At 36.4% G+C, this 72089-nt stretch overlaps 3 protein-coding genes across 3 annotated transcripts in view; all 3 read left to right on the top strand.

Moving 5' to 3' along the window:
* LOC145590842 (uncharacterized) overlaps positions 1-3077 on the top strand; it is a 4855-nt gene extending 1778 nt beyond the window's left edge. The window contains exons 2-3 of the mRNA XM_081647231.1: positions 2206-2625; positions 2715-3077. Coding sequence (XP_081503357.1) covers positions 2206-2625; positions 2715-2894 — 600 coding nt within the window. The 3' untranslated portion in view covers positions 2895-3077. The remainder of the gene's footprint in view (positions 1-2205; positions 2626-2714) is intronic.
* Positions 3078-5539: 2462 nt separating this feature from the next.
* On the top strand, positions 5540-8191 carry LOC145590841 (fructokinase-like 1, chloroplastic). Its single transcript, XM_081647230.1, has 2 exons — positions 5540-6398; positions 7120-8191. The coding sequence occupies exons 1-2, from the start codon at positions 5652-5654 to the stop codon at positions 7810-7812; spliced, it is 1440 nt and encodes a 479-aa protein (XP_081503356.1). The 5' UTR covers positions 5540-5651; the 3' UTR covers positions 7813-8191.
* Positions 8192-35922: 27731 nt separating this feature from the next.
* LOC145590840 (uncharacterized) lies at positions 35923-59669 on the top strand. The gene is made up of 7 exons (XM_081647229.1): positions 35923-36179; positions 42504-42554; positions 50230-50352; positions 51191-51426; positions 57017-57053; positions 58992-59049; positions 59145-59669. The coding sequence occupies exons 1-7, from the start codon at positions 36078-36080 to the stop codon at positions 59219-59221; spliced, it is 684 nt and encodes a 227-aa protein (XP_081503355.1). The 5' UTR covers positions 35923-36077; the 3' UTR covers positions 59222-59669.
* Positions 59670-72089: the final 12420 nt, after the last annotated feature.

Below are 72089 nucleotides of genomic sequence, written 5' to 3'. Positions count from 1 at the left end.
AGCTAGGAGCCTAGGACCCTGGTGGAAACCAGGCAACAAGATCATGTTGTGGCCAACACAAATATTTCTCTGTGTAGTGACTTAGCTCTGACCATGCAAGGTTAATTTGCAAGCTAGGATCTGGATCAAAAGCAAATGATGGTCATTATGTCACCAACATTTATCATACCTATGATTAGCACTAAAAATGCAGGAATCTCAAGTAGCTATGCCTGCATAACAAAGATGAATTGGTAATGTAGATGATTATAGGAATCCTAATGTGCTCGTTTCATGGAGATATGTAGTGTAGAAACTTTTTCTTATCAAACCACCGGTAGCTTAATGATATCAATTGGCTAGCTGATTAAGTGTTCAAAATAACCCTTTACTAAAAATCCACATTAAAACCACCCATTACTCTAAGCTTGTATCCACAAAACACCTTCATTTAGGAAGGGATTTAGTAAATGTACCTTAACACTATGTTTATTCAATGGCATATCAAAGATAATACAATGCATTAAATTTTTGTAAAAAATTAATTCATTTATATATATTCAAATATTTTAATTGTCTAATGCTACCGCTAGTTAGAAATCCTGGATCCGCTACTCTTCTTCTTCTTCTTCTTCTTCTTTTGCTTGAACACCTTAATCTCATAAGTGGGGTGAGCTACATGGACCAACATGAGGACTTCCTAGAAGGCCACCCATCTTAGTACTACTCTCAATCATTGTGGCTCATGTCAAGCGATGTGACAAAGTTTTACAATAGCTGTCACTCGCCTATTGTAACCCTCCTCTTGGATCCACCACTACTTATAATTATTCATACTTGTATTAATCATGTTGATTTTGAAGATTGGCAAGTGAAAATTGGAAACTACTTCTTCTAGTTTCCATATTTTTGCCTACAATAGACAAAAAAATGATAATGAACAAGCCCTTACAATTGAGTTTCAGAGGGGGGCTTTGAGTTAGGGGTGAGCAAAAAATCAGGGTACCCTGAATCGGAACCAGAACCTGTTAGGAACCGCAGGTTCCGGAACCGGAACCTGTACAAGAGGTTCCGGTTTCGGGTAGCAAATTGGAGAACCTGTTGTAACAGGTTCCGGATCAGGTTCTCAATTTTTTGGAACCGGAACCTGTAGGGTACCCTGTACCTGATAAAAATATCACTTAATTTTTAATTATACACTAATTTGTACTCAATTTTTAAATAATATATATCAAAATTACAATTAAAAAAATATATATATTAAATTTGTAAGACAACTACTATTAGTTTGTCTTATTTGCAAGTTGTAAACATTATAAATTAGTGACTAACCAGTTTTTTATTAAAAAAATCTGCAAAAAGTTAGTGAGTATCTTTTAATACAGGGTACCCTGAATCGGAACCGGAACCTGTAGGTTCCGGTTCCGGTTCCCAATTTCTAGGAACCTGTTCAACAGGTTCCGGTTCCGGTTCCCATTTTGAGGAACCTGTTGCAACAGGTTCCGGTTTCGGTTCCTGGAATTTTTACAGGGTACCCTGTTATGCTCACCCCTACTTTGAGTCTCTCTTCCAATTTCACTTTGAAAATGTTTCACAGTTCAATATATTATGTAACCAAAGCTAAATGGCTTATCAAAGATCCTGCAATATTATTCATTGGATCATAGGTCATAGCAATGAAAGATATGGCTGTTTGAGGTTTTGTTATGTCTCAGTGAGAGGAGGGGAGGAAGATACGATAATTGTGAATCTTACACAAGTAGCTTGGAAGAACGAATTCTTCTCTTCTGCTAACATCAAAATCTCAATGCCTTGAACTTTCAAAACAACTTATCTCTGATGAGATTGTATGGTCTATATGTGAGTAGTGTGACACCATTGTTCTTTAGCCTTGGTTACTACCTGTGTCTTAAATTGTGGCACCTTCATTTCCCCCTATTTTCCACAGCGTCTAGTAGTGGCTTTAATTTCTACTTCGTATTTTTCTTGTGAAAAGTTCATCTTTTTAGTAGAAAAAACGTAAAATGAATCAGGTAATTATTATATATATTAAACCGACTCCTATATACTCTGTATTATATATATACAATTTCCATTCTCACATTTTTAAGTCTAAGACAAGTTCTTGAAAGATCTACTTTTCTGCTATCTTTCTATTTTTTTCTCTGCTTTATATGGGTTTTCTCTATTGAGTGAATTTTCATTGCATGTTGCATACTCTGACAGGTAAAATTATTTAGTGCGTCTCCATTTCAACCTCAAACATTTAAATTGACTCGTAATTCCCATTGGAAGAATATCTCTTACAATTATTCAACAAAAAAAGTTGTTGCACAATTTGAGTTACCGGACAAGTCAAAGATGCAAATGAAAGTTGTCAAGGAGCAATTATGGAAATCTCTGCCTGATTCAGTAAAGGAATTTCCATGGAAGAAAGCTGAACACCAAGTACTGCATCGGTTGCTGTTTCTTGGCCTGCAAGCATTTAAATGGTCTTTCATGGCTTGGTTTTCCTTGAGCTTTGTGTCAGATGTTGTAGTTACTATATCTAGGAATCAGGAATTAGTGATGCCTTTGGGTCTTTTTGCTGGTTGCTTGCTGTCTGATTTCATGAAAGAAACACTTGAAATGTTTCAACAGCGAGAGGTACTGCACATATGCATTCGTCTTAAATCACTCATTTTTTTGATTCGTTAATGGCAATATCATACATTATTTGATGTTCTTTTGTGCAGATGAAAGGAATAAACTTAAAATTTCTGGGGATCACTTGTGCATTTGTAGTTGTAAAGTTAATCTCTACAAATTTTGCTAGTAGGCCCTGGATATTCTTTTTACATGTAGCAAATGGTGGCTTGATGCAGATTTTGTGGCTACGGAAAGCATTTCGGGAAGAAAATGTAAAAGCTCAATGATAGATAATACATGGAGACCGAATATACCTTGTAATGGAGAGAGCTATATGAACATAAGCTTGATATTGTGTATTTCTATTAGTTCCTAAAGGCTTTTCTTCATTTTGTTTTGCCATTGTTAAGTGTCTAAGCTTTCCTTTCTTCCAGTGTATTGGGTTTATATATACTCATATTTCTTTTTCATGTCTATCAATCTATCCCTCCATGGCTCCTAATCACTCTCTCTTGTACATAGTTTTCCATTGGGTATATTAGTACTGATTGATAGAATCAATTCGTTTTCCAGGATTTCCCAGAATAAGAAAAACTTTACAGGTAAGGGTGTGGTGCTTCAAATAGGGATGCAATTGACTTAATTCTTTTTGTGAAATATTTACAAATACTCAAATAAGTTAAGTTATGAAAAAGCTCATTTTTTTTAAGTTAATGAACAAATTTGCTCTAAATATTTAATCTACTTAAGTAAAATGAGTTGAACTAGAGCCGGCAGCTATTATTCAACTTTCATCTTTCTTTTATACTTGTATAAATCTTTCTACCATATCAATAACATTAGTGTTTTAAATTTATGGACTTGTTAATTTTGTGAACAACTTGATTGAAAAAGTGATTATCAAACTAAAAAATGTGATTTATCAAAGACATTTTTCTTATGTCAAATTTGATTTCTTTGTTTTAAACAAAACATTTACTTATGTTTGGATTGTTTATGTTATTCAACTAATGTTACCGGGGTATGGGTTAACACATTCAGCGTTACATGTAGAGATGAACGCCTGTTTTAAAGGTCTGAAATGGGGAACATGTAGATTGTTGCAGCCCGTTACCATATTTTCCGACTCCATAAATTTTGTTCACATGTTGAGATATGAACGTGACACATATATCACTCTCAAGTGCATGGTAAATTAGATTTAATAGATTAGCAAGTCCTTTACATGTGTGGTATCCACAAGGTTGATACGAATAAAGCAGATAGGGTGCATGCCCTCGCTACTATGGTATATTATAGCTTAACGTCTTTCAATAATGTTTTCTAGTTTTCGTTTGATTACACACATCAAAATTTTTAGAAGTGTTTTATTATTGATATTCATATGTTGACACACACATCGCCCATAATATATGGGGAAAGAAAATGATATGCTAGAGTGTTAGAGACTCCCATATGGGGGCTCACTAGACACTAGTCACTCAATGAAGACTTCTCAGTAAGTCAGCCATTTGGTTAGCTCATAATCTTAATTCGAAAACAATAACTGATTCCACCATTGAATCTGGAAAATAGACATCCTTCCTAAACCTAAATTTTTCTATGGCAAATATTCCACTAACATACTTCCTCCGTTCTTTATTACTTGACCCGCTTTGACTTTTACACTATTCACCACCCTTCCTTTGACCGTCTTTTGTGAATAATATGTAAGGAAAAGTACATTCATGTATGATCTTTTTGGATTCGTCTTAATAAGTACTATCATAATATATAACTTTTATAATTTTTACTTATGGAGAATTTAAGTTATTAATCGTTAAAGTTTTACATTGACAAGCGTGATAAAAGAAACAGGTCAAGTAAAAAAAAACAGAGGAAGTATTTGGTTTTCAAAGTTCCCTTCACAAAAGGAAGATCATTTCGTTAAATATTTACCTCCTTTGCAACCATCAAAATGAAATAGTTACTCTTTCCTCAACTACATAGAACCAAAGAATTCTAAAATAGTAGAATGTCCCATTAGATTATAAAATTAAAAAAAAAAAAAAAAAAATTAGATTGCACAATCACTCATTTTGTATTTAATTGAAACATTGCTACACCTAATAAAGCACCACAAAAAATGTAAATTGAATCTCAACACCAATACATTTGTTGCAAAAGCTACTTTTCTTCATAAAAGAGTAACAAAAAATTCAACAAACATTCAAATTAAAGGTGATAATTTATTAGATTAGTCATCAACTTAATAGAGGCATTAGAACAGTCCCTTGACAGATCGAACATATTAATAAAGACATGCGTTCTTACCTTGCCCAAATTCATACTTAAGAGTACATCACATTTATTGAGAGTCAAACTACACAACAAAGTAAATCACCAACGTAAGGTATTTGTAATTGATTATATGGATTTGAAGTAATTTTTAATAATTCTTGTTTGTCATGAGGACGACATTCTAATGCTATGCATATTCACTCAAGTAAGGGAATTGTTTTGCCTTTAAAGTTGAGGTTCTTGCAATAGAGTATGAGCTTGCGAGAAGAATGGGCATTAAGAAGCTGCAAATCCACTTAGATGATCAGGTTGTTGTCCAAATTCTCAACGACTTGGAAGGGTATAGTGTGGAGTGCATTCATAATATTTCGCGTTGTCGAAGCTAAATTGAGAAACAAGATTGGGTAGGAAAAGTGAAACATATCTATAGAGAAATAAACCAAGCAATAGATTGACTAACTAATCAAGGAGTTTATTATAACAACAAATTTGAATTGATACCTTTAAGACGTGTTTTAGCATGATATTAGAGTAGCCTCGCCGCCTTGGCCACCTTGCCACATTTTGTGGCCATAATTTTATTTTTCAGTTTTTCATTGATGCTTCTTTTATTATCAAGTAGGGGCGTGTTAGCTGGAGAAGTATCTGGTCACAAAATCACATACTAGTACTTAGGAAGTCCTAGCTTGCCTAATCGGCTAATCCCCAATAGGCCAAAACTGAACCACTTCAAGAATGGCATAAACCCTATCTAAACCCCATCAATGGCAATTCCTATTCTTTCACCAATTCCCTCTTACCTCTTCCTCTCTCCCAAATCAATCTCACGTTTTCCTACAATTTTCCCATCAATTTCAACCTCAACCCAAATTAGAGCTTCTACCAACTCCAACAATGGCGTCCAAGAACCCCCAAAACGCCGCGGTCGACCAAAGGGCAGCAAAAAATCCACCACTCTCTCTCCTCAGAAAACACACAAAAAATCAAATGGGTCCTCTCAAAATACCGAAATTGGAAATGGGTCGACCTTAATTTCGGACGAGGTGGAGAATTTCGATGATGGGATGGATTTCCCTTACTTAGACCCGCCATTGATATGCTGCTTTGGAGCAGTTCAAAAGGAATTTCTACCAAGTGTGAGAGTTTCAGAGCATCAAATGGACCCTGATATATACTCAGGGTGGAAAATGATGCAGTGGAATCCGCCTGAATTCGGGCGGGCGCCCGGTGGACCGGTGTCGAATGTGGCGATTTCGCACGTTCGATTGGGCGGCAGGGCAGCGGTTATTGGTAAGGTTGGGGATGATGATTTTGGGCTAGAGTTGGTTTACATGATGAATAAAGAAAATGTGCAAACAAGAGCTGTAAAATTTGATTCAAATGTGAAAACTGCTTGTTCTTTTATGAAAATTAAGTTTAGTGATGATGGGAAAATGATGGTGGAGACAGTGAAAGAGGCTGCTGAGGATTCTTTGGCCGCCTCGGAATTGAATTTAGCTGTTCTGAAAGAGGTAATTCTATTATAATTAGAGCTAAGTTTGCTTCGTACTTTTATGCAATGTTTACTTTGCTTAGTGTATAAATTATAATCATGTTGATAGTTTATCTATTGTTTGAATAGATGAAAATGAAGTATTACAAACTGAAATGAGCTTATTCAAACTGCTGATTATGGATCAATAGCATTAGTCCTAGCTAGTGTGAGGGCATCGTCAATTCCTGAATCCTGAACACTAATGTAACCTTTATCAAATGAGCGTTATTGTTTATATACCATTCTTGGTTGGAGTATTTACTTATGTGAGAATCAGTTCGGATAATACTATGTATTATTTATAAATTTACCGTGATTGCTTTGTACAAACATAATAATCATCCTTATGAAAGTAATTTTTATGATGCAAGATGTGTTCTTATTTTGATTAAAGGTATGATAGATCATGTAAACTTTTGACAGGAAAGTGAAGAGGTTATAATTTAAACAAAGGATTGCTGGAAGAACTAATCACAAAACTTATGTAATCAATTGCCATGGTTTATATTCTGTGTAACAGTCAATGATGTGAAGGAAATACTATATTTTCTGCTTATAAATATTTTGTTAGTCTTGTCTCTTTTGTGAACTTAAAATGAATGAAGGTATGACTCAATGGAGGAGTATTAGATGTTGATAGTTGATGTCACTGTATCAATTTGGATTATGCTGATTCTTGCTATATGATCTATGAACAGGCTATAATCTTCCACTTCAATTCAGAAGTCTTAACATCACCTTCTATGCACTCCACCCTCTTCAGTGCTATTAACATATCCAAAAAGTTTGGAGGCCTTGTGTTTTTTGATCTGAATCTTCCATTACCCTTGTGGAGGTCACGTGATGAGACAAGAGAAGTCATCAAGCAAGCTTGGGAGGAAGCCAATATCATTGAGGTTAGTAGGCAAGAGCTGGAGTTTCTTTTAGATGAAGACCATTATGAGAGGAGGAAAAATTACCGACCTCAGTACTATGCTGAAAATTACGAACAGAGTAAAGACAGGAGGGATTACTACCACTACACACGTGAAGAAATATCTCCATTGTGGCATGACGGACTTAAGCTTCTTTTTGTCACGGATGGTACACTTCGAATTCATTACTATGCCCCGTCTTTTGATGGTGTTGTGGTCGGGACAGAAGATGTGTTAATAACCCCATTTACATGCGATAGAACTGGTTCTGGTGATGCAATTGTGGCTGGGATAATGAGGAAACTGACTAGTAACCCTGAGATGTATGAAGATCAGGATGTTTTGGAGAGGCAGCTTCGCTTTGCTATTGCTGCTGGCATTATATCACAATGGACAATTGGGGCAGTGAGGGGTTTTCCAACTGAAAGTGCCACTCAAAATCTTAAAGAGCAAGTTTATGTTCCTTCGATGTGGTAGAGATAAAACTGTCTTTCAAAAGCTGGTTCCATGAAGTTGACTCTGAAGGCAAATGTGTCTTCCAAAGGAGAAACAAAACAGAGGATCCTTCACGCACAAGACCCGTGAACTGGGAGAATTGATTATAGCTTATAATGTAAAAGCATGTTTAGACACAGAATGTAGATATAGATTAGTGCTAGAGTCAATTTCCGCGATTGGGAAAGCTATGATTGTTGTCCGTTCTTCCCAATCTCACTATTCTTCTTGTTATATCTAGTTCAATTTATTGTTGTGATTTACTGTAAGAAGCTGAGGAATCCCAATTTTTGGTTAAAGAAGTACTCATCTATTCCATAGGGGAAGTTATGAATAATGAATAGATTAGTGTGTGATACAAACTATTTGAGAAACTAGGAAAAGGAATGCGGCATAGATTTGCAAATTTGGTATGCATTTTACACTTGTAACAGCGGCACTTTGATAGTCGTACATTGCTGAAATATTTTCCAAGTTTGGCCTTTTAAGTAGAGATATCACGATTTACTTGGCTTTTCAAGTCGGAAACCAAGGTCTTGAAGTTTGCTGTCATAAATAGATGTCATAAGGCGTAGTCTCGTGGTTCGTACACAAAGGCGAGCACTTAGGCACCCACTAGTTTCATAATAGAGAGGCGAGGTGGTGATAAGACTGAAAACACAAAGACCACCCTCACAAAAAACTTGTGGCATTGTATATCCCAATAGATGCTTCAAAGCTAAATTATCCCAATTGAGAACCATGCTTGATTGCATGCCTTTGAGCCTCTTTGACGATAGGCACATTTCTAGTGACCCATAAGGCCATAAACTCCAAAGCATTGGTAAGAAGATATGGATCTGTTTACTATATACCATCTTGGTTATTAAACACGAGGATATAGTGGAGAATCTAGTGCCGTAAAGGAGTAGATTCATTTACAAAGCAAATAGTCAACGATTTGCTTATTATAGACACCAAAAAGTGTCTTCCTAAAATGAAGCTTGACAATGAAATGTGAATCACCGCCTAATTTGGTTTGGTTTGCATAATGGACTTGAAAATTACTTGAATAAACTTTTGTTATAACCCAAATCCAAACTTTTATTAGCCTTTTTTTTAAAACAACTTAACCTCGTAAAAATTCCAAACCCTTTGTGTTAGCCCAAAATCTATAAGCATTAAGCCAATATCTTTATCTCATAATCTTATTGAGAAATCGAGCTAATTTGATTTCCAAACCTTAGAGTTCTATATAAACTTATATGGATGAATAACCCTTGAAATCAGCTTTAGCCCAAATCTATTTTGAAACAAAAAAGATATGAGCAATAGGGGTGGGCAAAAAATCCGATCTGATTGATCCGATCCGCGATCCGACTGATTCGATCCGAAAATTCGGATATTCGATCCGATTTTTTTTCATTTTGGATGATTCGGATCGGATATCCGAAAATTTTTGGATCGGATTCGGATCACAAAATTTGAAAAATCGGATATCCGATCCGATTGGAAAATTAACTTTTTTAATATTTTTATATAAAAAAAAACTTATACAATTATTTCACATTCTGTCAAAACTCAAAAGTGAACTGTGAACATTATTTTGTGATTGAACTTGTGTTATTTTATTATTATTATTATTATTATTATTATTATTATTATAGATACCAAGTGACTACAGGTGAACAAGTGAAATATGTATAATTGTGTACTACTAAAATTGCAATTTGCATGTCAGTGGGATTTAAACATGGGCACGGGCCGTGCCGGCACGCGGGCGACACGGGCCCGACACGACTCCGGCACGGCCCGGGTGGCGGCACGGCACGGCACGGCGGCCCACCTGTGGGCCGTGGGCCGTGCCGTGAACAAATTTCTGGAATTTGGCACGGGCACGGCACGTGGCACGGTGGCCGGCACGTGGGCCGGCACGCTGGCACGACCCGCCGGCACGGCACGTGGCACGGCCCGGCACGGCACGGCCCGACACGAAGCCAGGCACGGCCCGTGCCTTGAGTACCGTTGGAAAACTAGCCGTTTATGGCCGTTTTCCAACAGCTCTAAAACGGCTAGTTTTTCCTTCCTTTTCCCACCCAAATTCCCTATAAATACCTCATATTTTCCTCCAAAAATTTCACAATTCATCAAATCATCTCTTCTCTCTTATTCTATAATATTCTTACTCTTAAATTCTCAATTCTCAAATTCCTACAAATCATACAATCTTGCTCTCTTTTGTGAAAAGAAAAAAAAAATCCTACTCTCTTATAAATTTTACATTTTTACTATTATTACTTTTATTAGTCTACTACCAAAAAAAAAAAAAATTGTTATATTTACATTCGGGAAATTAAAAATTCGGGAAATTATAAGTTCGAGAAATTATAAATTTGGGAAAGCATTGAAGCGTCATTGTCAGATCTAACTCAACTTTATTTTAATTTGTTATTGTTATTGTTAGTTGTTAATCTTGTAATCTTGTTATTATTATTATTATTATTATTATTATTATTATTATTATTATTATTATTATTATTATTATTATTATTATTGTATTCTTGGAACTACTTAATTATATAAAAACTACTTTCTATTTTAATTGTGGGTTATTTGGATTGTTGAAATATGTCTAAGGCGGGACTTGGGCTCTGGACAACGTCGCTCCTAACTTCTCCTACCTGGGATCTCATTGATCTAAGTAATCTACTATTATTATAATTATTTTTAAAAATTTAATTTATATAAAAACTACTTACTAATTAATTCTTATTGTTATTGTTATTATTATTGTTGTTAATTGTTATTTTGTTATTGTTAGTTGTATTATTATTATTATTGTTATTGTTACTTTTATTGTTATTATTATTAATTAATCATGGCATCAAACCCGAACGTTTCCTCCTCCTCTAGAAAAGCCAAGTCAAAACGTAGGGAATCACCAAACCCAAACACTTCAATGTCTATGTCCCCCCCCTAACATGCCCTTTCCCTCCCCTAACATGCCCTTTCCAAACACTTCCACCCCTTTCTTTCATCCCCAAAACACGGGAGGGCAAGAACAAATGGATGATATGGCTCCTTGGACCCAATTTCAACAATATGAATTTCCTTTTCCTCCTCCTTCCCAAGGTAGCCAAACACAAGCCTCCGGGTTGAGTGAACCATCCACCCAAATTCCCAACACCCAAAATCCTAACATATTAGAGTGGTGTACCGAAGAGGATTTTGCTCAAACCAAAAGAAAGAGTGAAGTTTGGGCACATTATCAATTAAGTAAAAATGGACAAAAAGCCAAGTGTCGGACTTGTGGTAAAATTTTCTCGGCCGATACCAAGGGAGGGACGGGACACCTTACTAGACATACAAAAAAATGTGGTGGACCATCTAGTGATCCAACCCAACCCAAAATTTCTCAATTCCATCCACAAGGTTTCATTTACAATTACGAGAGAGATAGGGATGAACTTGGGAGAATGATTGTACATGCAGAACAACCTTTTCTTTTCGCCGAAAATGATGCCTTCAACAACTATATTAACCGAGCACTACAACCAAAACACAAAAAAATCTCCCGAAAAATCGTTCGATCTGCTGCCATGAAGACTTATTTAGAGTACAAATTGAAATTAGTAAATGAATTAGCTAATCTTCCTAGTAGAGTTTCTTTAACCGCCGATGCATGGGATGGTGGGTACGGACTTCACTATTTATGTGTTACGTGTCATTGGTTAGATAATGAGTGGTTGTTACAAAAACGCATCATTCATTTCAAAATGCTTGAATACCCTCATACCGGTCTTAACATTTCACATCATTTAATGGAAGCCATTGATGCATATAGTCTTAGGGATAAAATCATGTCTATGACTTTCGATAATGCAACTTCTATGACATATAGTGCGAATTTGGTCAAATCCCAATTGACCGATGTTATATTAGATGGAGATGCACTTCATGTTAGATGCATTTGTCATGTTCTTAACTTGTGTGTGAAGGATGGAACACAAGCAATTGGTCCATTTTATCACAAAATAAGGAATGCTATTATGTCTATTAATAGCTCTAACATGAGATATCAAGAATGGAAAGGTTTTTGCAGGCAACAACGGATAAAAACCATAAAAATAGCACCGGATTGTCCAACTAGGTGGAACTCCACCTATGAAATGTTGAGTCGGGCAATCGAGTACAAGGTTCATTTAACACTTTTTTATAATATGAAATTTCCACAATGTGCTTTACTAGAAGATGATTGGGTTAATTGTGAAAAATATATGCAGTTTTTACAATTACTATATGGTATGACACATTGTTTTTCTTCTGTATATAATCCTTGTTCTCATTCTTTTCTTAGCAATGCATGTTTACTTGCACAACTTTTTGCGGAACACCGATCACAACATGTTTATCGTGGATATCTTCCATCCATGGAGGAAAAATGGCGTAAATATTACACCGATATTCCTATGATTTATATTTTTGCTTCTATTTTAGATCCTAGACAAAAATATGATGGCACCTTTTTATTAATTGATATTTATTATAGTAACATGAATTTTGAAGATGATGTTGAAACTTTTAAAAATAAGGTGACGGATGAGTTTTTTTCTTTATATAGAGTTTATGAAAGTAAATATGGAACCGTGTCTCGATTTGCCCCTTCTCAAACATCCAAAAATGTAAGTAAACGGGCCAAAGGTTTATTTGCACAAGCTGCTAACTTGATGTCTAAGTATTCAGGTACAGAATCATCATCATCTAGGAGAACACAAAGCGATGTTTCGGAGTTGCAAATGTACTTAAGTTACGACTTCATGAAAGGCATGGATGATGAAGAGAAGTTTGGCCTCGACATCATCGATTGGTGGAAATCACAAGCCGTGAAACATCCAATTTTGTCGGCAATGGCTCGTGATATTTTTGCTATCCAAGTCTCCTCTGTTGCCTCCGAAAGAGATTTTAGTGCGTCGGGAAGAGTTTTAGACGATAGAAGAACAAGACTAAAACCCGAAACACTTGAAATGTGTGTTTGCTTCAAGGATTGGTTGGATGCCGAAACTCGTTCTCAAGATCGTACTTATGCACAAAACGACGACGATGAAGGAACGTCGACTTCTTTTAGTTCTCATACTTCTCAATCCACTCAATTGGCGGATGAACTTGAACCTCTAGGAGACGCAGACGAAGATGAAGACGAAGGAGAAGACGAAGACAACCAATAATAATTACATGATTACATATTTACATTATACACTATTGTATTCTTTTTGTATTATCGAACTTCGTATTCCGTATAATAAATGAAGTTATTCAGTATTCATACACTATTGTACGATTTTTAATTATCATTACTTATTTTGTAATTTTGTATTATTGAATTATCGTACATTCGTACCGGCTACCGTCATATAATAAAATAAGTTATTCTTCAATTTTTTGTGTTTTCGGATTATCGCACTCGTATTTTTTTTTATTATATGCATTGTTGTTTTTAATTCGTTTTTGTTATCATTTATTTTAAAAAAAAAAAAATAAGGGTGGCACGGTTTGGCCCGCGGCCCGGCACGGCACGGCCCGCAAGGCACGTGGGCCGTGCCGTGGGCTGGGGTGTGCCAATTTCAGGCACAGCACGGCACGCCTCGGAGCCGGCACGGCACGGCACGGCACGGTCCCCACCCCGGCACGGCCAGGCATGGCCCGCGGCGGCACGGGCACGGCCCGTGCCCATGTTTAGTGGGATTAGTTAATAGTCATTGCGTCCATGTTAAAGAATAAAAAACTGAACATAGTATTTCGGATCGGGTATCCGATGATCCGATCCGAAAATTTCGGATATTCGAAAAATCGGATATCCGGTTTTTTCGGATCGGATCCGGATTAGTTTTTTATCAATCCGAAATTTTCGGATATCCAATTTTTCAGGTCGGATCAGATCGGATATCCGAAATGCCAGCCCTAATGAGCAAGATACTAAACTAGACCCAAAACTGATTACGCTCTAGCACTAATTCCCTTGAGGTCTTAATTATACTCGATCAAATGTCAATTCATATTTTTATTACTTTATTCCAAAATATCAAACTTGCAGAGCAGATTTCAGCAGAGCATTAATTTTTGGTTATCTACTCTGCTCTACTCTGCTGAAATCTGATCGAGCAGAGCAGAGCAGATCTAACCAAAAATCTGCTCTGCTCTGCATTAATTAACCAAAAATCTGCTCTGCTCTGCTCTGCATTAATTTTGTGAATAGAGCAGATCTAAAATATAGAGCAGATTTCAGTAGAGGAGAGCAGATTTCAGTAGAGGAGAGCAGATTTCAACATATTAGAGCAAAGTCGAGCAGATTTCAGCATTATTGTTGTTATTATTATTATTATTATTATTATTATTATTATTATTATTATTATTATTATTACTACTACTACTACTACTACTACTACTACTACTATTATAATTGATTTAGGTGAATGAAAACATAAATAGATGTGTACCATCTTTAACATATGTTAATAGTAAATAGATAAAAGACAATGGTTTAAAATCTTCAAATTATTACAACCACTTATCAATATAAGAACATAATTAGATTAGAGTTTAACATTATGGTACAATTATTGTAGTATTATTATTAAATCTTCAAATATCTTCCTTTTTATATCATTACTTTTTATTATAAAATAATATTGTAGTATTATTATTAAATATGAAGTATTATTATTCCCACAAAAAATATATATTATGTGTTATTATTATGATCGATATATATTTAGAAATTGTTAGACATTATTATTAATTAATATTATTATAAATATTAATAATTTGTATTGTGAATTATTAATTATTATTATTATTCTTAAATATTAACTATAATTATTAAATAGTAATTATTAATTATTGTTTTACTAATATTATTAATTGTTATTAATCCAGAGCAGATTTCAGCAGAGCAGAGCAGCTTAGAGCAGAGCATAGTAGGGCTCATCAGAACAGAGCAGCTCTAAAGAACGGGGCCTAACACTAGTTAGATATTAAAATGTATATACAATATTATAATAATTTATATATATTTTTTTTTTGTGAAAATCCAAGCGTTACTTGGGTAAAGAACTAGTAAATACAATTAAACTCATCTTTTTAAAGTTATCTTTAAATTGATCGTTTTACAATAAATTAATGTTAGTCCGTCTTATACATACAAATTTATTACTATCTCCGGTCCAAATTACTCGCAACTTTTGCCATTTAGGGTTGGTCCACATTACTTGCAACTTTCAAATTTCTTTCCTGTTTTAGTAACTTTTTATAGGTAAAATTACCATTTTACCCTACTTTTTTTTTTATAATTCAACTTACTTAAACTACTAACCTTATCTAATTAAACTAACCAAATGATTAATTAAATTAACCATTCCCACCAAAAAAAACCCCCAACTCTTTAAATTCCCCATCACCCCAACCAACAGAATTGAATGTTCCTATTCAATTCATCTGTTGAATATGGTTGAGTTCATTTATTCTGGAGAATTCTCCAGAATAAATCCCCCCCCCCAAAACCCTAGTTCATCTTATCTCACTTCTCCCTCTCTGCCGATTCTCCTACTCTCTCTCTCTCTCTCTCTCCCCTTTGTTTCTTGTTTCTTAATTTTCTCCCTTCATCAATCTGTGTTTTCTCACTTCCAGCCCCACAATGACAACCCCAAATGACAAAAAAATCGATCTTTTTTTGCTATGAATCACTTGTATCTAGAGGATCGAAGAGGAGATCTAAAAGGACCACCTACAAGCCGCAGCGAGGAACGGGTAACATGAAACTCGTTCGTCGTGCTTCCATCATTGCTAGGAGGAGGATTCTGGGTGCTATGCTTGCTGATTACAACAGCGATGACGAAGTTAAGCCTCAGGAGGTGGTCCCTGAGGCTAAGGCCGGTGATGAACCACCCACTCACCAAGCTGTGGTTCGAATCTGATGAGGTGAATCCTGAACCTTTGGCTATGGCTGGTCTTGGTGATGCTCCTGCTGGTCCAGATGCTGTTGTTGAGGTTTTTGTTGGTGGATCTCAGACTGGGGAGTCAAACCCAGCAGATCTAGAGGTTGATGAAGTGGGGCAGCCTTCTGAGTCCCCTGAAATCGAAGATGGTCCTTCCTCCGTCGTGAAACACGTCAAATCTGGCCTCCCGAACGGGATGTCTCGCCATGAGGTGTTTGACGCTTATCTGTAGATCTACTACCCTCAGTTCAACCCTTCTCGTAACTGATTGCGCAGCGTAAATTCTAAAACCCTAATTTGTTTTAATTATCTCCCAAACGTGTATTTTCTTACCATAATTGTAGGTTACACTCTGGTTTGTTGGATTATGTTGGTTGTGTTTACTTGAAAATCTAATTTTGTTGGTTGTGAATGTTGAATTGTTGTTTACTTTGATTCTGTTGTTCTGTCATGTTGGAATTCTGTTACTATTGGGTTTTGTTGGTTGAATTGTTATTTAGTTGGATGTTGATGGTCGTATGGTGTTGGAGTTTTTGTTTAGTTGGATTATGTTGGTTCAGTGGTGTTGGAATTTTGTTATTGTTGGATTTTGTTGGTTGTATGGTGTTGGAATTCAAGTTTAGTTGGATTATGTTGGTTGTCTGGAGATGGATTGTAATACCCCGTATTTTTGAAACGTATTTTCTAATTAATTAATTAATTAGTATTTTCTAAAAAGGGTATTTTAAGTAATTTATTTTTCTATTTCAATTTTGGAGTCAAAATGATATTTGAATTTTGGCGCCAAAAGTATTTTAAAAACTCAATTATTATTTTTGGATTCTGGATAAGATTTATTATCCATTTATTTTATTTTAAAAACCGGATTATTTATATATATTTCGGATATTTTAACTAATCAAAATAATATTTTAATTATTTAATTAGGAGGTCCCAATTTCCTAAATAATAAGCTATGATTTTTGGATTAAGTGTAGAAAATCTGAATTTCTTAGTGAATTTATTTAGTGAATAATTGGTATTTTCTTAATTAGTTATTTTATACAATAAATATTATTTACATAATTATTTTTAATTCCTTAAAACTAGCAAATTAATTCCCTAAATATCTAAAGGGAGGTTCAAAAATATGAGCTTAGGAAAGCTCAAATTTTCGACCACCATGATGGATTTTTGGGTGATTTATTTTGGTAAATTGTATTTTTAATTATCTCCTAAAAATCTCTTATTTTCCTTAATTTTATTTCTCCATCTCCTAAATATTTTATCATCTTATTTTCCTACCTTATTTCATCCTTGATTATTCCCCAAGTTATCTCTTTTGCCATATTATTTTCATGACAAACACACTTTCCTAAATTCTATTATTCTTAATCACCTTAATATCAAAAGTTTCCACATTTCTTTATTCACTTCTCCAAGTAATTCCTTAATTCTTTTTAACATAATTCTTCCTATATTCTCCTACCATAATTCCCTCATTTATGAGCCTATAAATACCCCTTCATACCTCTGATATTCTTCACACCAAAAACCCAATTCTCTTCTTCACTCTTTTTCTTCTTTTCCCTAAACTTTTTCATACTTTTCTTCTCCTCTTTTTATACAAATCATCCCGTTTATCTTTGAAGCCAGTTTCCGGGCACTTCTGGTCATTTTTTGGGGTATTGCTGTTTCACGGAAGATTGTTCCTCTCGAAAAATCCTTGAGGTTAGGCTGATAAATCACCCAATTCGGAGTTATATTGAAGGAGTTATGACCTCTGCAAGTTCTGCCTATTCTTTCCAACGAAAATTCAATGCTCTTTAATCCTATTCCTTTATTTTCTTCATGGTTAGTTTTCTAAAATACAAATACCTATTTCAAAGTTATAATATTATATTAAAGTATTATTTTAAAAGAGTTTTATAGTACATGCACAATAGATTTGAGTTTACGTTGTGATAACCTTATGGTTATGTTATTTTACAATGTGTATTCGTGATTGAACTTTGAAAGTGCGAAATGTTGATTGATATTCGGAATCAAGGTTCTTGAGGTTCTTTTTGTGTGGTTTTTCTAGCAAGGATCAAGGTACGTTTAGGTGGCTAGATACCTTTGAAAGTGATTGGTTTGAATAACATGTTTTATATTATTTTATTGGTGATTGAATTAAATTGATTTGAATTATGTTTGGAGGTATTGATTTTAATATTTAATTTGTTTTAATAAAAGTATTTTGAATGATTGATTTTTAAATCATGTTTTGAATTACTTATCGTGTTTAAATAAAGGAATTGATTTTAATAGGTTTGTTGAATTAAATAAAAGGTTTTTCAAGGAAGAGTTATTGATTTTGAAAAGTTATTAATATGATATTTTATCCTCAAGTATCTATTTAAAAGGTTTTGATTTTGAAAGTATGTGGAATTATTAAAAAGGAGTTTGAATTATATTGGAATTTATTGGATATTAAAAGGATTTATTGAACCATCGAATTATTATTATTAATGCTTTATAAGCATGTTGGTAATCCCACTATGCGGATTTGGTTTTTTGATAAGGCCTTGGACTTTGTATGACCAGGTCTTTGTTCAAGAATAGCCTTGTAATATAAGGAGACTAGCTTGGGGGGTGTGCACACTTGGGTGAGGAATTGGATTAAAAGAAATTTGTTCTTAATAAAGGAATTGTTTTTTTATTAACTATTATTTTGAATATTGAATCATTGGAATCGGTTTAGAAGTAATGAGTTTGGAATTTATTGGATTAATCATTGGAATTGATTTCATAAGCATGTTTGCAAATAAATTGAGTTTACTTATCTTGCACTTATCATACTTAATATATTTTGCTAATCTGTATTTCCTATTTGTTTTGGTTTGCCCTGTTTACCGTAATGGTAAGCAGTGTTGACTATTTTCAGGTGGAGTCATGAATGAGCATATGGGAGTCCCGAGATTTGCTTCACCTAGTTTAGGAATGTTGGTCTCGTCTTTATTTTGAGTACTCATAACAATGTTACTATTTTTATGAGTATTAATAAAAGAAAGTTGAGTTTCCGCTGCAAGTTTTGTTATTGAGTTAAGTATTTTGAGTAGCCTTGCGTAATCACACGGCGGTAATACGCCCAAGTCTATCTCTACGGTATAATTATACGTATTATACTGGTATTTCCGTAGAGGGAGATTTGGGGGTGTTACAAAGTGGTATCAGTTTTAACGGTCCTGAAAAGATTAAAATTGGGAATAATAAAAATTGTGGGTAGACTTAAGAGGGCATATAGATAGATAGAGTTTCGCATTTGTGTGAGAGTCAAAAGCTTTATTTTTACATAAAAACTATTTTCCTATTTGTGGAAAGATGAATGAGAAAAGGATGCTCGAGTTCTCTACGTAATGGGTACGACTCTCTGTCTAGGAAAGGCTCTCCTCAACGTCGTAGGTAACTTTCCTGGGAGACGCGGGCTCGACCGTCATATAATCATGACTCAAGTACATTATTAGTATTTTTCGAAAATAAAAAGAATTGAAATTATTTGAAACTTGAGTATGCGATTATGTGTGCATTAAAGTTGGTGTTAAAACACCTTAGAGTTTGGTCAAAAGGTCCGAAATTTTTGAGTTATTACCCATGGTTGGGTGATCTTGAGTTATGCTTGATTGATCGAGTTATGAATTGCTTATTGCAAATGGATTTTGAATTGAATTGTTTGTGTGATTTAGCATTTAATTAATTGTTTTGCATGTGTGTGTGAAACAGATGGAAAAGATTGATGAAATGAGACACAATTATTTTAACATTCACTACTTGAAAGATAATGGAGTCACAACTAGTGAGTTCATAACTGGAATTGTCACTCTGGCCTTAACCCTTTATGAGAAGTATAATCTGGATATGTGATATGTGGCAAGTATTTGGATCATACGAGTTTTACATGTGGTCAATATGGTTGAGTTGTTATTTTGAGATTAAAGGATTTGATGATTACTATGGGATAAATGAGAAGTTATTTTGGATTGTTATCATGAATATTTGGAGGATTTGTGCTATCAAGTCTTTCCTAATTTTTGGAATATGATTTATGTTGAGCAAGGAAATATTATTTGTGGTAATGATGAGTTGAATTAGTTCTATATAAGTGTTGGAGTAAGGTATGTATTTTTGGGAGATACGAATTGGATATTTACATTAATTTATGATCGTTTGTATCTAAAGGTGGAAAGTATTCCATATTGTGTGAGGATGGGTATTGTGGTGATTATTTAAAGCAAAATTGTTGATGGTTGAATCTTTGAAGAAACTTAATACAAAAGTTAGAGGATTTTGGGTCAATTCAAGTGAAAGGATGTATTTGAGATAAAGGTATTTGTTTTAAATCGAAGTTTATTTTGAAGAAATAGTACCTTGTTAAGGGATTTATTGAAGTTAGTTAAAGGAATGATTGTTTGGATGGTTACTTAAAGGATTTTACTCTAAGGGATCGACGACAAAGTTAATTGATATAGAGAAGTTATTAATGATGGAATAATCAATGATTGCATTGAGATATTAATGAATTACCTTAAAGATGAGTTATGGACTATAACAACCAGATTGAGGAATTTGAAGTTATGAGAAAAGATGATTGAGTTTTTTAATGTATAAAACGAAGTATTATGAAGTGACCAAGAGTTAATGATTACGATTTAAGGATGTATTATCAGGATTTATGAATGTGTTGGGGAAATTGTAAATACTTTTGGAGGATACCTTGAGACAAGTTACTAATCTATAGCCGATAAGAAGGTCAGGATAAGATGTGTTCCTTTTATGCTTGGTACCTATGACAATGTTTGCTATGAATTGAAGTTGAATATGTGATTATTGAGTTTCTTTATGAAAATGTAAGACTTTTATTGAAACAAGTATTAACTACAAGTATGCAAAATGAATTTTCAAATATACAGTTTTCAAAATAAAGTTTTGTATTCCTTGTTTTTAAATAATTGTTTAGATTGAAAACTTTCATAGATCTTTTAAAATCTTCTATTAAGTATTTTGATTTCAGTTCATACCTTGTAATTAAATATATATGAGACTTTTACAGTGTTTTCAATGGTTTCTCCTAATATAAGTATTTTAAATTTTTTCGAATGACTCGTGAAATATTTTACGAGTTTTCTCACTAGCCACTTTTGTAAACAAATCATTTTAAAACTTAAGCTCTTTTTGTTTTGGGCAATTTTACCCATGCCACGTGGGCCAACCAAATGGTGACACGTGTTAACCCAAGATTCGTCCAAATTGGACCAATTGCCCTTTGACACGTGTCATTCCTTGAATTTGGGAGAAAGGGCGGCCTTCAAGGGCCCAAATCCCGGGAAAGCCGTAATTCGGCGCAGCCCAACAAGATTAGGTCAGAGTGACCTAATCAGGGGCACATTTACCAATGACCCTATAAATGGGGAGATTTTCCCCATTTTGGGGGACACCTATAATTAATTACAGCATACCCTACATTCTCTCACATCAGAGAAAACACCTAATCTCGGAATCCGAGAAAATCTCCTTTACTTTCCGCACCTTTTTACCTACTCCATACACGTTCTAACTTGATCGTCGGAGGTGGAGCTCCAACCAACCGGAGTTTCTGTTGTTTTGCAGGTACAGGCGTAGTCGGACCAGTCTTCGAGCTGTAACTCTCCCGAGGGACAAAACACCCAAAACATTTGGCGCCGTTTGTAGGAAGAGTACCTCAAAAATGGTTCAAGAGTCTGTACCACAGTCAGACCCCACCCGTCCTGCAGTTGATGGGGAGGTCTTCACAGACCATGAAGACGACCACGATGTGGACGTCGAAACTTTTGTGGCCCCTGATGGGTCACTCATTGCCAAGCACATTCGTTCTAGGGATAAGCTAGAGCGAATAAACAATGAAGTTAGTACCAGCAAGTCTGCTGGACCACCGCCTGGGTGGCAGGAGGTTAGGCCCTAGTAACCCGAGACGAGCTCATGAAATTCATGACAAGTTTCAAGGGTGAGATCAAGGACCTGATCGAAAAAAAGACGGCTGGCTCAAGCAAGAGTTAGTTGGCCAAAAAATCTCCTCGAGTTGCGAGGAAGAAGTCAGTCAGAGACAGGCAGCCTACTCCACATCCCAAGGAGAACACTACGCCTGCCCTTGACTGGACTAAAATCCTTATGCCCCAAACGGGCCCAAGGAAGGTCATCCATGCAGTTCAGCCGGATGGCAGCAAGAAGACCTTCACCGATGCTCGGCATATCATCGAGTAAAATCGGAATCAGCAGTTGTCTGAGTCAGTTTCTACATCAAGCTTTCCAGACAGCTTCAAGAATACATCCGCAAGGAATACTCAGTCCTTGCATGAGACCCATACAGGCGGCAAGTCCATCCATTCTGGCCCTCAGATGATTGGGAATGCCTCGTATGTGCCTCAGATGGCATACGGGCCATACACCCCTCACTTTATGCAGCCGACCCTCTTTGGAGGACAGACGACATATAACGTCCAACCTTTGGACTGACAGCTCCGTCTACTCAAACTTGGTGAACAAATTTCTGCGTTCACCAAGGAGATAACCGAGGCGGCACAACCGGTCAAGGTTAAGAACGCGTTGGTTGGTGCCTATGATGGTACCTCCAACCCTGAGGACCACCTCATGGCCTACTCCAACCTTATGCACATGCAGGGGTTGGAGGATGCTATGTGGTGCCGATGTTTCCCGGCTACCTTGAAGGGCATAGCCCATCAATAGTTCGGCAACCTCCAGCCGGGTGCATTGACAGCTTTAGGAAGCTTGCTTTCCTATTTGCCTCCAACTTCTCAATGAACATCCCTGCCAAGAAAACAAGTCTTGACTTGAGCACCATACGGCAGGGAGAGAGAGAAGGTCTTCGCTCCTATGTCAGACGGTTCAATCTGGTGAGAATCCAGATTTAGGGGCTGTCTGACGAGGTAGCCTATACAGACTTCTTCAAGGGTCTAAAGGATGGGTCGACCTTTAAGTTCGAACTTGCCCGAAAGAGGGTTTTTACCCTTCAAGAGGCGTTGATAGAGGCGGAGAGCTTTATTCAAGCTACCGACCTTTGCTCGTCCAGCCATCAGTCGGACTCTAAGAAGTCTGACAAGCAAAAAGAGAGTCAGTCTGCTCAGCCGGATCAAAAAGCTGAAGAGAGAAAAAAGTGAAAAGAAGTTTGGGTGGTTGATGAGCCTAATCAACCTTCCAAAAAGGAAAAGAAAGAATTCAAGCCGTACGTCTCTCAGTACGAATTCAATAAAAACTGCCACTTCATCTTCATGGAGATAAAGGACCGGCTGACCATTGAGAAGCCGAATTCGATGAAGAGTTTCGTTCAGTCGCTGGAACAAGAATAAATACTATCACTTCCATGAGAAAGTGGGCCATGACACCAATGACTGATATAGCCTCAAGCGGACGTTGGACCGTCTGGCTGACAAGGGGTTGCTGAAATCCTATGTCTTGAAGTCCAAAGCAGCTTCCAAGACGAATCCGGGGCATTCATCTAAGACTGTCCAGCCTACTAGTAGCTCGGACACCGACAAGGATCCGGTCTACACAATAGCAGGCGGGTTCGCAAATGGTGACCCGACCATTCGGGGCACCAAGGATCATCTGAAGAAGATGATCCACTCGGTTGATGATGGACAGGCATCTACCAGTGGAACATTTCCAAACGTCCTCATCACCGAGAAGGACCGGGGCAAAGTCCGTCGTCCGCATGACGACCAAGTCGTCATTGAGTGTAAGGTCGCCAACCAGCTGGTTGGTCGGATCCTTATAGACACGGGTAGCTCCTCTGATCTCATCATCTACAAGTGTCTGTCTAATCTAAGGTATAAGCCGGATAACTTGTGCGACGTCTCCTATCCACTAGTTGGCTTTGGTGGAGGGGTCGTGCACCCAGTCGGACAGATTGATCTACCCATCCGACTGGGGAAAAAGGGAAAAGGGCGACACATGATTGTCCGATTCTTGGTGGTTAAAGAGCTGACCGCCTACAACATCATTCTTAGCCGACCCACTCTGAACTAGTGCAAGGCCGTCATCATCCCAGCTCTCATGCTGCTCAAGTATGAAAAGGATGATGGCTCTATTGGCTCCCTCAACGGGGATCAGAAGACGGCAAGGGAGTGTTATCTCTCAGACGTCAAACCAACGGCTGCTGCAATCAGTCAGCCGAAGGAGCCAATAGACCTTAACGATGTCAAGGACCCTGATTCACCCCTTCCAGCAACCGCAAAGAAAAGAAAAGCTGATCAGGTGGTGGAGGTGAAGAAGGAGAAGAAATAGTAATCACTGACCGGGGAACGGTTAGATGATCTCCGTCCCCAGCCGGCTGGTGATCACATTGATATTCCTCTGGACGACAGACGACAGCCGTCTAGAGCGAACTATTAAGGTGGGGACGACTGCTTTTGAAAGGTTGGGTGCAAACTTGCACCTCCTGCTGAAAGAATTCAAAGACATTTTTGCCTTTGAAGTGGAAGAGATGCCAAGCATCAGCCCGGATCTTGCTGTCCACAAGCTCGCCGTGGACCCTAACAAGAAGCCCATCTGACAAAAGAAAAGAAATCACGGCGAGGAAAGAAGTCAGGCGGCAGCGGCCAAGGTTAAAAAGCTGTTAGACGCTGGGTTCATTCGGCCATGTAACTTTCCTTATTGGGTTGCGAATGTGGTGCTTATAAAGAAGCCGAATGGTACTTGGCGCATGTGTGTAGATTACACTGACTTGAACAAGGCATGTCCAAAGGACAATTACCCGCTTCCAAAGATCGAGAGCCTGGTCGACTCTACAACCGAGCACGCCTTGATGAGTTTCATGGATGCCTACTCCGACTTCCACCAGATACCCCTGTGGAAAAAAGATCAAGAGAAGATGGCCTTCGTCACTGATTAGGGGTTATTCTGTTATACAGTGATGTCGTTTGGCTTAAAGAATGCGTCGGCTACTTTCCAACGGATGATTAATACAGTCTTCATTAATCAGATTGGGAGGAATGTAGAGTCATATATTGATGACATGATAGTCAAATCCAAGCTACAGACGGATCATTTTGCTGATCTCCGAGAAACCTTCACCACACTCAGGCAGCATAAGGTCATGTTAAATCCCAAAAAGTGTGTTTTTAGTGTTGAGTCTAGGAAGTTTCTCGGATTCCTGATTGATCAAAGGGGGATAGAGGCTAACCCCGAGAAGATACAGGCGGTGATTGACATGAAGTCACCCCGCACTGTTAAAGAAGCCCAGAGGCTTACCGGTTGCCTAGCTGCGCTTGGGAGATTCCTCAGCCGGTCAGGCGAAAAATGTCTTTACTTTTTCCAAGCAATCAGAAGTTGAAAGAACATCTTCACTCCTTGCCAAGGCTTGTTAGCCCTTTGCTAAAGGAGACGCTTTACATGTACCTAGCCGTCTCAGATCATGCCCTTAGTGTCGTTCTCCTTGCTGAGAGAGACGACATTCAGCTCCCGGTCTATTTCATTAGTTATGTTCTCAGAAATGCTGAACTCCGGTACCCCATGGTTGAAAATTTTGGTCTTGCTTTCTACATGGTTGTTAAGAAGTTAAAGCCTTACTTCTTGGAACATCCGGTTTTGATCTACACAGATCAACCCCTCAAGCGACCAATGACAACCTTGGAGTCATCCGGCAGAATGCTCAAATGGGCTATTGTAGGGAATATTTCAAGCCACCCCAAACTTGAACCCCACTGTGATCATACACTTAAGTGTGGTGGCGTCCAAAGAGAAAGAAGCTAGAGCAAAAGAGTCGCCAACAAGTTTTAGGAACTTGTAAATTGTTCACAAGGTGAAGATTACACCCCTTAACGATCCATGAGATCGTCAACTCCAAAAGGTCTTGAACCAAATAGGGTTCGGGGATGAAGGTACAAATCCAACCTAAAAGAGATTGAACCTGCCCTAAATAGGCCTTTACTTTATTCTTCTCGTATTCATGTGCGCTTTCTGACTAGCATGCAAACATTAGGTTAACCCTAAACCTGTTTATCTATGATGGTTGAATAGAAAAACTATTATTGGCAATCACTTGAATTATAATCATATTAACCCTAAACAAGATTATTAATTATCTTATTAAGCGTGATTACAAGTACAAATTCCCTTTAAACATGCATAAAAGGCGTGATCAAGCAATAACAATAATATATATCAAGCAACATAATAATCATCATAATAGTAACCATAAAAATAATCATGTTAATAATAAAGCATAATAATAGCAAGATCCTAGGCATGATACTAACAAGATTAATAACAAATCCTAGCATGTCACTAAGCATCAAAGATCAAAACTTTAAACCTAACATGGTACTAACATGATATTAGGAAAGAGTAAAAGGCACCCTAAACATGATACTAGAAAGCAATAATAACATCCTAACATGATACTAGGAATTAAACAAATTTAAACATGATTTCTACAAGAATAGAGCAATAAGATTACATACTTTGATGCCTCGTATCTCTTTCTAATAACAAAATACACGCGTTAGTAACTTCAAGGAAAATAATAAATCAAACAATCAAATCAAATAATTGAAATAGAGATTAGGGACCAAACCCTCAGAAATTATAACCTTTCACGTCTAGGGCGAAGGCAACTTCGAACTTGGCTAGGTGTGTCTAGATCTCGTGAATGCGGAATTTTGTAAGAGGGAAGGTTTAGAAAAAGAATAGAGAAAGAAAACTTCTAGCTTTAGAGAGAGATGATTGTAGAATTGATTGTTGAAATTTATGATTCATGAAGAAAAACGAGAGGTTCAGGACCCTATTTATAAGAAAACAGTCTGGAAATAGGTAGAATTTGATAAGGAATAAAACTCCACGATGTCGCCGCAAAACCGACCTTGTCGCTTGGCGACAGGGTCTGTCGCGTGGCGACAAGGCTTGTCGCATGGCGACAGCCTGGATTTCTACGCGCTTTCAAACACGGAGTCCACATATGAATCAAAATTGATTTGTAAAGTCCGTATGAAAACTGAAATCGTATTTTTCATAAAATAATATTTTATTCCAAATAAAACTTATCAAAATATAATTATTAATTCTAATTCTATTAGGATTAAAGAGAATCTTCTAGAGAATTCTAGAAGACTATAAATAATTCTAATAACTTTAGGAATAATAATTAACATTGGGCCCTCCCCTAGATCATTGGGCCGCATGTAAAGATCAAACCGGGCCCAGTTTAGTATTTTGGCCATAACTTCCTCATTATTCATCGGAATTGGGCTTACAATATATCGTTGGAAAGCTCTTTGCAAGCCCCATCCAACTACACTATTATTGGACCCTTGTCGTGGACCAAACTAAACTGGATTGGCTGTTTTCACAAAATAGAGTTGTTTTCGAAAACAGAAAGAAAGAATTTTAAATAAAAACCAACCGCAACACTGGACCTTTCACACTTTCACCTCATTCGATTATGATTCGACGCAAAAGGTATTCATCACTGGGTTTGGTTTTTGGGGAGACACATTTGGGTGTCTACAGCTATTGAAATGCAAAGTCTTAAAATCACCTACGAACCAAGAAAGGCAGTGAAAGGTCAGGCGTTTGTCGACTTCATTGTCGAAATGACAAGGCCGGTTGCTCCGGACAACCTTGATCGGGTTTGGAAAGTGTATGTAGACAGGAGCTCTACTATGAACGGTTGTGGTGCAAGCATAATCTTTCAGTCTCCGGAAGGAGATAAATACGAATACGTACTACGGTTAAAGTTCCACCCCTCAAACAATGAGGCGGATTATGAAACCCTGCTAGTCGGTATCCGCATGTGCAAGGCGGCAGGGGCAACAAAAATTGACGCCTGCTTAAATTCTCAGTTGGTCGTTAGCCAATACCATGGTGATTATGAAGCCACCCATCCGGTAATGATCAAATACTTGCAGGCGGTCAAAGCTGAGGCCGGGACACTTCAAGAATTTCATCTAAGTCAAATGCCCAGGTCTGAAAACAACTAGGCGTATGCTCTGTCAAAATTGGCATCCTCCGCCTCGTGTGATACGCCCCGGTCAGTCTTCTGGGAAAATATGGAAAAACGGAGTACATCTGACGATGAGCCCATTAGAGTGCTTGATCGAAGCTCTACCTGGATGGATGGCATCCGGCCATACCTTATAGACGGTACGCTTCCTGATTCACCCCAAGAGGCGGCCGTATTAAAGAAGCGTGCTGCAAAATTCGAGATGAAAGACGGAGAGCTCTCAAGGCGGGTTTCTTAAAACCTTTGTTGAAGTGTGTTACCCAAGGAAAGGGGAAAGAAGTACTCGAAGAGTTGCACCAGGGATATTGCTCCTCTCACATAGGTGGCAGATCCCTGGCTGTCAGGACCAGGCGGCAAGGTTACTTTTGGTCCACTTTTGAGGCAGACGCCATGGAGATGGTCAGAAAATGTGATAAGTGCCAAAGGTTTGGCAAGCTCATCCATCAGCTGGCAACTGACCTGACAGCAATCCACAGCCCGGTCCCGTTTGCTAAATAGGGCATGGACATTCTAGGTCCTTATACGCCTACGCTAGGCGAAAAACGCTATATTCTAGTGGCTGTGGATTATTTCACTAAGTGGGTTGAGGCAGAAGCGCTCAAAGGCATCAAGACGAAGGATGTCATCTCTTTCATTTGGAAGAACATCATCACCCGGTATGGGGTACCTATGTCTATGGTGTTTGATAATGGAACTCAGTTTGAGACGCCTCAGCTCTAGACTTGGTTAGGAGATCAAGGGATCTCATATTGTTTTGCATCAGTTGGCCAACCCTAAGCAAACTGTCAGGTTGAAGCCTTTAACAAACTCATCTCAAACGGCATCAAAAAGAAAATTGAAAGAGCCGGTGGTTTATGGGCTGAAGAATTGATTCATGTCCTATGGGCTATCCGGACAACTGAAAAAGGGGCAATCAGTGAAACCCCATTTCTCATGGTTTACGGTGCTAAAGCCGTTTTGCCCATCGAGCATTATAAGCCGACTCTACGAGTCATGCTATACGATGAAAAAACAAACTGGGAGGCCATGCGGCTAGCATTGGACTCACTCCCGGAGCGCAGGGGCAATGCCGCCCTGCGTCATGAGATTTACCGTCTGAGAATGACCCGTGCCTACAACAAAAGAGTGCACAAACGACCCTTGAAAGTTAGGGACTTTGTGTTACGAAAGATGGAGGCAACCGATAGGGCAATCAGCATGGAAAGCTAACTCCTAATTGGGAAGGCCCCTACCGGATCTATGAGGAAGAGAGAAACGGAACCTACCGCCTAGAAACTCCAGACGATAGGCGGTTTCCCAAAACTTGGAATGTAGACAACTTGAAAAATTACTAATTCTAAGATTTGTAAATATTTTTTAAATGAAAAGCTCATCAATGAAAACGCTGTTTTTTGTTTTCAATTCTGTTAACTCATATGTATACATGCGTAGTGTTAAAATGCCGCTTGAGCAATGCGCAGACGGTCAGCTGAATGAAGTAAACTAAGTTAAAAACTTAGTAGCTAAATTAATATTCAAACTATGAGGCCAATGGCCGGATGATATTCTAATTTATAAATTCGTCTGCTCCAACATGAGTAAGGCGTCTGGTGACGCCTATCCGGGTGGAATCGTCGCAGAGAGTATCTCCCATCCGGGTAACCAAGTGCTCTACACATACTCATGCAGACGGCAAAGATTGAACGACCTAATTGGTCAACTCATAGCTGTCTAACAAAAATAATCTAAAGAATGATTAAGCTCAAAAGCCGGATGTCTAGTGATATCAGCCGGTTGCCGACTAAAGTTCTAACTTAGATTATTCAACGAAATTATACAAGTTCCACCGCCTGGCATGACGGCTGCTCGCTTGAGAATTTGGACGGTTGTGCGATTGGTTTGGGGCAATCACTACTGTGATTGATTGATTTGGGAACTCCCCATACTCTCTAAAGTATCAAAAGTTCCTAAGCTAATCAATCGGCAAGGTACTAAAACCAACCAGACAGCCGCCCAAGGGCAAGTACAGCCGGATGATACCTGCCGCATGCTCTTATTGAGTTAGGCATATATATATATATAAGCAAAATTTAAGTGCAAATTTAAATTCAAAAATGCAAAACCGACTCAATCGGTACATTCATAGGTTAAACCCGGCCACAAAGAGCCTGGGAAAATGTTGAACCGGATTATCATCCGGAAAGGATAAGATTTAAAAAATTGTTGATTAAAAGATTCAAATACACGGCTCACAGGCCGGAAGAAATAAATTTGGCATACTGCCGCTGAAAACTACTTCTGCCTAGGGTGGTCCGCATGCTCTTCGTTCTCCTCTTCATAATGGAGCTCAACCGCCTCATCGGGTCCAGGAAGCTTCTTAACAGGCTCCTCAACCTTAGCATTCGCCCAGGCTTCGAATGACTTTGGCTCTGGCAGTCCTTGCTCTCTCCTGTACACAACATCCTCTACGTATTGGAAAGCTAGTGCCCAAATGCCATACTCCTTCCCCGGATAGAGCGCATCCCATGCAATCTTCATCCGGGTGTCTGAGTCGGCCTCATTCTCAACAATAGGGCGGTCTTGCTCCGCCTTAATGGTAGCCTTGATGTTCAGCTGGACCTGCTCGGCATCCTTCTTCAGACGCTTAACGGCTGCCTTGAGATCAGTATTCTCCTGGGCAACACCTTGCAAAGCCTTGAGGTCATCCTGAGCCTTCTTGAGGGAGATTTCAACATTACTGGCCTTCTCCTTGGTAGTCTCCAGAGCTGCAGACAGGCTCTTGCTTTGCTCCGCCTGTTTCAGTTCCACGACTTTAGGTTCAAGTTCATTTATTGTACATTGATATTGTGTAACATCCTCAGAATCCCTAGCCGATTTATTAGCTCTTTTTACCTCCTCTCTCTTCCGAGTGTATGGCCGCTTGAGCCCATCAACCCTTAGCATAGCCTGCAGACACAAACGGTGTGAAAAATACAGGTGAAAGTATATTTACTATTTTTGAGAAGATAGTCATACCTCAGACAGGAGGGTTAAGATGCGTTCTAGGTTTAACGTCTCTATGCCCGAAATGGCGTCCTTCTCCTTCTTGGAGACGACTGCAAGCATGGCCTTGGCATGCGCCTGCATGTTCGGCCATCGGGGGGATTGATCTGCACCACATGTAATAGTGGGTGAGTGAGCTATATAGGCGACACCAACTTGTTGCTGGCTGTCCACCAAAGAGGTCTGTTGAGAGTGAGACTTCACTCGCAAGGGCTAGCCAAGCTCAGGCGGTGTTTCGAAAGGATTATATATACCTTCGGAAGCCAGCAAGTCTGCATCACCTGCAGGCACAAAGGGGCCGGATGGAGTCAGGGCACCCCTGGCCAAGTCCGAAAGCCTCCAAGCGTGACGTTTTTCCCTCCGATGCGCAGACGGTTTTTTTCCAGACGAAGCATCTGGAGCCGTATGGGCAGACGAAGTCTTCAAATACTTAGCAAGAGTGGAGGCAGTGTTGTCTTGTCCCCGCTTGAACAGCTTGCTGAGGGATTTGGGAACCCCTCCACCCTGCAAATGAAATTGCTTATTAAGCACGCAACCGGCAAATCTGCTCTAGTGAATGTCAAAGCATGGGTATCCAGACGGGTTCATACCTTGGCTTTTATTTCAACAACTTTAGCCTCCGCCAAATTCGCAGGGGTCTTGTCTTCGGGGAGCATCCTCAAAGCCTCTTCTGCAAAAAATAAACAAAGAGACTCAGTTCAATAGCATAATTAATTGGCAGAGAAATAGTACAAACGGCAAAATGCCGGATGCGCAGTAAACGTACGCTTTGTGAACATTGTGCTCAACCCGTAGGCGGACAAGAATGCCTCGTCCCTCAGCCATGGGCTCATGGGTATCCAATTCATTGGAACCTTTATTATGTCCCCGGTTAAGAGGGTCTCAGTGTCAAGTTCAAAAAACCCCGGTTCTATGATTTTCTCATAGTCGTCCTCTGGAATCTGGGGGAGGGCACATTTCTGACCAAGAAGGTCAGGCTTCTTATTATACCGACGAAGTTCAAAATTTTTAGCCGGGTGGGGGCAGACAGTAAATAGCACCGGTGCTTCCAGTTGTCATACTTGGATACCTTAACCAAGGTCATTTGATATTTGGGGTAAGTGGTCAGGGTGTACCACGCCCTCCAACCGCCTGGGCTGCGGCTAAGGTAGTGCATGTGTGCAAAATCCTCCCAGCCGGGATTCAGATCCTGCATCTCGCAGGCGGCGACGTATCCAAGGATGTTAGCCTACGAGTTTGGGGTTAACTACCAGACGCCTAGCCCATAGCCTCGCAAGATGGCTTTCACAGCATCATGGAGGGGAAACCGGAGGCCAACCAAGAATGCCGCCTCATAACAACCAAAGTAGGCATTGGCGTTCTCCTGATCATCCTTCCAAGAGACGGTACCTAACTCAGGCGACACCCGGATTGTATATCCTTCCCCCAAGGGTCGTTTGAGTTCAAAATTTTTAAGCCCCTTCACCATGCTTTCTCTCTCTTTGGCGGAGACGTGGATTTCGAAGGGGTCCACCTTCTTGTTCCATTTTTCCTCTCCTCAGCCTCACTATCCTCAAGCGGGGATAGAGTAGCATCGTTACTACCCTCAGAGCTAGACCCAGAGGCGGTGCTCCCCCCGTCTCTCTCCTGGGAGACCTCTTCGCCATCTGACCCCAAGTCAGACGCAGATTCCTCCCCGTCTCCGTCTTCGGGTCCAATTTCCTCAAGTTCAACTTGGGAGACAACTTCTTCCCCGTCTCCACCCTTAACTTCACCTAATATTGTATCACTAGGGGTCCTAGGGATCCTAGACGGGGAGTACTCTCCCGAATCATCTTGCATCTCTTCCCCCTCAACCGGGGTCACTTCATCAGACGGCACTTCCAATGAACCGTCTCTTCTCCGCCGTCTGGTGGCTGTTTGCTTAGTTCTATCCATTGTGTCCTGCACAGACATAGAGACGGCCGGTTGGGGGGATGTACAAAATTGCTCCATGCACCCAGAGCCGGCACTCCCAGTCCTAAACTCAGCCATACCAGGAGACCGACTGACTACTGACCTAGGTCGTGCCGTGTTTGTTGGTGATGAGTCTATTTATTGAATGAAAGTATACAAACGAAAAAAGTAAGAATGAGCTGAAGGGGGTAGAGACGGTACCTTTAGAATTTAACTCTGGAAGGGGTCAAGTGTTGACCGGCTGCAGTAGGCTGGTGAGAGTGACTTTGCTTGTACATGGCACAAGCGATTGCTCAACCGGCTGGAGTAGGCGGAAAAGAAACGACGATTGTGTGTTAACACGTACAGACGATGGTCAGAGTCTCTCTCTCTAGAATGCTTTGACTTTCTCTCTCTAAAAAGTTTTGGAAACGTCCAAAATAAAGAGGGTAAAACTCGTATTTATAGAGGGGTAAATACAGGGGCATCCTTGTAATTTCTTCGGAATGTGAAAGGTTAAAATGAGTATGTATGATGTGTATTTGATGCAATGAGTCCCCTATTCCTTAATTGCATCTTTGTGTTTGATTTCCATATGATGATGGGACTCATCTGATAGCTACTTAGGTGGTCTGGATGCTCCTGAAACCTTTGTTTCAAGTTTCTGTTGAGGTACCAACACTCACTAAAGCTTTGAGTGAAAAAATACCCTTTCTGATGGAAATATTGTTCAAAAGTATTTTTCATTTCATAATGTTCAAATGAGTTTCACAAATTAAAACAACTATGCTTGACTTAATATATGACTGCCTAAGAGTGTATGCAAAATATTTACCAAAAGTACACATAACCAAGACTTAATCTAAATAAAAAAGTTTGTAGAATAGTAAATGTTTATGTGTGGCAGTCATTGTTTCCCAAAAAATATGTTGAACTTGTACAGTTGAATCAGTCTGCATCAACTTCCATGTTGGCTTCCCCTTCTCCAGTAACTGTGACTGTGTCCAAAAACTGAACAACTTGTGCTATGAGTCCCCTGTCAACTTCTAAAAGGTCTGGTAGGAGTCCTTACCTGTCCAGGCTTCTCTTCTTCATGTGAGGGGGAGAGAAGTTGTTTCCACCTTGCTTCTCTAGAACTTTAATCATGCATGATTGTAGTGTGATCCATGTATACTTGTTCAAAAGAGGATCAAACTCATCAAAAGCTCTAGCAACTTCCTTAATAAGATCATCCAGATTCCTTGGGAATGATTGGTATTGAAGTGACTGAATGACACTAAACAATCCTAAGTCTAAAACATTGGTTTCTGGTAATTGTGCTGGTTGAAAAATGAATTGAATGTTGAAACCATTTGCTTGACAAGCTGCTTCAAATTCAGCATCCTAAGGAACTTGATGAGGCCTAACATTATCCCATTGAATGATGATGTCTTTAGGCAGTTGTTGAGGCCACTTCTCATAAATTGTTGGGATTACATGTGTCAACAACATGTCTCTGATTGATTCTTTTGTCACACTTTGTAATGCTTTTGTCTCAAGAGTCCCCGCGTCTCTGGTTTTGCTTTTCTTCTTGGCCATTTCATACTTAACAAAAGGAAAAAGACCATATTTGCCATCATGCAACATGTTGTTGTTTTCATCATACAAAGGCTTCCCTATCATTCCCATGAACATTGCTTTAATCTTGAACCTCCTTGATTGCTGTGCCCTGTAGGGATCTTCTTCTGTAGGCAGAAGGTAGAATGTTCTTGTTTCTGGATTTATGTAATACCATTTCTCATCTAAATGAATCCATTGTTGCATGTCAATGAATTTTGGGTCCCCTAAAGCTGGTACTGGATGAATGTGACTAAGAACCCACTTCAGTTTTGAGACTTTGTGCTTCTTTGTCAATGCTGCGTGATTGGTGCTTGTGTGTGTTCTTAGCTTGCCTTGTCTCCTAAGCCTATGCAAGGCTGTTTTTGGAATTTTAAGTGCAGCAGCATAACCCCTCTCTATGGTTCTTTTGTACAATGATACTGAAATAAGAAATGCATCTGTGTATTCTTTTGATTTGGGTCCTATCTTGCCTATTTTTTTTTGTGTTCACATCTACTATAGTACCATCAGCTAGGGATTGCTTAATTACTTGAAACCACCTTGTTGTTGTAGATTTGTGCACTGGATATTTTCTTGCCAAATTGGCTAAGAAGCCTCTTGGCAGTGAGTCCCCCTCCATGTGCAGCAAAATCTCATCAACTATTGCTCTTTTCTCTTCAACATTCATCTCTTTACTTGCTCTCCCATTTTGATGTGGTTGTTCATTGTTTGCATCATCATTTGCATCGTCACCATTATCATTGTTTTCATAGTGTTGTTGCTGCTGCTCTTCATCTGATTCATACCACCATGGGTATTCTTCTTGGATGAATTCTTCATCCATTGCTTGCTGATATTGATAAAACTCAGCCATAAGTTCATCTGTGAACTCTGCCATAAGTCCCCCCCTTTTTTTTTTTAGGTTGGCTTTTTGGTGATGAAGTGGCGGCAATTTTTTTTTGGACGGTCTTCAACGGAACCTTATTCCTGTAATTAAAGATGCTGCATCTACTAACACAGCTTTTAGGAATTAGGATAATACTAATTTTAATTTAGAAGGATGTAATTTGTAGAGTTGCCTATTTTTGTGAATTTGACAAACTTGTGATGTAATTAAACTAAACTTGATGTTTCCCTCCCCCCACCCCCTCCCCAAATCCCTTTGAAACGTTATTATGGAAATGGGGCAGTGTATGGGATGTCCTGCTTTTGAACAGTAACTCTTTTGGGGGAATTTAGAACCAAATTTGAATTTGGGTGAAAAAAAGGGAGGGAAACAAAGTAGGAGTAAAATTTCCCACTTGTTTCTAAAGGTCAGAAAAAAAAAGGTGAAAACTACCCACTAAAAACCAAAAAGTACAAGTGGTTTCCAAATGTCAATATGGGACCACAACAATTCCCTCCAAATTAACTCTCTTAATTACATGCCCTTACTTTTTATAATACACCCCTTAAAAGTTTTGCCTCGTCCTCCGTAAAGTCCTCCAAAGTTGCGAGTAATTTGGACCGGAGGTAGGATTTGGAATTTCGGACTGAGGCTATTCGCCCAAAGTGAACCTATCGAACTCACGTGTAGCAAGACAGTTGAATACCAAATCCAGGTAAACTTTTAAAGGCGGTGAAACCAGTTTGTTCGAGAATCAAAAATACCAATTCGAGGTGTGAGAACAGAAAGCATGCGATCGGGGTTTTCGATTATGTTCTCATCAATTACTTGGAGTCCTTAAGTTTTTTCAACATTGACATGCTCGAACATGGCGGAAGATGACGAATTTCACAATAAGGAAGACGGCAACAAGAAATTGTGGGGCATTGTAATCTTCAGTTTGATTGGTGCCACTGCAACCACTTTTGCGGTATGTATACAATTCAATTTCAGTGCTTTTCAATTTGTTTGCAGTTACTTTCTATTTAATTGAATCCTGGAAATTGTAGTTGCTTTGGCATTCGATTCATAATGATTGGTGATTGAACTTTGGCATGGAATTGTTAATTGTTGTGAATTTTCTCATTTTTATGCAAAGGGGGAATTGTTGATTGATGAATTTTGTTGGGTAATTGAGTTTGGTTGATCTTGTTCGTATGATATTTTGGTTAGGTTGTTTGATTGTGGGAATTGCAATGAACTTTTAAGTATTTTGCAAAATGTTGAAAATTGCAAAGCTAGATTGTGTAATTTTATTGTATGGTTAGATACACTTTTGCAATTCTTTGTGAGCAAAAGCTGTCAAATTCATTTTCCCTGGTCTAGAGTAGGTTATTTCGCCTATTCTTATCGGAATGGTTGTGCTCATGCCCCTGGAAGAATGGGTGTGCTCATGAGTTTTAAGTTCTAGTTCTACTATAAAAATGGAACTGTAGTCAATTAGCTTACTTATGACTGTTATGAGTGACGGGGGAACATCCATTAAACCTGGATTGAATATAGATGTATGACCCGAATCCAAGTTGATGATTTTTAGTTGGAAAGGCTTAAACGAAGTATGAGCTAATGATGTAGCTTAGGTTAATAAAAGCCCTTTTGAAGGTCAAGGAATAGTGGATGAAGCCAGAGAAATTATACGTGAGAGATTATATCTTGCATTGCTTACCCTATCAAGTGAGATTGTCCTAGGGGATTGGCGAAGCTTTTCTCATAGAGTAGTATGTGAAGGAGTGTTTTTTACCCTATTTTCTCAATTGGATGAAGCTAATTTCTTGGCAAACTTGTATTATCTTTCAAAGATTTTGGATATTCAGCTTGCGCCCAATCAGGTGACTTTGCTCGATGGGGTCAAGTGGCCTCTTGGTTACATTTTTCTCAAATTTTCCTTTTACTTATTTGATCTTGACCATATAATCCAAGGGCTCTTATAGTTAATGATTAGGGTGATGTTAGCTACCTATATAAGGAGGAATAGTACAGTTTAAGCACAACTTTGGATGTTTTATGAATTGAGGAGAGTCCCTCGCTCTATCTCTCTCATTATTCCTTTTTGGAAAATAACTTAATCAGTGTAATTAATCAATCTTTAATCATCAAACTTTGTGTGAGATTAGTGATTGAAACCTTGTTCACATCAAACTTGGAGGTTTATGAGACAATTTTATCTCTTTGGCTGTACTCTGTCCTTGCTTTTCCTAAAAGAGACAAAAACCCATCAATAGCATCTTGAAGGTGAGAAACTTGTAGTCTTGGATATTTCACATCAATGAGTGTCTATAAGATATTGATTCAGACTCCATTACTAATGTTTGGGTAGATTGGGATAAGTTTTGGTCAAGGAGAGTTAGTGGATGGATTGGGGCAATTGGGCCTGATGGACAGCTTCTTGACCTTTTTTTTTCCTTTTCCATGTCAGTTGTGTTGCTATATTTGTCAGACACTTTTTTTTTTAAAAATTTTATGTTTTAATTTTTTTACTCTCAAGTGATTTAGGGTTATGGAATTATAGCCCTCAGCTTTATCACATTGGTGATAATTTAGAGTATTCATGTTGATAGACTTTTGGGTTTGTTGTGCTTCCTGCAATGGTTTGGTGGGGTTTTATGTTAACCCACCAATGTACGATTTTAAGCTATGTTGGATTTTTATTTACTTTTTTTTTTTAAAAAAATTGCTAAACATAAGATTGAGAATCAGCCTCATACATAATAGATGTTCCTTTTTGGAAGCAGTCCTCGTTGCAATTCTTTAGGACTAAATGGTGTCTCATGTCGCTAGGAGACTTGATGGTTGAGAGTAAGCCTAAGACTTATACTTACTCCGTTCTTTACTAGTTGACGCATTTCTTTTTGGTACACAAATTAAACAGAAGTGTTAATGAAAGGATAAATACTAAAATACCCTTACTATCCCTACCTACCTACCTACCATTCTCCTTCTCCTTCTCCTTCTTTCATGTTGACTAACAATCAGCCACCTCCATGGCTCACCACTACCTCACTTTCATCTACTCAGCCACCATCATCGCTTTTTTCTTCACCTCAAACTTTATCTCCCCTCCTTTAAACAGCCACATTTTTCTTCATTCTCCTAATTTACAACCGCCCTAAATTCCCAAAATTCTATATCTACAATTTTTTATGCCGGAGACGAAACTACTACTCTTTTTTAGGAAATCAAAAGAGGAATAACAAGCATGTGTTAATAGTGAAGATGATAAAAACCCTCGTGGATATCATTTTCGACATTAGAGAACCAATTATTTTCACCTAAAATGCTATTTTTTCGTTGAAATGAGATGCAATGTGAACCTCTAATAGATCAATGACTGAGATAAGTCTTTGATGTGAGCCTATGGTAGATCGATGAAATCAAGATCTTAATTCTATCTCGTGGTGATAAGAGGCAGAAGAGGAGGCGATAGCTAGTGGTGGTGCAGTGGTACGGTGTGATGGAGGGAGGAGAAAGAAGAAGGCCAATGACTAGTGAAGGAAAGAAGGACGGGAGAAGAAGGAGAGAAGAAGAATGCCGATGGAAAAGGAATATAGGGTGTGGCGGTTGTGGTGGTTGTTGTGGTGGGGAAGGAAAGAGAAAATAGAATGGTGGTTTGTTGATAAGGTGTGAGAAAGGAGAGAGATTGGGTATTTTAGGTCTGATATGGGGAGGACCAGAGGAGATAGAATGAGGCTAAAATTAATTATATACCAAAAAAATGCCTAAAATAAAAACGTGTGTACTAAATAGAAACTTCCCAAATAGAAATACGTGTCTACGGATGATGTATATATAATTTTTTCAGAGAGAGTAGTTTCAAACCTTACACTTCTAAATATTTGTATTTTCTCACTCAATTCGAACTTTTCTTGTGGTTCTTAAGCTTGTATTCTTTTTAAGGGATATTTATTGGTTTGGTGGATACTGGACAGGGTATAAGTAATCTCTTATTGAGGCCAGTTTGACTTTTGGAGAGTATGGTTTGAGTTTTGATCACCTATTTTCTGAAAGACACTTGTATTAGTCCAACCAGAGGGTGAGGGTGGAATGGGGTTTTACTCTTGTAGACGGACTCCTGTGGTATATGTCCTCAGAAGAAAGTATACATCTGAAATAACATAAGATGCTGTAAAGAGTGTAGAAGTTTTTCTTTTCTCATGCTCACCTTTGCAAGTTTAATTTCCTGGTTTATCTTATGAGCTACAAATTTAGTATTAGGAGCATATTTGAAAGCCTCCCTTGTTGATTTAATTCTTCATCTCTTCTATAAAGGCATCCATTATGCTCTTCAGTCTTTTGTGTACTTTTATTGTTTTATGTAACTCATATTATAAGGAATTAGATTATTTGACTTTCTTGCTAGATATTATTATTATTATTATTGTTATTGTTATTGTTATTGTTATTGTTTATTGTTATTGTTTATTGTTATTGCTATTGTCATTGTCATTGTTTTTATCATTATCATTACCATTATCTATCTTCTATTATCATTATCATTATCATTATCCATCTATTATCATTATCTATCTTCTTGAATGAGAATAAAATGCTCGTGAAGGCCGACTTTGCATGAAATACACTTATAAACATCTTGGTGTGTGGTCTCTATAATTCCAAGCTCCTCATAAGGAGAAAGTATTTATATGGACCTTGGTTTGATTGTAAGTAGGCATAAATCTATTTACTTCCTCCGCTCTTTTTTAATGATAACGGGTTTTCACGCTTGCTGGTGCATAATTTATACTTCTAATATCTTTGAATATGTTTCTAGTAAAAGTTTTAAAAAGTTAATATTATGAACGTATATTTGGAGACTAATCTAAAAAGACACTACATGATTTTGTTTTTCCTAAATTATAAGTCACAAATTGACAAAAAGTTGTCAAAGAGTGTGTGAATAGATAGAATATTGCAAAATCATTTTGCAATTAAAAAGAACGAAGGGTGTATTTTGCAAACCTTTCTAATTATGGATTTTCTTGACACCTGGGGTTGTGGTATGTCTTAAAAGTACCTAGACAAAGTGCATATCCTTTTTTCATGTTTTTATCTTGAAAACTGAGGTTGTGTGGGATAACAATTGAATGCTTGTTGTTTACTTCCTCCGTTCTCTTTTAAACGCAACACTTCCCATAAATGGAAATGTCATATTAAATGCAACGCACTTTATGTGGTAAGTATTTTTGTTTAAATTTACACTTTTATCCTTACTTAAATAACATTAAGTATTTTAATTTACTCTTAAACACTATATACACCGAACTCGGCTGAAATCCCAGAGTGTCCGTGTCGACACGACACGATCACGGACACGGACACGGAATTCGTGTCAAATTCGGTAGTGTGCACTCGGACACTTCAGAGTGCAAAATTTTCTTAGACTCCATTGAAACCTGAGAGTGAAAAGAAAAGAGGGGGAGGAGAGAGAGAAGGGCAGGAAGAGGAAATGAGTGGGGCTGTCAGAAAGGTGGGGGGGTAGGGTAATGGGTATAGGAAAAATGTCATTTTCAATACCACTTGTTTTGCTTTTGACTTTTTGACTACTAACTTTAACCAAAATTACTTTTATGTGTCACGTTACCCAATATTTACAGTAGTAAACAATTCATTTTAGAGAAAGTAATCATATAATTTTTATTACAAGAATATGATATAAAAATTTAATTTTTAAAATTTATGAGTATTAAAATATTTTGTAATGTATAACTTTTTTTGCAAAAAATAAAAGTGCCGTGTCTCCGCACCCGTGTCCAAATATAGGACATAGTCCCCGTGTCCTAAAATTTTGGAAATTGACGAATCGGACACGGACACGTCCGTGTCCGACACATGTACCAGAGTCCATGTAACATAGCTTAAACATTAACTAATCATGCACTACTCTACCCCACTAACCCATTGCACTGAGCTTTTACTTTAAGGTTCCCCTTCACTCTTGTTCTCTCTCTCTCTCATCATATTTTTCCCCATAGCCACCACTGCTCACCTAAACCACACTATATCCACCACATTCCGACCGAAGCCACCACCAACTATCCCTATAACCGACACCGAAATCTTCACCACTCTCATTGGAGTTACTCGAAACCACCATCACTCCCTCTAGAACTACCTGAAACCACCACCACTCCTACCGGAATTACCCAAAACCACCACCATTCCCACCAGAATTACCCTAAATCCCCACCTCTTCTACCAAAAAACCACCTCCACTCTCATTGAAATCCATCACAGCCACCACTACCCCCACCAAAACCAACCGAAACCACGACCACTCCGATCGAAACCACCACTACTCTCACCTAACCCATTCGAAGCCACCACTACTCCACCGAAATCAATCAAAACCACTAGATCTTTAACTTTAAAACCCACCCAAACCCAACACTAGATCTACAAACTTTTAAAACCCATCCAATCTCTTCTTCAAACTTCAAAGAAGTATCGTGAAGATGTTGATAAAAGGCTAGCTTATCAATTCTTCAATTTTTTGTTTTTTAATTTTTGACTAATGTGTAGATCTGATTTATTTTGATAAGTTTGAATAGTATTGTCGTTTTTTCCGATACTTAGCTGATTATGGTGTTGATATGGTGGCAAGGATGAGTTTGCACTGATTTTGGTGGTGGTAGTGGTGGCGGACTGGCGGTGTTGGTGTCGGTGGTGGCTCCGGTGGCAGCTATGGTTGTGGAGGTTACTTTGTTTAGCTGTTACTTGTTAGCTACTGTAGGAAGAACTAAAGTTGGAGAGGTGGGTGATTAAAAATCTTAATCTCATTGTATTAATTCAAGAAGGGCCCCTTGATTCCATTTTCTTAAAATGTGTGAAAAAGTGTGTGTTGCATTTAAAAGAGAACTGAGTAAGTATATTATTATTATTTTGAATTATTTTTGTTTATGATTTATTTATTTATTCATTTATTTTTGAATCCATTCTAGATACTTTAAGCCGTTTAAGGGAGGATATGTTAGATCAGGGATGAAGGAGAAAAGAGTACTATCTTTGCTAGAATATTAAAGTACAGTTAGGAAGATATAGATTTAATTTTTTGCTTATACTACTCATAGCATAGAGACCATATATTTTTTTTCCCTTACCAGGCCTCTTTTGCTGCAACAAATATATAATTGACACTTGACAGAAGATGATATCATAAGTTTATTTGAATTATAGGCCTGAGGAATGAACGGAAAATTAATGCGAATAAGTTTCATGTTTATATGTTTTCATTTAATTGAAGTTATTGAAATTATTGCAGGTTGGACAACTGAGACAGTTTGGACGAACTGTTGACTGGATTTCTGCCCAGGTAAAAATCAACTACTTTAAAATGAAGATGGTGAATGAGCTGATAATCTGTTAATACTTATGAATTTATTAGCTTTTTTTAATCTTGAAATTCTTTATTATTTCATGGTTTTATAGATTATAGTTTTCACACTTCACAAATATTGAATTGCTAACATATATGAAGCCTGTAAAGTAGGAAGATCAATAAATAATTGCTTGGTCTAAACTTTAGGTTTTTCTATTGGCTTCCTTAATGATTAATGTTAAATTGTTGATGCATAGGCTTCAGTATAGAATTAATGTCAGCTTTTTCTAGTGAAAAGAAGAGACCGTGTGATTTTGCACGTACCCTTCTCCACATTTTTTTTTGCTAGTGCAAGGCCTAAATGTTTTGAGTGATAAGGGAAATATTGTAGATTCAATTAGGTGTGCCAATTCAACTAATTTGTATGACCAACAAGGAGTCTTTGACAACTGAGCGTTTTACCACGTTTTTCCGAGACAACTCCATCTAGCTGTCCCAGCGGCCTATCAATTCTTTTTTTCAATCTCCTTTCTTCCATGCCTTTTGTTATGTCCGAATAAACTAACATGCTCTCAAAATTATGTCGAATAGATGCTATTGTTTTAAGCATGGCTACATCATAGAATTAGGAGTGAAAGCTTGGGTTTTGGTTTGGATTTCGGCCAACTCCAAATTAAATATGAGTTAGAATTCAGTATTTGGATTTTGAGTCCAATCCACTACAAATTTCCACCAAGTCCAATCTAATTCAATCTGATTTATGACTAATTATGTTAGATCCAATCCAAAAATCCAAATTAATAAAATCATTCTTTTTTTTAGCATAATGACCAAGAGCCTTGTTCACAAATAATAAATTAACCTTTCTAAACTCAAGATCCACAAACCTTACATAAGTCTTAGATCTATATATTTCTCCTAAGAGTTTAACTAATATTCTAAAAATATAGGGAAATTCTCTTTGGTAACACCCAATTTTTTATTTTCTCAATGGTAAATTGGAAAAAAAGTTATTATCTTTGGTAAACTTGAAGTTTTGATTACCAAAGAGAACTTTTTTAATTAAAATAACTAACTATGGTCAGTTTTACAATAATTAACTATTTTTATTATAAAAAATAATAACCACCTCTCCCCCACCAGCCTAGCCACCCGCTGGCCACTCCCCCTCCTTTCACTGTCGGCGCCGGCCTACCCTTCCTTGCCAGCTCTTTGACCATCCCTTTCGGCCAACCCTAGTTCGACCTCCACCGGCAACCACTCACCATTGGTCCACCATTTATACAGAAATTCGAGGTCGCCAATTGGAAATTAAAAGATCAAACTCAAAAATCAAAACCCCTTTCACAAAATTCAAAGTTCATAGAAAAAAAGATGAACCTGGGTAGGACACATGGCGGTTTTGAGGGTGGAAAGACGATGATCAAAAGAACCCAAAATTGAAACAATATTATCAGTGATTGTTTGGCTCTTTTGAATTTATTCCCGCGTTAAAGCTGCTTTAGAGCTTAAAGTATCCATTGATACTGCTGCTCCTGCAACTGGGTGCATTGACAACCCTATTTTTACTGCTTTCTTCTGCAATTTGAATTGGAGGAGAGAGAATGAAAGAGATTTTTGGGTATTTCTGGGTATTTGATTTGATTTCAGAGGGAATTGAAATGAATTGAATTGGATTGAATTTGAGTTTTTGAGTGGTGGTGTTGGTTGACGCTTTCTCCGATTTAGGGAAAGGGGAAGGGTGGAGAGGGGTCGACGGTGGGCAGGAGGGGAGGGTAGCGCTACCGGATGGGGGCTGCCGGCAGGAGATAGGGGCTAATTAATGGTGGATGCGGGTTGGGGTGAGGTGGATGTTTGTTATTGGTGGGGACTGCTGGTGGTTCCGGTGGGTCGGCTAGCGTTCTAGTTGGTCGAATGATGGTTCTGATGGGCGTAAGGCGGTTCAGATGGGGCGGCTAGCGGTTCTGGTTGGTGGATGTGGCAGTGAGGAGATGATTGTGGCAGGGGAAGGATGGGTTTTCTTTTAATTATTTATTAAATAATCTAATTGTAAAATATTATTTTTAGAATTATTTAAATGTTAAAAAAAATAAAAAAATCCTAACTATAGTTAAATATTTAACTTAAATTTGTCATTAATGTTATAGTTAGCTTAATATAAAAAATTTAAGTTTACCATAGATAATAAGATTTTTATAATTCACCACTAGGATTTAAAAATATAGTGTTACCAAAGAGAATTTCCCAAAAATATAACACCATCATGTTGTAACTCTTAAAGGTCAATCATTTATCTATATAATTTTGGTCTAATTAGGATTTTTGGATCTAAACATCCCCAATTCAATTAAATCCCGTGATTGGATTTTCTAAAAAAAAAAGAGTCAAATCTAATCTTGCATTTTGAATCGTTGATTCGGTTTGGATTGCACTAGACATCATCACTGATTCGATTTGGATTGGGCTAGACATCCGAAAAAATTTCACCTGTTTTGAGATTATTAGTAGCAATGCATTTGAAATCAACCTTGATTTACAAGCACTTATGGCTCATTGTGCCACTTTTACACAAGACATATAATAGAACGTAAATCTTTTGTAGAGTTTCATTTCGTGGGAATGGGAGGAACATATATGGCCACATGGGACTACAAAATGAAACCAAAACTTCCAAATATGGACAAACTGAACAATTCTCCTGTACTAGGCAAGCTGTTAGACTTCCATTGGCTTCAAATAATAGGAACTAATGCGGTTAGAATTAACCCCTAAATGACCATAACTCTTGCATACACCTTTCTAAAAATAAGTTTCTATTGAACACTCAAGAGCCATGATCTCCGATATGCTAGATTCATCAGTAGAAGTTTTTATGGTTGGATTCTTGGTTTTTTGTTCATCTTATAATACTTGTCTTGCAAATTTTTGTGAAAAAGTTGAATATTAGTCTAGAAGTGTGCTAATTTGGGAAAATGTCATTTTATGTTAGAAGAATGATTTTTGCTTGGTCATGTAGTTTCTAGTTGGTGCATCAAGGTTAATCGTGCCAAAATGAAGTCATTGATTGTTCCCGCCTCCCAACTAATGTGAAGGGGGTGTGGAGCTTTCTTGTGCACATGGCTTTTTATCGGCGATTCATAAAGAAAGTTTCAAAATCTCAAAGCCAATCACATTAAAAAATGCCCTTTTGTGATTATTATGATTTCTTGTCAACTTCTTTGGAGGATTTCTTAGTTATTTTAAGTGTCATTTGGTACACTATTTATGACATTAAAGAGATAAGTCTCTCATTGTGCATGCTTAGAATTTTGCTTGATGATAATCATGCCTCTTAAATTAAGTACCTAAATAGGCTCAGTCCAAACACCAAAGAAGTGGTGAAAAAGGAGGTTTTGAAAATTCTTGATGCAGGCATAGTGTGTCTTCGATGGAAAGTGGGTTAATATAGTCTCAAGTCTTTCCAAAGAAAGGGGGCATGATTGTCATTAAGGCCGACAATGATAAGTCCATTTCTATGGTCACCGGATGGAGAATGTGTACTAATTATAGAAAACTAAACAAATCCACCCAAAAGGATAATTTTTCCCTCCCCTTTATGGATCAAATATTAGAGAGATTAGTTAGTTAGAGTCACATTTAAATGGATGGGTGCTCGAATTCTTTCAAATTTCGATTCAAAATTAGCCCTTGCGGGTGGATCTGTATAGTTTTCAACAATTGAATGAATTGATACACATTCTCCATCTGGTGACTAGAAATGGCCTCATTTTTGTTCAGTCTTGATGATAGTCATTCCTTCTTTCGTTGGAAACACTTCAAGTGGATTAACCCACTTTGTATAAGAGATAGGGTAAATTATGCTCGCTTCAATAACTTTGAAAACCTCCTTTTTCACCGCTTCTTTCATGTTGGATTGAGCCTTCTTTGGTGCTCAGTCTAAGAGGCGTGATTATCATCAAGCAAGATTTTATGCTTGCACAATGAGGACTTTTCCCTCACCTTTGTCCGTGTTGCTTAAAAACAACATTGCAGAAACCGGACACTTGATCTACAAGTATGCATAGACGTGATAAATACGATATGAAGGTGTAACCTGGATTCTTTCAATAACTCAAGATGCTTCTGCCATAAATGGCACTGACGTACCAAAGTGAAATCTTCAAGTAAATTGGTGCTACTTCCCTATCTGAAGTGTGCGTGGGTGTTCACAGTTAAGCACAAATGTGCTAAATAAGTTCAGCTTTCCTCCTCTTTGTTTCCTTTCAAAATTATTAAAAGAAGAGATTGAGGTGCATGCAAGCACTTCAATATGCTCCAAAACATTGAAGCACCCATGTAAAGCACAATAAACTCAAGTCACCCGAAATAGAGATAATGGTGGCCTAAAAAGAGGTTGAGTTCTCACAAAAATAAAGGCCAAAATGCACTCTTACAAATAGCAAGTATCTATAATGTATGGCTACTCTGGAGATTAAGTAGTCTTTACTTGCAACAATCCTCATAAAAGAAATTATTAAAGTTTAAACATCCAGCCTATATAGTCATCAACCAAATTTGGACCCTTTAGGCCCAAAGTACAACTTAGGAATTAACATAGCACATATGTATAACCCACATCTTAACAGTAAGATATTAACATGCGTAATCAGCAACAGAATGACTTTTCTATAATGGATTTTTGGATGTGTCATTCCACACGTTACATATGCTGTCACAAAATCAAGTCCATTTTCCCTTGCCGTCCATTACATAACGGTAATTGGCTATGTTAGAACCTTTTTCACCTGTTACATCTGTTCTTTTATTTATTTTGACCAAAATATCTGAGTAATTAATTGTATATCTTATAAACAAAATATTTTAAGTAATCTTTTGCTTACCAAATATGTTACCCACCATTATTTTATAGATTTGGTTATATTATGTGAAGGGATACATTTTTATACAAAAAAAAATGAAGTAGATAGGGCTTCTACTGATTAAAGCAAATTACTTGAAAATATCCTCAGTGCATTAGCTGGGATTTGTTCTATTTGTTTGTAACAATCCATTTCTACGACAACACAATTGCAATTTGTATAAGCCTATTATATGTATCCTCAGTCCCTGAGACACGTCATGCAAAGTTGGATTTTCCATTTGAATAAAAATTATGCCTAAAGATTCTATAGTCTCATATGAAGGCAATTCATCAACCGTTGTGTTAATTAAGGGTTTCTCTGACTTGGAAGAGGATTTCTTAGAGACGGAGACTCATCAAAAGCATATACCAATTGATGAATTAAAAACAATGAAATTAAGATTTCAAGCCATTCTCATACTGTTTTCTCTTTGTATTTATTGTGAAAGGCTCTTGTTTGAGTATTTCTTGTAAATTACCCACTGTTTAGAAAGATGTTACACTAGTTCATTTTCTTAGGTGTCAGAGTTTGTATTCGTGTCTGTGTCATAGATCAAATTGCAATATAACTTCAAAAGTTAAGTATGGAGAGATTTCCAAAAAGTTCCATCTATAGATCCTTGTGTCTTTTCTAAAATAGGTAATCACTTACTCATAGATTAGACTGGGAGGAGAATTGTGGTATGTTTCTCTTTATAAGAATGTAGCATGTAAATGATATGAATAATGTACATCTGTTTTATTTTCCCCTTTTTCAGCAAAATAATACTTACAAATGTATCACCAAGTATAGGCTAAGCGTACTTAATCGAGGGAATTCTCCAAAATTCTAGAAACAAAAGTGTGCAAAAACTGATAGAGACTACAATTCATCCTTTACAGCCTGGGGAATTAGTTGAATGACTTTGAGGGAGATGGAATAGATTTAAAGGCAGTCTGGAACGTCTAAGGCATCACATAACCCTAAATGTAACAAAGGAAAAAGAATTAACAAAATTCTAAAAGCAATATATGAGCAGATTTCCATTGACAAAAGTAGTTAAGATTGGGATTCTACTTTTGATCCTCAGAGATTGCTTAAAAGTGAATTGCAGAATCAAGTTGCAGAAGATTCTGCATAACGCTAAAATTTGGATTATACCATTGTACAATACTAATAATCATTTATCTTGATACATAGAGTTAAAGGATGATTTCTCGTACTTTAAACCTCAAAGATGAATGATTATTTTTTTGAGAGAGAAAAAAGAAAATAATCATTCATCTTTGAGGTTTAAAGTACGAGAAATCATCCTTTAACTCTATGTACCAAGCTGCTATGAAGTATATAGTGAAATTTTTTGGATTTCTTGGATTTTATCAACTTGAAGGTTGTTATTATCAACAACATATGTAGGTCATATATGAATTCAATTAGTGAACAATAGCATGTATTATTTTAACATTGTCATCGAAGGATCAAATCAATGGATGGTAGAATTATAAAATTGTATTGAGATTGTGACACATCAAATGCTTTTCCTGTATCTTGATAGGATTATAAGATCGGATTTTTCACCAAATGCCCGTGTTATCTTTTTTATTCACCATATACCCATGAAAATTTTCAAATTCACCATATGCCCTTAAGTTTAACAAAAATGTCACAAAATGCCCTTAATGACAAACGTCAGTTAAATTCATTTGTCATTAGGGTTAATTATGCCACGTGGCAACATGTTATTGGTTTTTTTTAATTATTTAATTAATTATTAAAATAAAACTTTAAAAATAATTAATAAAAAAAACCACAATACCATCAACCACCCATCTTCCGCCGGCGATAGACCAACTCCGCGCCCAGCCACCTCCCCACAACCGGCACCCTGCCTCCCCGCGCCGACGCCCCCCCCCTCCACCAGCCCGCGCCGGTGCTCGCTGTTTCCGGTAAACCACCATACCCCTTCCCTCCCTGCCTTAGCTTGAACCGTAAACCGTTCTCCGACCACTGTAGCCGAAATCCAGGCCACCACCTCAAAACTACTTCGCCGGCAACCCAGACCCACTCCTCCACGTCGCCGCGACCCATCTTATCCGAAAACCACATCGAAACCCTAAAACCCCACGGGTGGAAATGGTTGGGGAGAGATGATTTGCGTTCGCCACGGTGTGGGGAAGGGGGTTTGGACGCCGACGGTGGGGAGGTACGGTTTTTTCGCGGAAAACAGTGGGTTTTTTAAGAGCAGGACATGGTGGTTTAGGGGAAGGAAAGGGACGCCGACAAGTAGGGGGTCAGACGCGGACGCCGACGTGCCGTTTAAGGTAGATAATGGCGGTGGTTAGGGACGTATTCCGCGCCAGCATAGCGGTTTAGGGTGGCGGGAACAGGTGTTGGTGGTGGTTGGGCTGGGCTATGGTGGGTGGGGTATTTTTTTTTTTTTTTGATAATTAATTATATAATTATTTTTAAATTAAAGTAATTAAAACGACAACCAATAAGATGTTGCCACGTGGCAAATTTTAGCTTTAATGACAAACAGAGTTAACGTCCGTTAGTCATTTGGGCATTTCGTGACATTTTTGTTAAATTCAGGGGTATATGGTGAATTTGAAAATTTTCATGAGAATATGATGTTTAAAAGAATAACTCAGGTGCATTTGGTGAAATATCAGTTATAAGGTTATGCAAAACTAAGATCCTACTTAGAATCAGAATCGATCATTTATCTTGAAATTGCTATTCTAACCATCATGTCCTTGACCCCTTTTTCAATGTTCCTGTTTCAATAGATGTCCAGGATGCAATCACAGAAAGGAGGAAGTGGTTCGTTTAGATCGTCTTTCCAGGAGGAAGCACGTAGAAGGTACAGACAGCGGATGCAAGAAGAATATGAAGAAGAGCTGGAGAGAGTGGTATGATATTCTGTTTCATGGGTTTCTCTGAATGAGTTCCTGCCAAAATTAAATTGTAATTGCCAAACTGACCCTTTTGTAGTCAGCTTGATTGAGTTTTTAATTTTTTAGTTGATAAAAGGTGGCACATGCTTATTAAGAATAGTTTAAACACTTCTCCTAATGTAAGTCTTTTTTTGATTTATCATGTTGATGTTTTCCCTCGTAGTGGCTGAGGAGTGCATTTCTTGAGTTTTTTGTCAGCATATTTTTGTAAGTTGTTATCCCTGGGATTTGCTGTCTTATGTTTTAGATTCTGTTGCATTCTCTTATACCTTTGGCTCATAGATGAGTGCAGTTGCTGATTCCTGCTCCTTGCTTCCTTCCAGGAGGAGGCATGGAGGAGGTTTTCAGCTGTTGCAAGATTATGAAGATAAGGTAAGATGCTTGCTAAATGGGTGTGTGAAGGAATTTTTTATTATCTTAAGTTGCAATCTGAAACTTCCCAAATTTTATATGAAGCCCATTTGATTGATATTTTAAATGAACTGTGATTTTAAAGCAGTGATGATACTAATTGAGTTATATTATACCTCACTCTGCCTCTTCCTTCACGCTATTGTTGCATTCTCTAAAATGTTTTTTATGCTCAGTATAATTTGCTGACTTCTTGGATGTTTGGTGTCTAACTAATTTTGTGCTGGTGCAATTTCTTGTGTAGAGTGAATTTTCACAGTGCCTGTTTTTTAAATTCTTACATATTTCAATGGGAGAGCCGTTTTTGTTGTCTTCCTTATTGTTTACTTTTCTTGTTTGTGCCTTATTAACGGTCTTCTTTGTATTTCTCTTTTTTTATTAGGAGCGTATACGTCGTATGCAAAGTGTGTTCAATAGAGAGAGAAACAAGTATAAAAGAGGCTATGAGAGTTGGAGAGAGAATGAGACTGGTGGGTATAATCAACAATTTCAGAGGGAGGACTGGTATTGGACAGCTGAGTCATCCTTTAGAGATCGGAAGGCAAACTATAAACAGACGCCTCAACACCGTGGATCTTATTCTTTATCTCGCCACTATGCAATCTTAGGCCTCGACAGGTAAAACATCAGTTCTGTTCATCCATTGGAACTTACGATATGTATGGGAAGCATCTGAATTGATGATAATTTCATATAGGTCTTTGCTTATATGACATGGGAGTAATTAAGTAGGGATGAAAAGATATTAACAATTAGAGGAAAATAATTTCTTAAAACAAAACCTAAAGAGACAAATATACATTCAAATCTTGTTGAAGAAGCTGTTGTTAAGACCAGCCCTCATCATTTATTACTAATCAACTTTATTTATTATTTTTTTCTCTATTCCAATATTAAAATATATTGGGCCACTGGTCTTTGATCATTACTTCTTACAAAGGTGCCCATTTTTTGAAATATGATATTAGGATGATCTTTCTACTCCTATTACAAAAGATCCCACAACCAAACCTGTTTAGAGGGTGTTCGGTCAAGTAGTTTAGGTATGAGGTATTGGTTTAGAATAGGTTAAACCCATACCTCGTGTTTGTTTAAGATTTTCAATTTTCATACCCATACCTCAAACCCACAAGGTTTGTGGTTTAGAGACCCAAGGGGTAAGGTGGGTGTGACTCATACCATGCCTTTAATACTCAAATAAAAATAATGTCCATTCTCAAAGATAACCAAATACATGGTATTACATATCAAGTTCCAACCTCATCCCACCCTAATTTTATTCTTGGTTCCAAACCCATACCACTATGAACAAAACATCCCCTCAGATGTTAAATCAACTTTGAAGCTAGGCACATTTTATCCCTCTTTTCCCAGCACCATCATTGTTGTAGCGTAATCCCACAATGAAACGTGGCAAAAAGGCCTAAAGGCAAGTGCCATATGTGGCACCTATTATCAGGCGAATTCTAAGTATTCTAAGCGAGAAATCAACATTTTTCTCCTTTGATGTAATTAATTGACATCAGGAGATGTGACATGTCTCATTTGATGGTGCTATCTCACAAATTTTGTGAAAGGATAGTTGAAATCTTGTGTGAAGACATGTGCCTCACCTAACGCAACCAAAGGGGGTGTTAGAAGTCTTAGAACCCTACGCAAGAATGCCATTACAGTATATTCGAGTTAGGACATGTTCTCTTCACCTTAAAAAAAAATATTTTTGTAAAAATAATTTTACTAATAATTTCAATTCAGTAAATATAAGTTTAGGTTCAACAAAAATTAATTTTAATTTAGTAAAAAATATTTTTTAATGAGTAAATCTTAGTAACTTCAATGAACAAATATAATTGAGATTAGAGAATCAGTAAAAATGAGTTTTAATCTGTAAAAATAATTTCTGTTTGGTATAAATAATATGTGTTAAGTAAAAATAATTTAAGTTCAACAAAAATAACATATGTGAAGCAAATATAAGGCAAAGAGAACTGGCCTTCGTTTTTGGATTGTATTCATATTAAATGTAATGGCTTGACCTTGATTGTATGGTAATGACATTTGAGTTGTCTAACCATGTACTGTATTGTATGCTCTGTATCCTGATTTCTGATATATTATGCCACTGCCCAGACTGATATATGTGAGCTTAGTAGTGATAAAGATTTATTACTTTGACCTGACATTATATTTTTGGAGCTACATTATGCAGTACAAGTAATTTAAAATTTAAAATTGAATTCAAAAATAGGAGCATGCCTGGACAATTATTAAATGTATTATTAATGTTGTTTTGTGTTTTTTATTTTTAAATTGGAATTTAAGTTCATTTTTGAACTGAATTACAATTAAAATAAAGGAAATTAATTTATATTAGATCTAAATGAAGATTTCCATATCAATAAGTTCCATATGATTAGGAATGGTTTTTAAAATGGTGCTTCCTCTCTTGACTTGCCATCTGTAGTTCATAAAGTTTTTGTGAATGACTTTGTCTGTTACAATGTTTATTAAGTTTATCTAATGGGAGAGTTCATCGGACTTATCATCCACAAAGAAATTTATTTTTTGGTTAGTCATTGTCCAATTGGAATGACTAGTAAGTCTTAACACTCATAATATGCTCCCATGTTGTGGGCCTTTTAGTACAACTTCACGAGGAAGGGGGATTTGGGGGTGTATCAAGGACTTAGGTGACCAAGGATATTTTCCTATGGGTGTGGTTCCAAAGTGAAGGAAAAGAAAACGCAACTCTCCTTTAAAGAAAAGCAAGTACTATTATTTTTAATTAATTAAGGGGCATTTGGGATGATGAGTTTGCAAAAAGGATAGAAGAGGATCACATCATCTAGCTTAATGTTTTGTATAGATTAAAAAATTAAGGAAATTCTCTTTCGTAACACTCAACTTTCTCCTTTTCTCTTTGGTAAAAATAATAATTTTCATTATCATTGGTAACATTGTGTTATTGTTCACAAATAATTACTAATTAAATTCTTCTCCTACTAGCCCAGCCGAAGCCCGGTCTCCCCCACCCCGACCCTGACCCCACCACAAACCACCTCAAAAAGCGACGCCCCCCCACCCTGACCCCCCTCCCCTTTTTGCTAGCCCTGTTAACCTGAACCCCACCCAAAACCACCGGATTACCCAAACCCGTTTTTAGGGTTTTTAACCAAACCTAGAAAATGGTTTAGGGTTTTTCTGGAGGTTTTAGGCAAGGTTTAGGGTTTTTAGGGCCGACAAACAGGGGAGGGGGCCTCTTTCGAGGTGGTTTGTGGTGGGGTCGACATCGGGATCAGGGTCGGGGTGGGGCATTGGGTGGGGGAAATGGGGGTTGGGAAGAGGAGGAGATGCGGGTGGGGTGGCGAGCCCGGGGAGGGAGAGGGAGAGGGAGAGGGAGAGGTTGGGCACCGGTAGGGGAGTGGGTTGGCGGGTGGGGAGGAAAAAAATCAAAAAAGCTAACTAAAAACCTTATCTATTGTTAAGAATTTAATAAAAATGGATTATTATTGTTATAAGTAAATTAATACAAAAACATAATGTTACCAATGATGATGAAAAATTTTGATTTTTACCAAAGAGAAGAAGAAAAAGTTTACTGTTGCCAAAGAGAATTTCCCCAAAACTTAGTGATTATTGTTTGATTGAGCTGTACTAAATTGTTTTCTTTCCTTACTATATTGATTATGCTTTGACTGTTAGCTTACTAAAATAGTGATGGATCATTTTTTTTTTATTTATTTAATTTTTGGCTTGCATTTAGTTAATGTTAAATGTGGTGGTGGCTGCTCCTAATTTAGAATTGCTATTCATCGATGTTGAGTCAATTTTATCTGTCACTTTTAATTATTAAAATTTTTATGGTTTTATGATCTATATATGTTAGGAATTCTGGAATGTCTTATCTAATACTCCTAACATCCCAAAATAATGTCCCTGCTCTTAGGCACAAACTCGCAAAATATTCAGGTGAGAAATTATGATGGAGTTTGGCTGATTATCTTAAGCAATGATGTTAGGGCCTATTATGCTCACTTTATTTTCACTTATATCAGGTAATAAGTTCAAATAAGCGTAGGAAAAATAAGTTTTAGCTAATTATTTTTATTATTTGATGTGAGTAAGTGAAGATTTGTTGATTAAAAATTTGAATATAAATTGCAGGTTAGGGGGTTAGTTAATTAATTTTGTGTATGTGGAATTGTGGATCCGAGGGTGCACCGGTGCGAAGAGTGGAAGAGTGGGACCATGGAGGGATTAAACGAGGAAGAGGGAGACCAAAGATGACTTGGTTGGAAGGAGTGAGGAAGGATATGAAGTGCATGGATTTACGTGAGGATGAAGTTTTGGATCGTAAGGGATGGAGGAGAAAGATTTATGTTGATGACTACACGGAATAATCAAATTTGGTTCATGTTAGCCGACCCCACTTTTGGGATTAAGGCTTTGATTGATTGATTGATTGATTGGAATTGTGGATCCAACCCAAAGTGAGAAATGGGAACTTTATTTGGGGAAAGAAAGAGTAAAGATTGTAACTGCTACTCTTGTTACTGTGTGTTAGTATTTGACCATTTTTATAGGATACAGTGTGCGCCATATTGCCATACAGGCATACAGCCTGGTTTAATTGGTTATATATGTATTTTTTTTTTGGGAAATTCTCTTTGGTAACACTATACTTTTAAGATTTCTCAGTGGTGAAATGCAGAAAACTTATTATCTTTGGTAAACTCGAATTTTTGATTACCAAAGAGAATAGCTATCTTAATATAAATTCACTAACCATGGTTAATTTCTTTTATATTTTAATAATTAAATTATTAAAAAAAAAACCCAATCTCTCCTCCGCCTAGACCACCACCAACACGGAAACCCAAACACTCAAACCACCGCTCGACCTTTCCTCTCTCTCCCCTGATCGAGCACTCTCCTCCCACTGGGCACCGGCCACCGCAGCCACAACCCTCCTCTCTTTCTCCTCCTTCAACACAACCTATCCTTCCTCTCCTTTGCCAGATCGAACCCAAACCCACGACCCAAACCACCGGCGAAAATCAGCGGCGCAAATCGGGACGAAATCAATCAATTTCAGCGGCAGTGCTTCGGGACAAAGGCCGTGGTTCTAAAAACAGATCGGTTTTGAAGGTGGGGGATTTTTGAAGGCGATTAGGGTTTTTGATGGTGGGGTATTGGGCGGCTAAGGGATTTCGGATTTTCGGGGGGGAAGGGAGGTGGGTTTCGGGGATGGGAGGTGGGTTTCAGGGACGGGGGAAAGGTGCAGCGGGCTGGGTATGCTGATGCTGGGGATGCTGATGCTGCGCCGGCTAGGGAGGTGGCTAGGCGCCGACGTGGGTTGGGGCAGGGGGGTGGGCAAAAAAAAAAAAAAAAAAAAAAAAAATCTAACTATAGTTAAATATTTAGTTAAAATTAGTCATTAATGTTATAGTTAGCTTGATATAAAAAATTCAAGTTTACCAAAGATAATAAGTTTTTTTGTAGTTCACTACTGAGAAAACTTATATGTATAGCGTTACCAAAAAGAATTTCCCTTTTCTTTTCTCCTCAAGTAATGGAGGTGTCCTTTTGAATTTTTCATCTTGAAATTGTTTAGAAGGTTTAAGTTATTTATTTATTTATTTTTCCATTATTGTAATTTTGTCTTTTTTTGTTGGGGGGGGGGGGGGGGGGGCGGTGTGCAGGGGGGGTGGGAAATGGTTTCATTGCTGTGAATAATGTAGAAACTGTGACAAATTTGAGTCTGGGCAGAGTATGTCTAATTGAGATGTGTCCTACCACATTCTACTTTCACTTCTTCTTGGAGTTGTGCTATATGGGCTTTATAATTTGTTTATTTGTGCCCTCCACTATGAAGATCAGGCCATTTACAAGTCTCAATTTGTATCTACTTTGTTTCTGATATGTGCTTTCACATACTGCCTTCATTTTGAATAATTGTTGCACTTTAGTCTATTCCATTTTAAGACAATGGTCACATTATATATACATCAATCCAACTCCCCGTTTTTTGTACAAGAAATGTATTTTATTTTTTTCTTATTGTTTATTACAGGGCTCCACATTTTTAGTCTCTTACTTTCCAATCATTTCCTTGGTTTGATGCAAGCGACATGTAACTGCTTTATTTGTATATTTTTAACATAGTGTTAATTTTTGTCAAATTGACTTGGCTTATTCATATTTGCAGGCTAAGAACAAAACCATACACAGATGATGAGATAAAGGTACATAATGCTTTCATAATGTTGCAAATTTATTTAAGGTTGCATTTGGAAGCATGAAATTCATTTCAAATGGTGGAACTCAATTTCTGAATTTGAAATCTTGTAATTCAATTCCATTAACATGTATTTGGGAAACATCAGAATTTCAATTCCAACATGTCAAATTTCCAAATTATAGTTGGAGGTGAGTGGAATTTGGAATCAAGGTATTGAAATTTTCAGGAGTAAGATGTTTAGTCAATAATGGCTATTTTTTAGAATTTAAAAAATTAGAAAAATCATAAAGCCTAAAATTGTGAGAAATATGTGTGTTGCATAATTAACATAGATTTAGATCAAATTTCAATTAAAAAATCTTTTTCTAAGGTTAAGGCTCCATTGATGAATGAAGGATTCAAAATCTTAATTAGCATAAGGAAGAAGTTGTATGCTGCCGGCGATTTTAGTTGGAGGAGAGAGAATCATGGTAGTTAGGTTGGTGGTAGCGGGGGAAGAGAGAGTCGTGGTGATTGGGATGATGATTGAGGAAAGAGAATTAGTGTGGGAGAGGAGAGGGAAAAAGAACTCTCAGACTGTTAGTGGTTTTGTGAGGTAATTTCCAAATATTGAGCTTCCTCTAATGGTTGCCAAGGAGAGAGAAAGGGAGAGAGCAACATAATAAATTGAGATAACAACATTGGAGATGGAATTTCAAATTCATTGAACAATCTTATTCCTCTAAAGGCTCAGATTTGGCTAAATGCAAATCCAAATTCTTGAATTATCTAAACAAGTTAATTGGCCCAATTCTAGAATTATGAAATCCATGACCCAAAACAGACCATTATTTTTTTATGAATATCCAGCACTACCTTTTTTTTTTCCCCTATATGTTGTAAACCACACCCTAAATGAGAACTAATTTGGGCCATTAGATCATCATAATCGAACGATCAAGCTTCTTATCGTGTCATTAGTGGCACTTTTGTAATTTTGCAACTTCTCAAACTGATTCTTTGTTTATTTTAAGCCATTTTGATATACTAAAACGACTTGATTTATTTTTTGTGGTTTTTTCTCTACGTACTTTTAAAATCAGATAACTTACCTGAAATAATTTTACTTCAAGAGATGTAAAATTGTATAAATAATGCAACTTCATGATTAGTAGTCTTTTGTTCATGAAAAGATGAATAAAGATCAAGGATGAAGAGTTGCAAATATGTATACTCGTTATACACTAAAATGAATGCGCTTTACTTTAATGTTTATTTGCTTTGTATGGGATGCAATTGGTTTTCAGTTCTCATTGGAATTTCTCTCGCAACAAATGCGTTGTTTTTAGAAAAGTCAAGGAAAATAGAAGGATCCAGTTTCTTTTCAATTTTAAACAAAATCCTGTCAAAGGTAGTCCTTCCTTCCAAAGTTTTGGAATCAAACACAAGCCCTTTTCAAAGGTTTAAAGGAAAACACAAATCCATTTATTCCTTCCCTCCCATTACCTCTCTTTTTCATCTCTTTCCCTCCTCCATTGCTTCCGTAAACTGTGTGTTTCAATGGCACACCTTAAACTGTGTGATCCGAATCCCTTGACTCTTATTCCCCTAATAATATCCATGTATACGAAATGAACCCATCTTTTCCCTCCCCCTTTTCAAAGCCAAACCCATGGTAAGACTTGCTGGATTCTCCTTTTATTCTAGTTACTGAAATATATGTGATTGAGTTCCAGTTCGTGTTTAATAAATGTACACTTTGGCACTAAACTTTTTGTTAAAAAAGTTCTATGCTTAATTGTATAGCTTCAGCTTCCTGGTACTTTTATAACATGTATAATCATTTTCAGTTGCATTAGTAATTTCAGTGAGGGAAGATGAGCATGAATCATGATGTGACTTAATGTACTACTATCAGATATTAACACTGGTGAGATATAATTATATTTTTCTAACCTTGCAGTCAGCCTTTAGGGCAAAGGCATTGGAGTACCACCCTGATCAAAACCAGGTTAATAAAGGTGAGAAGTTATATCCGTCGAGTCGAATGCTTACATTAACCTTTGGTGTAATTTTCTCTTTTGCTGCTCACTAAAAAATATCTTTGGTGTTACAGAGGTTGCTGAAGAAAAATTTAAAGAGGTAATGATGTCGTATGAGGCTATAAAATCGGAAAGGAAGAATGCAAAGTAGAGACCAAGGAACTTGTTCAATAGGATCGATGAGTTGCACACAAATGTGTCTTCAATACATCCTTTGAGCTAAGTGGTTCAAAAGCAAGTGTTTTAATCTAGGATGCTTCTTTAATCGATCGATTCTGTCGGCTTCTCAAAGTGTGAGGGACTAACATGCGAGCCCTTGGCTTACCACAGGTTTTGAAAATAAAAATGAAAATTTCATAGATATCCCTTTTCTGTATAAATATACACTTGAGTATATATGTATATTCTGGTGATCATCAATGTTGTAGTGTCTAAGTGAACCATCTTTAGGCTGTACCTTTTACCCATTTGTTCAAAATATCGACCGAATCATAGAGTAACGACAGTTGGCGATGTTTGAAATTTTGCAGAAAACATGCAGGTATACTATGGTGTTGCACATAACAATTTCAATTAGTTACAATTAATGATAATAAAGTTATGTTCGATTATTTATGGCATTACACTAAAAGAATTTTAATTAGTTACAAATAATGATCAAAGAGTTATGTTCAATTATCTATACTTTCTAGAAAAACCTTATACTGTCATATATTTAATATATTTATGCTTTATGCGTTGTACTATGTTGTCAAAAGTTTAGCATATTGTGATGAGTTATTTTTGATCAACTAGAAGCTATGGATTTGGAGTAGTCAATTTAGTTCTAATTTGGATTAAGAATAAAAATTTCTTAAAAACATTTATATTTTTGTGTTAATATAATGATTTAAATCAAACTATTATTAATAATTAGATTTATAAATTATCTATATTTTTGAATATCATGGTAATAGTTGTAGTTTTTAGGTTAATAATTACGAGTACAATTTTATGAATGCGTAATGCGGAGTAGTTATGATGTCCTTAATAATTACTCTCCTCCTTTTTTTTTTTGTTGGCCTATTTGCAATCTTTAATTAGATAATAGTTATTACCTACTTCCTCTGTTCTTTTTTACTTGATCCGTTTCTTTTATCACACTTGTCAATGTAAAACTCTAATTATCAATAACTTTAATTCTCCACAAGTAAAAAGTATAAAAGTTATATATTATGATAGTATTTATTGAGACGAATTCAAAAAGATCCCACGTGAATATTTTTTTCTTTATGTATTATTCACAAAAGACGGTCAAAGAAGGGGTGGTGAATAGTGTAAAAGTCAAAGCGGGTCAAGTAAAAAAGAACGGAGGAAGTACATCCTAGTGTAGGTAGAGATACACACACCCCCCTTCTTACCCACCTTCCAATTAAAGTACTCCGAAGTTTTTGTTATGAAAAAAACAAAAAATAATCAAATTATACTCATCACCATTGTTATTCGCTAAAAAGCTTCATCCTATCATTTCTCTCTTCAAAAACTTTCATCATTTTCATTTTCTCTCTCCAAAAACCCTTATTATTCATTTTCTCTCTCCAAAAACCCTCATTATTCATTTTCTCTCCAAAAACTAAGCTTCATCCATCCTATCATTTCTCTCTTCAAAACTTTCATTATTTTCATTTTCTCTCTCCAAAAACCCTCATTATTCATTTTCTCTCCAAAAACTTTCAACCTCCATTTTCTCTTGTCGGAGCTTCATTGGCGACGCAATTTCATTGATAAGGGTACTATTTTCTCACTCCTTTTCCATTTCAACGATTTGATATAATTGTTAATTGTCGAATTCATATATTAACACCAAATTTTTCCCCAATTTGATTATCAAATCATTGAGAAGGAAATCTTAAAACATTAATGGCATAATTAACCATATTATCATTAAATATACTCTACTACTTTTCAATAGATCTAAAAAAATATAGGTAGGAGTTTGTGATTTCTCTATTTTTTGGGGGATAGACTTTAGATTTTTTTAAGTTCTGCTGAATTTTATTATAATGGACAAAAAAGAAATTGAAAACAATGCATGTGCTGTAATTTTCTGAATTAATTAAGCTATTCTGTAGGATTACTACTAACGTTCATTCTTGTTTTAATAGTTGTCCAATTTCGTTTTAATATGTGTTCATTCTCATTTTAATAGATATTTATTTATATATATGAAATCAAATGTATATTGTGAGATAATATGATGTTTATTTATTTTGAGATAATATGATATTCATTTGTATTTTTGGTTGACGTTAAATATATACGAAGTACTAATATAAAAGATGTATATTTTAGTTCTAATAATTGTTCATTTTTAGATTAATATTTATCATTTAAACGGTGTGTGCATGTTCATCTAGATATTGATATATACTTGTGTATTACATAATAACAAATATACACTTGGTTATTGATACCCCTTCATTTTTTTTAACTTAAAATGTTCATATGGTTTTGATACATGTATGTTCATTCTCATTTGGGTTCATTTCAATTTTGAATTTTAATATATGTTCATTTTCATATGGATAATTGGTCAATCATATGTTGATAGTTGTTCATATGAATTTCGAATTATAAATATATATACACAACTAAGTCCGACTATATTACATATAAGCAATAAAAGACTTAAAATAATAAGTAGGAAAGTTCAAAACTTTATTCATAAATGTTCTTTTTTAATATTAATAAATGTTCATTTAGATTTTATACATTTTCATTCTCATATTAAAAGATTTTTACATCTTTATATTGTGTTCATTTTTGAATTCGTAATTGTTATTTATGTGTGTGTGTGTGTATATATATATATATATATATATATATATATATATATATATATATATATATATATATATATATATATATATATATATATATATATAGGACCAGGTTATAATGAGAACCAATTCTATAATAGGAACTAAGGCCTCATTTAGTTCACCCTATTTTTACTTATTTCAGAAAAAATAAGTTCAGATCAGATCATCGTTTTATGTGCAATTTTTTATCGCTAAATATCTTTAATTTCATAATTAAAAAATTCTGAAAATCACATATTAATAAAATATACATTATTACGAATCTAACAAGATCCCACTTGATATATTTTTTCCGTATAGATTATCGTATATTTAAGGTCAAAGTTGGTCAAATCTGACGTTCAGATCAGATCAGATTAGACCAGATCAGATCAGATCAGACCAGACCAAACCAGACCAGACCAGATCAGACCAGACCAGATCAGATAAGTTCAGATAAGCAAATATAAGGCGAACTAATAAACAGGGCCTAAGAACTCATTACAACCGTAAGATTAAAAAATAATGGACGGATAAGATCATTTTAATACTTAGAGATCACCCAATTTACCTTTCTCTCCCGATTCTCTCTCCTCCAATCAATTTCTCTCTCCTCCATTGAAGCCACTGCTTTGAATTCTCCATCAAAGCGGGTTTTGAGCTTCCGCTTCTCCATTGAAGCAACTTTCGAGCTTTATTTACTCTATTAAAGCAGCTTCTGAGGTACCATTTTTTTTCTTTTTGTTTTTAAATCACTAAATTTTTATATCTATGGTTTATCGTTAATTTATTGTCCGAATGGTGAATTTAGGGTTGATAATAGTGGAAATTCGAATTATGATTATAATTTCTGAGGTTGTGAATTTATAAACGATTATAAATTAACTTGAAATCCATTCATAGAAAGCTAGTATTTTTCTAGGTTTATAAAAAGTTTAAGCGATATTTTTTTTATTGATATTTTATCTTATGTTTTTGCAAATTAGACTGGATTTTGTTGCAAATTATGTTTGGAATTTTTTGATATTTTGTTTATGAATTTGTTCGAATCCCTACCTTATAAAAAGTAGAAGATAACTCTTAGGAATAGTGTGCTACCAAATATACCCTCAAAAATATATACAAAAATGTGTACAAAAATGTGTATTTACTTTTTTACCCTCATTAATATGTTTGCTCTCATTAATATATTTATGTAGACACTTAAAAATGCCTCCCCAAAACCAAACCCGATGATGAATAACCTTTTGAAGGAGTTATGTCTTCGATAAGTGCAATTACTAGATATATCAAGTATCACTATCATGGAGATAATAAGTTCGTTTTTTTGGGTCGTCATTATCTGTTGCTAGACTATGATCAATGATCTTTGGGCTAGTCAAATAGTCCAAAGCCCGCTAGAATGGATCCTATGAGGTCACACACAAGGGTATTGGGTTAAGCAAGTTAGAGACCCATTTATAGGCCTCATGAGCAATTAACTAATCATGAAATGGATTGGGCTAGCATAGTTAGATTGGAATTAGGTTTTGGGCTTTTGACATGGGCTCTTATTTAGAGATGAGATCTATAAATAAGATCCATGCCTAGGGTTGCTTGCAAGCAGTCATAATTCACACACAGTGTATTTTGACATAAAGGCAACCAATCCTAAAAACCCTAATTCCTCTCTCTATCTCACGGCTATCTCTCTCCTCCCCTCGTCCGTACGGCTGGCCACCCTTGGTGGCGCGTGGGTGGTTCGTGGTGGTTCATGGTGGTTCGTTGCGCGCTCTTCTCCATAGAAGGTCAATTGAAGGGTTCAATTGCAACTAACTAGCATTAGTGGAGGTCTTAATCTGTGCCCGTGGACCAAGTAGAGGAATCACGCTTGAGGTTCTTTATCTCCCTTGTTCTTGTTCGATTGCACGTGGAATCACTCTTCAAAGGTACAATTATATGTTCTTTATGTGTTATGCATTAGATCTTGGGATTAGGTACTGTATGAATATGATTCATGTTTATTCCGCAATTAGTACCTATAATCTCCTACAGTGGTATCAGTTAGCCTATGCATGTACGCATATTGAATTTTAATTCTTTGATAGTCCACAATTTTAATTCAATTAGGAGGGAGAATAATTTAATTATGGGTCAATTATTATATTAAATGTGATTTAACTCTTGGAATTGATTAAATGTGATTTAATAATGCTCAAAATAGCCATGAAGAGATCCGAATTTTGCCCTAGATTACTCGAAAATTTCGACCCCCCCAAACCCTAATTTCGAAAATTTCAAAACCCTAACCCTAAATTATGAATTTTGTGTTTTGGTTTTGATTTAGTTCGTTTACTATGTAATTAATGATTTTAATCTATTTGATTTTATGATAAATTATGAATTTTTCATGATCAAATTATTTAGTTTAAGAGTTACATTGAATTGGGGATTAAAATTCATGAAGAACCCTAATTTTGAAATTGAATATGATTTAATTTTGAAATTAAAAGGACCACATTAAGTTAATTTAATTTTAACAAAAATGTTTTTTTTTTAATTAATATCAATAAAAAAGGGGTTTTAGCAGCAGCAACCGCGGCGGCTGCCGCTGCAGGTGGTCCCGAGGGAGAGGCGGGGCAGGGCAACAGCTCGGGTCAAGGGTGCAGCAACAGCAGCACTGTGCAACAGTTTTGCGGCACTGCTGCTGCTGCTCTGCATCGTTGTTGTGCAGCGTAGCTGGCTTCGGCTGGCCACACCATGGTGGCTGGCGCACATTTTTCAAATAAAAAAAAAATCTGTTTTTGAAAGATTTCAAGATAATTACAAATTTATTTTGGGATAAAATCAGTTTTATTTTGGATAAATATTGTTTATTATGGGATAAAATCAAATCTTTCAAAAGTTGTTAAGTTTGATATTATCCATATTTAAAGTATTAATTTTGATAATTATCCATAATTAAAGTGGTTAATTTTGGATAAGATTTGTTAGGATATTCTGAGCATATTCCAAAAGGATAATAATTGATTTAAATAATGTAATTATCCCATAATTACTTTTGGATATAATTGATTTAAAATTTTGTGATTGGCTAGTAATTATGATAGAATTTCCTAACTTTGTTAGGATAATCTTTGAGGATAAATATTGTTTATCTTTTAAGATTAAAATAAGATTTGATTCTATCTCATGACTAATTTAAAATATACGATATTTTATTGATGATCATGAATAATATACGATATTATCTAATTGCAGTAATTAAAATATGAGATATTTAGGTGCCATTTTTCCTTAATTATGATCATTCGATGTTGTAGTTTAGGAAAGCATGATGAGTGATTTATTATGTGGCACTTTATAATATATGATATTATTTATTGCTATATATTATGACTAGTATGGCCCAGTAGATTACTAAATATGATCTGCGCATCGTGATGTATTTTTGTAATCTTAGTTTGGTCTACGTACCGATAAAGTATTTTTGTAATTTTTTTTTATTTATTTAAGTAGTAGATAGAATAGAGTAAAATTACAGGTTGCAGTTAATCCAAAAAGCCCATGAAGTGAAGGCCCAAAGGAGCGAGGTGGATGAGATCCATGAAGGTTCAAGTGGGAGCATTTGCTTTATTAGTTTTCTTAGGATTAGGGGCCATTCTATGTCTTGTTTATGCATTCAGTGTTTTATGCATGTTAGATTTTATTGATGTTTTGTGATGATGCGCTAGGGTTCACTAAATAATCACAACATAATAAATCTAGGTCCCGGTAATATTGAGGTTGCTTTTCCAATTAAAAATCCAATGAAACCTTCGATATTTATGATGGGTCATGCCAAAACTAGGTGTCATATTATATCTTGGGAAAGTTGGGGTAAATCAAGTTTTACAATTTTAATTGGTTATACTCAACAAGGTTACCTAAAGAGTTTAGAACCTTGAAGCAAAGGGTAATAATTAAACATGTGATGGTTAATTATTCAACCAAGAGTTATAAGAGTTGTAATTAGTAAAGAGTTTACTCATCTTTAAAATGTAATGGTTGATGGTAGGGCCAAAGTCCGGTCAATTATTGCACAAATAAAGGGTCTTGGAATCATTTAATTCAATAGGGATCAATTAAAATTGAATAAATGCTTTAAAGTTACCAATATTTAATATAGCTTATGGTACTTTAAATTTATTAAACATTATTGAATTTTGCGTTTACTTATAAGTAACATGTCGTTCTAATTTTATTATTATATATAATCTCCTCGATTGAAAACAAAGTTGAGAAACGTTCTCAAAAGGTTAAAAGGTAATCCATAAACCTATATTCCAATTTTGCTAAGATGGTTCTAAAAGGCAAGTTTTAAACCCATGTCAAATGTCTAAGGTTGGTTTTATTCAAAATGTTTGAGTAAAATGCCAACACATCTTCATTTTGAAAAGTGTTTCAAGGGATATAATGAGATGGGAGGTACAAACCCTCTAAAAGACAAGTATAAAAGTCCAATAAAATCTCTTATCTTCAATATGATTGAATAAAAGAAAGTGATTGGAAATCACTATGATCAAAAGTTAATCAAATGACATTATTCTTCATCCATTTTATATAGAGTTAAATAGTTGATTAAGCTCTAATATGAATAATGATTGAATAGACTTAGCAAAATCATGAAAATATGCTTAAACTAGTTAAGCAAAGCATCATTTTGAACCTAAGAGATCAGAAGTGTTCTAAGTGGCTCAAATGGGAAAGGTTTAAGAATATATGAGGATTGCATTAAGAAGTTATAGGCCAAGAAATGTAAACAAGTTACTACTTCTCAAACCTAAACTACTTATACGCTAAAAGTTGTTATGAACAACAAATGTTTCCAATTAAATGGACCAATTCCAATTGATTAAAAAGTACCTCATATAGTTGGAAGGTAAAAGAATGGAAATGTTCCAATTTAAGAAGTAATTATAGAAATTGATTTAGCATATTGCTACTTCTTGGACATAAGATGTCTTGTTTAGATCACTCATTTGACAATGTGGTTGAACTAAAGGAAGAAGTTATGGCTAAAGGAGAAATAAATCTACAACCTTAGAAGCAAATGTTGCTACTTCACAAGTACAATCTACAAGTTTGGAAGCAAAAGTTGCAACTTTACAAGTAGAACCTATATTTCACCTCACCTTGTTATTGGCTAGAATTAAATAAATGTTATTTATTCTTGCCATTATCAAAACACCATTCAATGTTAGTAATGACTAAGCATCGAAGATTCAAAAACGTAGAATAAATGTTATTCTATGCTTCATTGAGTCAAAATGTGTTTTGAATTGCTAAATAGGTTTAAAATTCTATATGATAGAAATAATTAAACCATTTCTATATATATATATATATATAAATTGTCTCTAATATGTCAATTAATTCGAATGAAAAATGAACATTGCATGCGGAAGATCCAAAGGGATGGACTTTCAATATCATTGGATTATGAATCCATTGATATATGTAATTATCATTCTAATTTTTTGACAAAGTCACCATTTAGAGAAATGATGATGTGAACTCAAGGTCGAATACATATCGATTTAAGAAAACCAAAGGTTCAAAGACTAGAGACGAACAATGAAACTTCATTTGTGAAACGATCACTACTTGTGCTTAGTTGAAGCATAAGTATGAAAATATTGAAAAGTTCAAAAGGTTCGGTATGAAGTTCAATATCAACTTGACAAGATAATGATTACATTACAATATGATTGTAATTGTGAAAATTTGAGTCAAGACATTTACTTGGCAATATATTCAAAGTATTGCAATATGATCGTAATCACGAGAATTTAAGCCAAGACCTTGATAAACATCCAAGAGTTGTGAAATCGTTTTACAACAAACTCCGAAAGAAAACCTTATGAAGTGTTTATGAAGGGAGCTATCAATCTATATAAGATATATTTTGATAATGGATGAAAATTACCTATCTTCCAACCATTGTTCAAGGGATATACTTTTAAGATAAGCTACAAAACTAAACAAAGATGCATAGGTCAAATCAAAATGTAGTAAAGGTTTCATATGTGATATGGATAAGAAAAGTTCTTATAAAGTCTTTCTACAATGCAAGGAATAAAATTTGTATTAAATCGTTTAATGCACGATCAATTCCTATACGGAGCACATGGTACTACTACAAAAACCATACTTAGCACAAAATTTTTGTTGCTCAAGTAGGTGCCCTTATGGAAATTGTTCCAAAAGGTCAAGTGGGAGTAGTATAAATCTCGAAAGAGTTCGAGAAAAGCAACAAACAAACATGGTTCAAACCATGGTGGGTTCACCCAATGCTGAATATGCCTCTTCAAAACGCAAGTGAGAGTATAAGAATCTTGAAAAGTTTGAGAACCTTGAAGGAGTTCAAGAAAAGTGAATTCGAAAATCTTGAAGAAATTTGAGAAGTTATCGAATAAAAGCAAAAATATGAGCATGATTCACCTCATGTTACAAATGACAACGCGTGGTCTCATAAGTGTAATGGGAATAATAACCATGTGTCGAAGGTAGTACATTCCAAGTGCACATCCTCAAATTGTCGTTTCTCATTGAAAGCTAAACAAAGTTGTTGTATAAGTTTCAATTGTTGCATAAAACCCACAATGATGACTAGCATATGTAAAACTTAGCCAAAGAAATATGATTTCATATTGACTAAGAGTTCTAAAATATTTATTTTGGAACATGATGATTATGCAAGTAATAAAGATGATTTGACAAGTGATAACTCCAAGTGGTTTAAAAACCAGGAAATCTGAAATAGATTCTTAGTCTGTAAGCAAGTGTATGACACTTGATTAATTTGCTAAATTGGGTGAGACCCATTATAAGCAAAACAGAAAAAATAGAAAAAATGTTTTTCTAACTAAGGCAAAAACTTGTTAAAGGATTCAACTAATTCATAGTATGACTATGACTACGATGAAACCTTTACATTAGTCATTTTGCAAAGATCTATTAAAGATATTTTAGTGATTTCTACCTATAAGATTTGGTAGATGGATTTCAAAACATTTTCTTGAAATTGTTCATGAAAGAAGATTTGTATATGATACAATCAAAAGTTTGAAGATCCAATAATCCTAGGGATGCATATCATCATGGAGTTAATGTTCTTAATTTTGTGAGTTAATCAAATTGTTTGATGTTCTCGTAAAATGAAGAAAAAGTCTTGTGTGTACAAGATGTTTAGTGGGAGCTATGAAGTCTTCTTGGTCTAAGTACAAAGAGCAATTATTCATTGCTTGAAGAGTCAAGTGAGGGTTAATGCATTTTGTATGAAAAAACCTTGAAGAAGAAAATGAGTACATTTGGGATTCAAGATCTATAAAGATAGGTCTCGAAAGATGTTTTAGCTTAGTCAAGAAGCTTATATTGATAAGATTCTTATGAGGTTCAACATAAAATTGAAAGGAGTTTCAATCCCATTTAACATAGCACATTGCTTAATGATTCAATACTTTGAGAAAGGTTGATGAAATTAAGGTTTTGAGTGATGATCCTTATGCAATATGCAAAGGATGCATCATGCATGTCATGGACTATACTCGTCTATTTGATACACGTGTTTTAAAACAAGTGATGATAGATTTCAATCGTAATCCAATGTAACGTTGGAATACAAACTAGAAATTCCTAAGTTCCTTGCGAAAGGGGCAAAGGAAAATTCTTAGTGTATGGAGGTGAATATTGTTATAAAATTTAGAAATTGCAAGATTCATGTTTATGAGAATGTCTCATGAACACTACTTACTAAACCCCTTCCATGACCAAGGTATGAGAGTCATACTAAGATTCTTGGATTGAAGCAAGTTATGTAATTTAAGTTGTGTATGTTTTGAGAAAACATGTCACATAAGTAATACATTAATTTGCATAATTATGTTTATCAATTGAAACAAAAGTTTCAATCTTATTTAATTATGGTTTTTAATATTAAATAAAATGTCCAAAATAATTATGGATTGATGGGCTCATCAGGTTAATTTGTTAATGACCTGGTGAATGAAACCCCACAAGTGAACAAAATCCATACATTATTCAAGTTCCTAGTTCAAAATCATTAAATTGGACATAAATGATTTCAATAAATGGACTAGCATGTAAGATTGATTGGATAGCACAGTTTCATGGGCTATAGGAGCGTAGTGAAGCTCGGTCAATCACATGAATACGCATGAATGATGCATGATCGAACTATAGACCTACTTTGAAGCTCAAGTATAGAGCTTCTGGATATATTAGTGGATTCCTTGACATGAGTGGAACATTGGTTTCATTCAATGATTGATGTAACTGTGTACATTCAAACGTCTTCCCGTAACTGGAGATTATAAAGGGTGTTTCCTGGTTACTTCATGATTTGAGTGGGAGCCTTGGTTGCCAAAAAATTGGATTGAGTCTACCTATTTAATTAGGAATGTGTCTTGGCCCCTTGAAGAGGGAGAATTCAGAAAATGCATGGCCGTGCTCAAATGGATTACATAGTAATCATTTGTTTTGTAATTCTAACTCAGTTTTTCAAGAAAAGATTTGTAGATTAATATGATCACGACATGAGATGCAATCATATTATCAAATCGACACACATTGACTTAAGGAATTTGAATATTGCGCACTTGTCTCAGACAAGTGGGAGATTGAAGGAGTTATGTCTTCGATAAGTGCAATTACTAGATATATCAAGGATCACTATTATGGAGATAATAAGTTCGTTCTTTTGGGTCGTCATTATCTGTTGCTAGACTATGATCAATGATCTTCGGGCTAGTCAAATAGTCCAAAGCCTGCTAGAATGGATCCTATGAGGTCACACACAAGGGTATTGAGTTAAGCAAGTTAGAGGCCCATTTATGGGCCTCATGAGCAATTAACTAATCATGAAATGGATTGGGCTAGCATAGTTAGATTGGAATTAGGTTTTGGGCTTTTGACATGGGCTCTTATTTAGAGATGAGATCTATAAATAAGATCCATGCCTAGGGTTGCTTGCAAGCAGTCATAATTCACACAGTGTATTTTGACATAAAGGCAACCAATCCTAAAAACCCTAATTCCTCTCTCTATCTCACGGCTATCTCTCTCCTCCCCTCGTCCGTACGGCTGGCCACCCTTGGTGGCGCGTGTGGTGGTTCGTGGTGGTTCATGGTGGTTCGTTGCGCGCTCTTCTCCATAGAAGGTCAATTGAAGGGTTCAATTGCAACTAACTAGCATTAGTGGAGGTCTTAATCTGTGCCCGTGGACCAAGTAGAGGATCACTCTTGAGGTTATTTATCTCCCTTGTTCTTGTTCGATTGCACGTGTAATCACGCTTCAAAGGTACAATTATATGTTCTTTATGTGTTATGCATTAGATCTTGGGATTAGGTACTGTATGAATATGATTCATGTTTATTCCACAATTAGTACCTATAATCTCCTACACCTTTCACCGCCATTATCAATCGGGTTGAGTATTTAGCCTTTGGAGTGCTTAAGTCCATATTCATTCCCAATACATTTCATAAACTAATCCAATTCCTAACTCATTTCTCTAAACCATAACTTGTTTTCCTCTTTTTGTGTCCACATCACGAAACCAAGCTAATATGATTTCGTTGATATATAATTTTGATCCAATTATTATTTGGTTGGATAGGCCTTGAAATAAGCTTTCCAAAGACATATCATAAGCCCAATTCTGATTAAAAACAAAGAAGATATGAGCAAAATACTAAACTCGGCCCAAAACCGATACCCTTTCACTAAAACGGACATATCTTAAAATATACAAATGATTTTGACCTGATTCTAATTGGGTTTTAAAGTATACTTGATAAGATTTCCAATGATATATTATATTCCTTATTCTGAGTTACGGATCAAAAGTTATCATAGTTTTAAAAAGCATTAAAAACCGGAATTACTGCGCAGCAGCTAAAATGTCGCGTCACGGAAAAAGCTGACGTGGCACGGTGCATATTGCCGTGACACGGTATTTTTCACCGTGTCACGGTGCTTTTTCCGTGTATTTTTCGAAAACCAGTACACCGTGACGCGGCGCCACGTGTCGTGCCACGGTGGACATTGCCGCGTTGCGGCATTCTTTGTCGTGTCTTTTCCGTGTTTCTTTTGAAAAAATTGTACACCGTGACACGGGGCCACGTTCCGCGCTACGAC

This window comes from Chenopodium album, chromosome 18 (assembly GCF_948465745.1).
Source record: "Chenopodium album chromosome 18, dcCheAlbu1.1, whole genome shotgun sequence".
Taxonomy (NCBI): Eukaryota; Viridiplantae; Streptophyta; class Magnoliopsida; order Caryophyllales; family Amaranthaceae; genus Chenopodium; species Chenopodium album.
This window is presented reverse-complemented; position numbering and strand designations above follow the sequence as displayed.

Excerpts from the sequence above, each read along its gene's own strand:
- LOC145590841 (XM_081647230.1), top strand. The coding sequence starts at position 5,652 with ATGGCAATTCCTATTCTTTCACCAATTCCCTCTTACCTCTTCCTCTCT. Across the intron at positions 6,399-7,119 it reads ATTTAGCTGTTCTGAAAGAG|GCTATAATCTTCCACTTCAA; the intron begins GTAATTCTATTA and ends ATCTATGAACAG.
- LOC145590840 (XM_081647229.1), top strand. The coding sequence starts at position 36,078 with ATGGCGGAAGATGACGAATTTCACAATAAGGAAGACGGCAACAAGAAA. Across the intron at positions 51,427-57,016 it reads GCAATCTTAGGCCTCGACAG|GCTAAGAACAAAACCATACA; the intron begins GTAAAACATCAG and ends TCATATTTGCAG. Across the intron at positions 59,050-59,144 it reads TCAAAACCAGGTTAATAAAG|AGGTTGCTGAAGAAAAATTT; the intron begins GTGAGAAGTTAT and ends TTGGTGTTACAG.